The 72,089-nt window shown below is 36.1% G+C and overlaps 2 protein-coding genes and 1 long non-coding RNA gene across 3 annotated transcripts; 1 reads left to right on the top strand and 2 right to left on the bottom strand.

The window, feature by feature from the left end:
- Window positions 1–7,231: 7,231 nt before the first annotated feature.
- Window positions 7,232–8,656, bottom strand: LOC134311890 (putative nuclease HARBI1). The gene is made up of 3 exons (XM_062993538.1): window positions 7,920–8,656; window positions 7,596–7,828; window positions 7,232–7,383 (listed from the first exon to the last, which is right to left on the bottom strand). The coding sequence occupies exons 1-3, from the start codon at window positions 8,654–8,656 to the stop codon at window positions 7,232–7,234; spliced, it is 1,122 nt and encodes a 373-aa protein (XP_062849608.1).
- Window positions 8,657–10,352: 1,696 nt separating this feature from the next.
- LOC134312033 (uncharacterized) lies at window positions 10,353–11,106 on the top strand. The gene is made up of 3 exons (XR_010011489.1): window positions 10,353–10,391; window positions 10,486–10,520; window positions 11,045–11,106. It is a non-coding gene; the product is annotated as an uncharacterized LOC134312033 (long non-coding RNA).
- A 20,096-nt stretch (window positions 11,107–31,202) lies between these two features.
- Window positions 31,203–42,532, bottom strand: LOC134311891 (immunoglobulin superfamily member 3-like). Its single transcript, XM_062993539.1, has 4 exons — window positions 42,513–42,532; window positions 38,758–39,137; window positions 38,293–38,670; window positions 31,203–31,291 (listed from the first exon to the last, which is right to left on the bottom strand). Exons 1-4 carry the CDS (start codon window positions 42,530–42,532, stop codon window positions 31,203–31,205), a joined length of 867 nt encoding a protein of 288 aa, XP_062849609.1.
- Window positions 42,533–72,089: the final 29,557 nt, after the last annotated feature.

A 72,089-nucleotide genomic window follows, 5' to 3' on the forward strand; every position in this document is an offset into this window, starting at 1 on the left:
GTCATCTTTTCCAGGGTCGTCCATGCATTTTTCAACAAGACAATGCAAAACCACATGCTGCACACTACAAATTGTCACAAGCCTACACCCCTAATTTTGATTGGTCCTTGCTAATCCAGCGGGGACTATTTTGACTCTGATTTGGGTTGCTCATGTTTGTCTCTTGTTAGTCTTTGCTTCTTTTAGTCCATGCTTCTTGTTTAAGTCTTGTATAAGTCTAGTTCATGTTTAGCTTTGTTCATGTGTGTTTAGCCGTAGCATAGGGTTTAGGTTTAGCATTTAGCTTAGTTTATGTGCATTTAGCTTAGCGATTAGCATTAGCATTGAGGTTAGCTTTAGCATAGGTCATGTTTTAGTGTCTTGTCTTGTTCAATACTGTTTCATTTCTTGTCTATTGTTTAAAATAAATTACTGATAAACATCTCTGCATGTGTGTCCACTGCCTCATGTCTCACCCTAGCCCAATTCATTACAATAATGGTGTTTAAATGAGAATGAAATGATGGTTTATGGAAACAATGGATACAATGGCATTTAACTCATAAAGTGAAATGTAAAATTACCTCACCCCACTAGAAGGTATTAAAACAAGTGTTTTCTGAGCTGTACTTTGCATTTCTCTAGATTGATGCCCAGGTTGTGTTCATACCTGAAATAAAGTTTGGATAATTTCTCTGTTTTAACTGGATCCAGTCTCTGGAGTTTTTATTTAATAAATCAAGTCATTTTGTTAAGTCTGGTGACTTGCAGTGACTGGTGTCTTGTGGCCCACATTATTGCTGTATTGTCAAGTTGAGCCATTATGTAGTACTGTAATTTGAGAAAACTGGCCCGACTTTTGCACGTCTTTGGAACTATTTGTTAAACAATTTAGGCAGACATTTGAAAGCTCAGTTAGGGGTAGGGAGTCATCTTCCTGACTTCTTCATATTCAGCAGGGCAGACGCTCTGTGTTATCATTAAAACTAAAACATTAGATGGCCAGCAGGGACCTGTTTACGAGCAGGCCATCTCTCCAAACATCATCCTCCAGGAACATCACCATGCCCAAAGGGCTAAGCCTCTTTCTACAGGTTAAAAATATTCCTTAGGATTGCAAGCATTAGCCCTGCCATCACCCTGCTGAGATGGCTGGGAAAGATGCATCTGCAGGAACCTGGTCAACGGCCTGACCAAATTGATGCCCCAGTTAAAAAGCCAATGTTTATCCAGCGATGGACGTAATCCCCCAGACCACAGCAACACAACCCCAGGATTGATTGGTGCCCCAGGTCACTTTCCCTGTGAAGGCCTCTCTGTCAAAGAACATGCCTAAATGGAAATGAAACCCTCTCTGTACCATCCGAGGCACAAACTGTTAATACTTTTACCTCCTGAACAGAAGACGATGGATGAATAAATCCGTCCTAGGGTTTATTTGACCTTTCACCTCACCAGCCGGGACAGGATCTTACGCCCCAGCATAGATTACTGAGGTCTCAACCATATTCCATTTAAAGATTGTTATTCCCTTTCCCTGATCAACACAGCTTTTGAGTCGCTGCAGCAGATGTCAGTATTTAACAAACTGGATTTGTGCAGCACCTATATACTTATATATTACACAATATTACACAATATTATTACAGTTTCGAGAATAATGTTAGATTAGTGTGTAAGTGATGTAAGGTCTAGGAAAATGTCACAAATCCAGCCTATTTGCACTCCTGGAGCCATGTTTACGTGCCACGCCCCTCTCTCCAGAAGCACAAGTTAGAGGTTGTTTGTTTAGGTGGTCAAGTCAACGCCCCTTATCATGATTGGTCCACAGCCAATTATCCATAGCTGCACCTTGTTTTAGGGATAATGCTTATATGATTTAAGGAAGCAGCTGTGGATCAGTCATTGGAGGCTATTTTGACTTTGTCATGTTGGTTTGGTATTCATGCCCATGTTTGTTTGGTGCCAAGCTCATGTTATTTTGGTGGCATTTTTGCTCCTACAAATAAGGCCTACAATAAATATAAAATACATTTCCAATCTAAAAAAGTAATTAAAGGAGTAATCAAATCCGGCCCGCCATGTAATTTTATGTGGCCCGCGAGAGCTTAAAAGACATATGATTGTCTTAAAATACACTGTAAAATTGTACATAAACTGCATCTCCCACAATGCATGCCGATTTTGTAACCTGCAAAGTGACCGCACCCCGCCAGCGGTTTTCCAACAAGTGGTGTTGAGAAATATTTACAGATAATTCAAAAAATGTACAAGAAGAGAAAACTGAAGCAGAAGGAAGGAAATTTTATAAAATATGGAAAAGTGAACACAAGTTTGTGCTTCAAGAAACAAAAACCTTTGTTATTATTAAATCATTGCAAACATCTCTGGGTGTGTGTTCGCCTCCTCTTGTCTCATCTAGCCCAATTCATTACAAAAAAATAACCCTGATCAGTCTAGGTCTGGCTGCCTCAACAGTAGAGAGATTCACTGTAGAGTCTAATGACAGTGGGTAAAAAGACCTCACATGCCGCTCTTTGGCACAGCATAACTGTTTTAGCTGGTTGCTAAACACACTTTTCTGTGTCTTCACTGTAGAGTGAATGGGGGTGTGCGGCACTGTCCAAGATTGTTAAAAGTTTATTAGATGTCCTACATTCCACAACAGTTTCCAAGGAATCCAGTTTATCTCCAATGACAGAGCCAGCCTTCCTGATCTTATGTCTCAAACAAGACAGTGTGCAGAGTTGGGGCAGTCAAGGGGTCTGTATTAGCCCCAATTCCTGTTCAATCTACTACATTTATGACTTCAGGTACAACACTGTGCCATGTCATCTGCAACAATTCTCTGATGACATGACTATTATGGGGTGTATGAGGAATGGACAGGAAGAGGAATACAGGTAGCTGTTGAAGAACATTGTTGAATGGTGTAGGCTAAACCTGATGCAGCTAAACATTAGTAAGACTAAGTAGATGGTGCTGGATTTTAGGAAGTCCAAACCTGCCCTGTAACCACTGATTGAGTAGATGAGGAGGTGGTAGGGATGTTCGAGTACCAGGGAGTGCATTTGGACAACAAACTGGACTGGAACTGCACATACTTCCTGTCTTTTGGCATGAAGCACCTCTGTGGACATTCTACCAGTCTGTTGTAGTGAGACTGGATCAGCCTTTTATACCTTTTTACATTTACATTTTTGGCATTTAGCAGACGCTCTTATCCAGAGCGACTTACAAAAGTGCTTTCATAGTGAACATTACCTTACTCTAGTTTAAGTAAACAACAGTCCAGGAATACAAATCTGCTGAAACCCTGTTAAAACCAAAGTTCTTTTTAAATGCAAGAAATAAATAAGAGCATTAGTAAGTACATGTCAGCTTAAGTGCTTAGTAAAGAGGTTGGTTTTAATCGTCTTTTGAAGACAGTGAGACACTCGGATGTTCGGACAGACAAGGAAGTTCGTTCCACCACTTGGGTGCCAGTACAGAAAAGAGCCTTGATGCTTGTCTTCCTCAAGTCCTGGGTGGAGGATCAAGTCGAGCGAGACTAGTGGTTCAAAGGTTGTGTGGTACAGAGCAGGGTTTTATTAGACCTCGAAGGTAGCTTGGGGCTGGTACATTTTTGCCTTGTAGGTGAGCATCAGTGTTTTAAACTGAATGCGGGCAGCTATAAAAAGCCAGTGAAGAGAACGCAGCAGTGGGGTGATGTGGCAGCGTTTAGGTTGGTTAAAAATGCAGCTGCATTTTGGATGAGTTGTAAGGGTTTAATAGTTTATTAGGAAAGAAGGACTGCTGGTTATCCAGGACGGCACCAAGGTTTCGTACATTATCAGATGGTCTGATCTGGGAGTCATCAAGAGAGATGACTAGGTCCTGGGTTGGAGATTGATCTCCAGGAAAAAGTAACAGCTCTGTCTTGCTGGGATTAAGTTTTAGATGATAAGCTGACGTGCGAGTTGAGACTGGATGGAGCTATGGAGTAAATGTCAGAATGAGCTATCATCTGCATATGAGTGGTAAGAGAAGCCATGGGAGGCTATGACCTTTCCAACCTTTTAAATGTAAATGTAAACAAAATACCTGTTCATGATACTTTCACCCATAACCAATTACCTGCTTATTGTGGAATGTTTTGCATACTAGTGTAGCATACTATATATATTGTATAAACGTTTTTAATATTGGTATTTCCCTGCCCCAAAATATCATCAAGTTGGTCAGCCACTCTTTTCTTTCTACTTTTGTCTCCTAAATAAGGGTTCAAGAGAATTAACAAATCACAGACTTTTGCTTTTGTAGCATTTTACAAAATGTCCCAACTTTTTCTGAAATGGGGTTTGTAGAAGTATGTGTATGTGCACATTATCACTTAAGGTGCTTGGGTGGCATGATGGTCTATTATGCTAGACCCAGGTTTGAATCTAAATGGTGATTTAGTGGTGTTATCGGCTGGTCGGGCATCTACACAGACATGATTGGCTATGTCTGCAAAATAGTGCAATAGATTTGTGCTCTGTGTAGGGTATTTTTGCCTTGCACCCAGTGTATACTGGTGGACCTTAACCTGCCACGACCCTAACCAGAACAGGACCTGTCTAAATATCTGACCACGCACAAGTGATCTTTACGATGAGTGCCATTAGGGCCGTTCAACATGTAACTTTCTAGTTTAATCAGCAAAGCAACTTTCTTACTAATTAACCCAACTTTATACCCAACTTCCTTACATAGGATACTGGGGCATGTTTAGCGATGAGATATACAGCTAAATATAAGATGTAAATGTAGCTCAATTCTGTTTACATACTCATTCATTCATCATCTGTTTTATGCTTTATTCTATTCCACACTTTTATTTGTCGCAGTGGGCCTGATTTCCTGGGTGAAAAAGCAGGAAACTGGACACCAGTCTATCACAGGGCAAACAAACACACACAGCTGGAAGCAGCTCTCAGAACTCAGTTTCCCAGAAGCCCCAGCACTGATTACTGCTAATCACTGCTGATCAGACACACCTGCTGGGCTCTGCATAAAAAGCTCACCCAAACCATGGCTCAGTGCTGCACTTTTGTAGAGGGGCAGACGGTATGGTAACTAGCAAAAAGGTGAAAAGAAGAGAAAAGAAAAAAGAAAAGAAAACTACAACAAACAAGTAACAGAAAAGAGAGAAAGCAATGGAAAGCAGAAACAAACAAAGAGAGAGAAAATAATAATATCAAAGGTTACAAACCTCAGCAGACCGATTAATTGAAGGAAAATTTGGGTGAAAAGTGTAAGCTTAAAGGGCTCTGCTCACTGTCTACGTTTGAGCATGCTATTTTCAATGTCTCCTTTGTTTGCCTTTCCCGCCTTTTTACTGCCATCTTTTGGAGTGCTTTTTCCACCGCTTTTTCCACTCCCCCTGTAGAGCAGTGGTAAAGCACTGCTCCTTGGTTCAGTGGGTTGCCTCTTCGTATCCTCAGGAACTCGCAACTGTAAAAGCACACAAACGTTGTCTGTTCATTTCCACACCTCATACATTGTTTTCTTTGTTATATTAGTTCACTTTCACTGTTTAATCTACAGTAAATAAAGCAGGAGCTACCAGTAAATCCCCCCACCCCCATCTCGTAACATTGACAAGTGAATGTGGAGGAAACTCTATGAACACTATGGGATGAATTGAAACGTTAATTATTGGAGATATCACAAATGCTTTTTTTTGGCTGAATGGGCAGTCATCCTCACTACACTTTGAGAGATTCACCCCTCACCTACTCCCTTTTCCTGTCTCCTACATACCCCTAAATCCTGTCTCCTCACACCTTTTTGTATATTGAAAGGACACTTCCAGTTTGACCCTTTTCTTTTTGTATCCTGTATTATCCGCTATAAAACAAACACCCGTTTATCCCACTTCCCCAATCTTTGTTCTAGTACCCCCCTCTATTCCCATTTCATTTTCCCTTTTATCTCCTCCTCCTTTTTCTTAATACCTCCCCTCATTTCTAGTGTAGATAAAGTGTCCCCAAAAATATGTCTAGTTAGATTCTGTTGGTCTTCCAAGCTGTGCCCATACATCTGTATGTGTTAATAAAGACTCTTTAGATGAAGACCTGGGCCCGTATGTATCAAACTTCTTAAAATTTCTCCTAAGAATGCTGCTAAGAATGGACTTAAGTCTAAAATTATTCTTAGTTAAAAGCTGAGACTAAAAATTATTTAATAAGCCTCTCAGTCTCACTTTAAGCGAAGTGTAGGAGTAATTCTTAAGTGTCAGTCTAAGAGCTAATTTACGACACCTGTCAGTGCCGCAAAGCTGATTCTGGGATGAAGTCATTTCCAAACCCCAGGCAAGAACCAATCACTGCATCGGATTTCAAGTTTAAGATTATTTCCTGAGAAATGTCAAGATCAAAGTTTTAAAAATGTTGAAATACTTTCACATTTAACTTAAGAATGGTGCAATTATTATTTTTGTGAAGAATGTCTGAAATAAAACACTGTATTCACGTTGTTAATAAATAATCCGAATAAAAACAAGTCTTCATGTTGTTGCAATCATTTATTTGTTGGTGACAAATTTAAACAGGTGCTAGGCTGATTAAACAATTTGACATGTGCATTTAAAAGCTTTCATTGATGCTGTGATCACTAAAGCCATGGATTGTAAAAGGAAACCGAACTGGAGAGAGGAGGACACACTTACACTTGTAGAGTTAATAGAAGAACGAAAAAATATTATAAAAGGGAAGTTCAGTCCCACACTAACTAGTGCGGACAAAAAAAATGCTTGGGAGGAAATCTCACGACTTATGACTGCATCTCATGTTGCCTGCATTCGCTCACCATCTGACTGTGAAAAGAAATGGTATAATATTCTGTCAAAAAGCCGCACAGAAATATCCGCCTATAAGTCCTATATGACATGCACTGGTATGTATAATTTTCCATTCTTTCTTTTGTTATTCATATATTTTCTCTGATTTATTTTGGAGACTGTATACATTCTAACTGAATCACATTCAGGCGGTGGACCACCGGGAAAGCCTCTTAGCGCAGTTTGTGAAGTGGTACAGCGTATCCTCGGGGAAGACAGTGCAGTGATTTGTGGTGTGGACGGGGGTCAGGATCCTGCATTATTGAAATTTGAAAACCTATCTCAAAGGCAAGTTTTTTTAGTCATTTATTTACATTTTCACACAAACACTGTGATGCTAATTATCACTTCAAATTTATTGCATCGTCAGTAATGAAGAAGCTGCTCGTGCTATGGACCCTGCTGGCTTGAGCACAGGTTCTCCATCTGCTCCTCCGTTTTTGACCGAGCTTCCAAACACCTCAAGTCATGACTGGCCGGAGGAAGAGTGGGCGTCTGAAGGAGGTCTGGTAGAGGACTCACTCCCGAATGACATACAGGAACTGAAAAGGCAAAAGTTAAAGCTACAAATTAAAGTATTGAAATTGCAGTATGAATATTATAGTCTAGCGCTAAAAAAACGAAAGGAAGAACAATCAAAATGTAAAGCCATGCTTATCTTGATGCCTAATTATTGTGCATATTTATACATAAAATTGAAATCTGTACCTAAAATGAAGGATTGCAAAGTGTTGTCTGTAGCCTGTCGCATCACGTGTGCTGGCAGGGGTGCTCTCATCTCCATCTTCATCACCATCATCACGGTTCTCCAGTGTTGGGGGGGAAGGGATGTTGCGCTTCTTACAAATATTATGCAGAATTTCACATGCCATTATGATTCGGCACACTTTTTCCGGACTGTACCGAATTTCAGAATGTAAAATGTGGAATCTGCGCTTCCACTGGCCAATCCCTCTTTCTACCACACTTCGTGTAGAACGGTGTGCCCTATGAGATGATTTCACGAAAACTAATTAGCTATAGCCTAAATTAGGATTATGCAAAAAGAAAATACATATGGATAACATAGTAGACATACCTATTGTAGTTGATTTGGGCTTCCGTCACTGCTCTGGAAAACGGTGTGAGCAGCCACCTGCGTAAGGGATATCCTTTATCACCTAAAAGAGGACATCCGGGTGGCACAAGTCCTGTTTCAAAGAGTTTGTTCAGGCCGCTTTCAGTGAAAATCCGAGCGTCATGGGTTGACCCAGGCCATTTGGGTACAACATCTAAAATGTTGTATTCTGCATCAAACACAACTTGAGTGTTGATGCTGTGGTACCTCTTTCTGTTCACATAAACATCCTCATTAATGCTGGGAGCAATGATCTTTATGTGAGTGCCATCAATTGCACCTACAACTCCTGGAAATCCAGCTATCTGCATAAACTGGGTTTGCTTCTGTTGGATGACACGGGGTGTTGTTGGAAAGTCAATAAAACGGGTGACAATGTGTCGCGCTGTAAGTGCCATAATTGTTTGCATGACAACTCGGCTAATTGTTGGTTGGGATGGTCCCAAATCATCAGCACTACACTGCTGCATTTTTCCTGTAGCAAGAAAACGAAGCATCAGCACTACTTTTAATTCAGCTGGGATGGCGTTGCTGCGTGTAGTTGATGGTGAGATGACATCTCTCACTAAGTCAGTGACAAATATGATTCCTGCTCTGTCCAGTCTATATCGTTTAATTAACTGAAAGTCATCAAACATTTCAAAGACATTCTTCCGCTCTTGGAAGGTTCGCACGCGTCTCTGTCTTCTCAGTGCCATCTCTGCCCCCCGGTGGCGACTCTTAACAACTTAAGAGACCTCTCGAGCAGTCTTAACTTTTCGGGAGAGTAATTCTTAGACTTCAGAGTTTTGATAACTGGCACTTACACTTAACTCGGTGATTAGGAGCAAATCTAAGAATTTTTCAGCACTTAAGTCCAAAATTCCACGCTAAGAAGTTTGATACATACGGGCCCTGGTCTCCTGACTCCTGTATGCCGAATTTCTAACAACTTAAATCTTGTTTAAATCTACTAAATACATATACAAGGAAAAGGTGTGTGTGTGTGGGTGTCACTGATTACAAAAAAGCTCATATAATCATTTTCTTAACCTGACTAATAAATTAAGTCATAGTCAATAACATGACCACATTACAGAAGTTATAACTAATAGCACAGATATTAGGAAGAGCACATAAACCAAATGGCAAAAAGAATCATGTTGGAAACCATTTATAATAAACTTTTAGGATTAGTACAGTGTAGTTACATAAAAGTTCCGTCCTTAAAAAAGAAAGCCTTGCGTGTCTACTCTAAAAGCCACGCCTCTCGCAAATAAAAGTGAAGTTTAAATGATTGCTGAAGCAGAAGACCACAAACTTCATATTAAAAATGGTTCTCTATTTCTCACCCACACTTGTGCTCAGTGTAATGTGTGAGTATATTTTAATTGTTTTTACTTGTCACACTATGTAGTTTTGAATTAATGTTCAAAATATCATCGTAATGATAAATATATCATCATATATAAGATATATACTATATAAATACAAGGATACAGTAACTAGTGTATGAAGTGCAATGATACTTATGAAGATTTTCAGTTAAATAGTAACTTAATTGTTATTTGTTGAAATTACACAAAAGTTTAAATGACTCTGTCAAAAACGTAACTTTTTTTTTTTTTTACAATCCCTGTCCTTTTTATCAATTTCAGGTTGGATTTTTGTTAAACAAACTCAGAGCATCTTACTGACAGTGAATGCTGGAGAAAGTGTGATGTTTCATTGTCCGAACAAGAAAGCAGACAGTTTTGTAGCCTGGTTTAAACAAGTGAACAACTCTCCACCTATATTTATTGCGATGAGGCTTCATGCTTCTAAGGAAGCTGAAGTTTCTTATTTCAATGGATTTCAAAACAAGGTCAGCATGAACATCACAACTTCAAGTCTGATAATTGTGAAAGTGGATCAAACTGATGCTGCCCTGTATTATTGTGGAGTTGTTGAGTGGAATAACATAAAGTTCCACAATGCAACACGCTTAGCTGTAAAAAGAGGTAAAATAACTTATTTTTAAATTTCTCTGGCTTTATTTTAAGAAGTAACTCAACTTGATTGTCAGTTGAATGTGCAGACATTTGCAAAACCAAATTATTAATGTATGCTGTGTAATAAATTGATGTTATCTGTAGTAATTTAACATCATTTAATGCTGAGTGCTATATTATGCTTTAAAGGAGAAAATTCAACCATGAAAACTGAACATGAAACACAAGAAGGTACAAATAGTTTGTTTTACATGAATTTGTATTAAAATATTTAAATTCAATGCTTCTGATTTATTTATAAAACTCCTAATAGATCATGAAAAAAATCATATAAATACAGAAGACTGCAGTTGTGGCATCTTTGTTATTGTGACACTGGTTTTGGGCAGCATTCTCTTCATTTTTATCATGATTCCAGTGTTGTTCTTCATTAAGCTGAAACAAAAAAGCACACAGAATAGAGGTAAACACAAACTCTCATTGGTTTTACTATTATTTTATTACCATTTCAAGATTTTGAGCAAAGTGGAGCAATAACACATTTCTTTTACTTACAGATGCTAAAACCCAAGTTCATCTTCAACATCAAGGGGTAAGAAATGAGAAATTGACATAGCTGTGAATATTTGCAATCATTTTGTTAGGCTATGTCTATAACATAATTTTGTGTACAACAGTATTAGCATACGTTTCATTTTGTTTTGATATTGATCATTAATATTAATTTAAGTGTTTGAGAGCCCATGATAAACTTGTTCTCTCTCCAGTGTGTATTCCTGTCCTGCGCCTAGTGTTTTCATGTACTGTAGGATCCGCTGTGACCCTGCCAAGAATAAAGTAGTTATTGAAAATAATTAAAAGAGTGAAAGTGTATGTATCGGTAAATAAAAACATATTTTTGCAGGCTCTCCCACGTTTTAGGTTTTATATCCCATTACAAGACTCTAAAATGTCCCTTCTTTAAATGTTAAACCATGTTATCAATCATAACCATGCCACCATGATGCCAGTGCATTTTCGCAACTAATGACATGATAGTGCATTTGCAGGTATGATGAGTTTACCTTTGCAATTTACTTATTTGTGTTTTTTTTATTAAACCTTTTCATGTAGAAGGAAGTTCCAGGAATGGTGAATTTTGCCCCACTCACTTTCTCCGAAAAAGGGAGCACAAAGGATAGAAGACCAGACGTTTATACAAATGTTGTGTATATTGCAACAAGATAATATTATTGCATGATACAGTATTTATACAACATTGTGTTTATAAATGGGCAACCTATGAGAGTATCACATGTAAGTGATAATACTCAATGGAAATCAGAACTTTTTTCCTTCTGCTTACATTGAAGTCATTTTCTGTTGAATAAAATGTAGTTTCTGTGCCAGAAGTTGTTTAAGCATTTATGTTTGTTACTGTGTTTTATTTCGCCTAGTTTATAGTTATTTCATGGATCATTACTAGGATATGTGCTTGTACATAAGGGCTCATGGGAACACCCACTCATACATTTCTAGTTCATATTTTATTCTCTGGTCAGAGACTGTGAGAAGTTTCATTCTGTTCCCTTGTGGGCTTTTTTTTGGTACTCCACGTTTCTACTATTTCCTCAAAATCTTTTTTGTGCAGAATGTGACTGATGTGTAAAGAAAATAAATAACAGACCTAAAAGATAATTCATTATTCTTTTAAAGATAGTTCCTGAATTGTTGTTGCTGCTAATGGAGTCTAACATATCAGTTGTAAGTTACGCTAGCCCACTACCACTGTGATCCACTGTGTGGCCTTCAACAAGCTTCTATGTTGCTGGAATTTTAAACTGATAAATACTGATAAATATTCTATGGGCTTGAGGTCAGAGCTTTGGGATGGTCATTCCATTATCTTCACTTTGTTGTCCTTAAGCCAGTTTGCTACAACTTTGAAAGTATGCTTGAGGTCATTGTCTTTTAGGAAGACTACTGTGCCCTTTAAGCACTTATTCCCTCCACAAGCAAGCCACCCCCACAACTTGATGCTGCCACCCTCATGCATGATGGTTGATGATGTTATTTTGCTTGCAAGCATAATGATGGTCATTATGTCCAGTTAGTTACATATTTTGTTTTATCAGACCAGAGAACATTTCTCCATATGTAGCATTGCAAACTGTAGCCTGGCTTTTTATGGGGGTTTTGGAGCTGTGGTTTCCTCCTTGCTGAGCCTTTGAAGTACAGTAGACCCTTGACTTACAAACCGTTTACCATACAATTTTTTGGGGTTTTTTTGGGTTACGAGTTTTTTTTAACTTAATGTATGAACAAATTTCAGATTACGAACCGAAATTCGCACGTGAATGAAACACGTGACGTCACGAACAAGTTGACTCTGATTGTCTCTCTCCCTGTATATAGTGAACATTTGGACAGCGGACAGTGTTTTTTTCGTTGTTTTCTTTATATTTTGTAAAATTCAATATTAAAATGGCCCAAAATAAGATGCAGAGAAAATGAAACCTAGTGAGCCTGAAGCAGGTCCCAGTGGTTTGCACACTCGGCCACAACGAGAAACAACTCCAGACATGATTCCTGATGTTATTTTGGAAGGGGGCTTCTCTTCCAAACAATAACCCCCTTCTATTCTTCCTACCCCCTTTTCCCTCCCTGCAAGCCAAAGATGCCATCTTAAATGATGAGTACAGTATGAAAGTTATTGTTGTTTCTGGTAGATACATTTTTATAAAAAAAAAAAAAGAAATATTATGGTGTATGGTACAGCACACGTACTGTACTGAAATGTGATGTGTGTTTTTATGTGCTGTACAGTACTACTGTGTATTTTATTTTTACTGTGTTGTTTATTACAGTAATGTTTATTCTATAATTTTAGATTTAAGGGAAAATATACTTGTATTCATAAAAAAAAAAAAAAAACAGTTAAGACCTTTAAGAAAGGTTAGGTAAGGGGATGGTTTGGGAGGTCTGGCACGGATTAATTCTATTTACATGATTTCTTATGGGGAAAAATAGATTTAACTAACGAACATTTTGACTTAAGAACAGCCCTTCGGAACCAATTAAATTCATAAGTCAAGGGTCTACTGTATTGTCAATATAGGACATGTTTTACTATTGATACAGATACTTTTGTACCTGTTTCCTTCAGCATCCACATGTTTGTTTGCTGTTGAAACTTCTAAATTCATACTATATTTGTCTGGAATTTTCCAATCTCTCAAAGACACATTCACCTTGGTGTGTGTAAACGTTTGACCCACTGGAATCTTCATATAGTGAATTATAAGTGAAATTATCTGTATGTTGGAAAAAAATGCCATGTGTCATGTAAAAAGTACTTACTTAAACAACTTAAAGTGCATGTTAACTTAAGACTTAGACTGTATATTAAATAAGAAAACAGAGGTAAGTTTAAATAAACAAGGAGTAAACAAACTGTCTAAAATGTTTATATTTGAGACAGAATATTCATTTAAAATCAGTACTGAATTCATGTCATACCTGTTGTTGTAATCCGTATGTACAAAAAACTTATTTGTTTCTGTTTATTCAATTGCTGAACACATATCAGGTTATTTTTGTCTTTGGTGATAGAAAGTGCAATGTGTGGCTTTGAAGAAATAGCTGATTTGGTCAGCCATGTGGTTGGAAACACTTAAACCATGAAATGCTCTTGTGCACACTTGTAGGCACTGCATGCACACGTCTGATCACCATATAATTTATTTTCTACATGTGTTAAACTACCAGTGATGCAATTTCTACCTTCACCAACCAAATGTATATTAAACCATTCCTTAATTACAAAGCAGTTTACCTTAGATTTGTTTATAGTTATATATAATGTTGATTGGAATAATTCTCATTGATGTATATGATTTATTATGCTGATTTATTGTTAGCAAGACTAAATGTGCACTGAGTTGCTTCTTCCAGTCCTTCACTCAACAAGAAATGATGTACCACCCACTATCTCCTAATCAGCAGCTATGGTTCACGCACACTGTCAATGCTGTCAGTTACACAGGAGTTTGTACCTTCTGGTGGTACAAGGCCTCAGATTAAATGTGACCACCAGAAAGCTGGTACAGTATAAAAAATTCAACACAGTTGCCTTAGGCCATTTAAACCAATGGGCTGAGGCGGCACAACCCACTAGCATGTCAGCTAACATCTCCCTCCGTATACCAAAAATGGTTAAATTGTCACTGACAAGCCTGAATTTGCAATTAATGACACTTGTACACCTTTATACAAATACAAAATCACTGAGAATTTATCTACATTTACGCAGGAACTCATTGCTCTGCATTCGTCCGCCATATTTGTAATTTGTTTTTATTTTGTTTATGAATTTTTTGTCCCCTTTTTATCCCTTTTAGAGCGTCCAGTTGCCCGATTGCGTTATGCTTCATCTCCACCAATGCCAATCCCCGCTCCGATTGAGAAGAATGAAGCTAACCCACGCCCCCTCCGACACGTGGGCAGTTGCCGTATGCATTTTGTAACCTACACTTGACAAGTGCAGTGCAGATCAGCACTGTGTACAGAGAGACACACCCTGACAGCACTCTTTTCCCGTCTCTGTGCAGGTGGTATCAATAAGCCAACAGAGGTAATAACTGCATTGGTTTTGAGAGAGACCCTATCCGGCTTAATACCCCACCCCTATCTGAACAACAGGCCAATCGTTATTCATGTGGCGGCTCAGCCCAGCTGGCAGGCAGAGCTGAGATTCGATACGATGTATTCGAGATCCCAGCTCTGGTTCCAGCGTGTGTTTTTACTGCTGCGCTGCCTGAGCGGCTATATTTGTAATTTTTTGTGAGAAAAGTTGTGCCACACTGAATGCTGGGATTACCTTTAATGCTAAGGAAGCATCGGATGCTCACTTGTTATTCAGTCAGATTATCACTTCAAAATGAGGCATTTTAGTAGGCAGCATTTTAAGGTAGCTAAGAATTCAAACAGCCTTTTCTTCTAGGGCATAGGATAACAAAATGCTGTCTATGTAAAGAGATCACTTGGTTTTCGGACAGACCCAGTGATCATGTGATGCAATGTATTCCTAGTCAACAAATGAGAAAGCAATTAGAACAGCGATAGAGTAGAACTGAGCACTGGCTGTCACAATAAAAGATGTGATGTGATGAAGAGTAAATTACCTGACGCAGATAGTCGGGAACCCTTAGAACCAGCTAATACTGGGAGTGCATGAGTGGCAACCCAACCCCACCAACTGAAGCTGTGCATAACGTAGATTTACAGGCAGGGTCTGCTCTAAAAAAGGACATAATGCCACCTCTGGGGCAATCCACTCTCCTAGGACTGCTGTTTTATGTAAAAAATGCAGCAACACCAGATGAGTTCTCAGAAAGAAACTAGAGAGGTGCATTTCCTAAAGAAAATGCGAGTGTGATTGCAGTGCAACAGGTGAGCGAGGGTGCGTATCCAAAAACTGTATCCATATCGCAGTGTCATCAATGGGCCGGATGATTTAGAGTTGAACCGGTGTTGATATCTCGAAATTAATAAAAGATTTATAAAAGTGAATGGGGCAAAAAAATGGGTATGGCAGGTGGGCGGGTGTGTGTATCAAATGCTGTGTCCAAGTCGGGGTGTCATCAACGGGCTGAACGATTTAGAGTTGGAACAACATTGATATCTCAAACTTTCAAAAAAATTTATTGAAGTTAATGGGGACAAAAAACAGTAGAAAATGGGTGTGGTGGGCGAACGGGCGGGTGGATCCAAAAGCTGTATACAAGCAGTCCATTCCTCAATGGGCTGGATGATTTGGAGTTGGAACAGCGTCGATATCTCGAAAACTGCGGACGAAGAAAGCCGGACAAAAAACAGGTGGAATAATAAAAAAAAAAGAAAAAAAAAAAAGGAGAAGAATATGACTAATGGACAACAGTAGTGTGCTTGCCTACTGCAGTCACACTAAAGTGTGCTGGCATTGCACTCCAGCAGACAATCACACTGGATTGTCATGCTCAATATGAAAGTTTCGGAGAAAAGCAGGTTTGCGGACAAAGAAACTGGCAAGTCTAAGAAAGAAAAACCTTGAGGTATAGAAAAACTCCCACCTGGAGCGAATTAACGCTCATGAGGCACAATAAATTAATTCAAAAAGACAGTGCAGAAATCCATGACTCTACATGGCTCACTGAATTCATTCAGCAGCTGCCATGTTACAAATATATAGATGTTTTAACAACAACCTGCAAACCTGCAAAAGCCAAAATCAAGTCTAATCTTTAACATAAATCAAACCAAAAACATATGGAATGATTCAATATTTTAAGTTCATCCATGGCCATTACTTGTACTAATGTATTCATTTGTATTCATCTGGATACTTCCCCCATATCACTTATTGTATTAATAAGAAATAGGCCGGATGTGTGCAAACAAAAGTGGTTAAATACCTGATTCTTTATTCTTTATTCTTTACTGTATATCACAAAGATGAAAACTGCAGTTCTTAATTTACCATGTGACTCACGTTTGTAAGTACCAAAAAATGGGTATTTTAAAAGTTATTAATGTATAGCTTAGCTCACTTCCTTTTTAGGATTAATACAGCACAGTTACATAAATGGGCTGTAGGTTAAGAAAAGTTTATTTGCATGTCCTCCCTAAAAGCCACGCCTCTGACAAATAAATAAAGAGCAGCTGGATTATTTGCTGATGCGGAGGTCAGCCAACTACATCTCAAAAATGGTTCTCTATTTCTCACTCAAACTTGTGCTTAGTGTATTATGTAAGTATATTTCTTTTGTTTTTCTTTTACTGTAATTTATCTGCTACACTTTAAATTGGAACTGAATGAGAAATTATTACTAGAATTAGAAAAGTATTATGCAAATACAGTAACAACTTTGTAACTACTATAAAACTACACGTTTTAATAGTTATAAAATCATTGTGATATTCAGTGCTTTGGTGAATCTGTGATTTCTGGTTGACCTGACATTTAAAACACAATAAGTAGCACAATGGAGGAGACAATAGATTAGAAGCACTGATCATTACTATTAAAGACTATATACTGTATTCAAATTTTTTTTTAATCTATTTTTACAATTTCTGTTACTAGTGACCTTCTTTTATGAATTTCAGGTTTGTTCTTTGTAAAACAGACTCAGAGCATCTTACTGACAGTGAATGCTGGAGAAAGTGTGATTTTCCATTGTCCGAACAAGAAAGCAGACAGTTTTGTAGCCTGGTTTAAACAAGTGAACAACTCTCCACCTATATTTATTGCGATGAGGCTTCATGCTTCTAAGGAAGCTGAAGTTTCTTATTTCAATGGATTTCAAAACAAGATCATCATGAACATCACAACTTCAAGTCTGATAATTGTGAAAGTGGATCAAACTGATGCTGCCCTGTATTATTGTGGAGTTGTTGAGTGGAATAACATAAAGTTCCACAATGCAACACGGTTAGCTGTAAAAAGAGGTAAAATAACCTTTTTAAAATTTCTTTATTCTTTAACTTTTTTTTACTTTAATTGCTTTATTTTAAGTAGTAATTCTTCTAGCAAAAGCTTATTGTCAGTTGAATGTACATGACCAAATTATTAATATATGCTGTGTAATAAATCGATGTTATCTGTAGTAATTTAACACCATGAAATGCTGAGAGCTATATTATGCTTTAAAGGAGAAAATTCATCCATGAAAACTGCACATGAAACACAAGAAGGTACAAATATTTTAAATTGTACATGAATTTGCATTAAATTATTTGAATTTAATTAATTTGTTTTATTTATAAAACTCTAAATAGATCATGAAAAAAATCCAATAAATACAGAAGACTGCAGTTGTGGCATCTTTGTTATTGTGACACTGGTTTTGGGCGGCATTCTCTTCATTTTCATCATGGTTTCTGTGATGTTCCTTATTAAGCTGAAACAGAAAAGCACACAAAATACAGGTAAACAAAAAAACTCAGATTGGTTTTACTATTATTTTAATAAACATTTAAAGAATTTGAGCAAACAGGAGGAATAACACATTATTTTATTTCCAGATGCAAAGGCCCAAGTTCATCTTCAACATCAAGGGGTAAAAAACATAATTATTTTCTTTGACTGTAATAGTCAACCCCAATTACAAACCCAATAAAAAAACTGGGGCAGTAGGTAAAATGCAAATAGAAACAAGAAGCACTGATTTGGTAATTATTTAACAAGTAAGAAAAGCACAAAGAGAGATATTTAATGTTTTACTTTATTAACTTCACATAAATATGTTTACATTTGATGCAAAAAAAAAAGATTACAATATGCAATATTTACACATATTTCAATATTTCAAATGGGCAAAATAAGACTAAAATCAACTGATCATTCAATCAATCAATATCATTTAAAACAAATAAATTGACATGTAAAACATTTAATATTTGGAAATAAATGAGCATAAACAAATGGTTTGATTTTACAAGCAAAGACCGTTGAGATTTGTCATTTTGCCACAAAAAATGTGTCTGCAAATTGTCCACCAGCTTACACACAACTGCAAGCTGTTTATAGAGATCTATAAATGTATTACAAAGCACAATTTACTACTGAATTGGTGATTGTAGTGTTGTAGTATTAAAAGTACACACGTAAAGCCCTTTTATATGTTTTATGCAGAGAGACATAGTATTATAGTCATAATTATTGTCGGTGATAACTAGGCTGTTCGTGTCTATACTCTACATGCTAAAATGTGGACACCTGACTTTATAAATGTAACTGATTTTATACAACTTTTAGCAATAGCTGTAGCTATAAAAATATAGCCTTATTTGTTCTTTTCAATTTGTGAGATATAAATGTTTCAGATCCTCCAACTAGTTTTAAAATAAGATAAAGAAACACAAAATAAAATAATCCCTCCATTTATTGAAGGTTAAGATTTTGTCAAAGCTATGTCACCCATGTGAAAATCTTCTGCCCCCTAAACCATATAACCAAGTTATGCCAACCTTGTTTGTAACTACTGTAATCAAATGTTTGCAATAACCTGCGATAAGTCTTTTACATCACTGTCAAGGAATTGCTTCATCATCTAAGTGAGATCCAAGTCAGATCAGAACTTTGACTTAAATTTGAAAGGTGGACCTGCTTCTGTGCTTTGGATCATTATCCTGCTGCATAACCAAACTAGGCTTGAGCTAGTTAACCAAACTGGCAATCGGACATTCTCCCCTAGGATTTTCTAATAGACAGCAGAATTTATGGTTTTATCAATTATGAATTAAGTCGACTAGGCCCTGCAGAAGCAAAACAGCCCTAGACCTTTACACTATCGCCATTATGTTTGACTGTTGGTAGGATGTTCTTAAGGTGAAATGTTGTGTAACGGGACCCAAGTTATCCACCTTTGACTTATCAGTTAATTTAATATTATTTTTAAAGTCTTGATATGCTACTCTATGGATGCCATTTTCGCCCAGTGTCATTTATATAGTGGAATCATGTACATTAAACCCAACTGAGGAAAGTAAGACCCAAAGTTCTTGTCTGAGTTCCTTTGTGACCTCCAAGATGAGCCGTTGATGCACATGTCTTGAAGTAATAATGCTTTGGGGGGCTGGTGAAATTAGACCCAATAGTTAACGGAATTTGGTTAACTTTGTTGCATTAGTATCTAAGGGGACAATAACTTTTTCTTCTGAAATCATCATTTTAAAAAGGCATTTTCCATTTATTTGGGTTATCTCTGTCTAATATTAATCATGAAACAATGTTACAAATATGCACTAATAAAAGATTGTGTTTGATATAATGTATGATATGAATGATGTAAAAATTTACATTTTAACTGACTTTTTATGTAGGAGGAAGATCCAGTGATGCTGAACTATTCCACACTCACTTTTTCAAAAAAAAAGAACAGACAAGCAGTGAGACGGGAGGAGGATAATGTTGTGTATGCCACGACAAGATGATGTAACACTGTACTGCACATAGTATGTGTTATAAGGTCAAAACTGTATTATTATCCATCTGATCTTTGTCATTTTACTGTACACTAAAGTTTTGTAAGATATACTGTACAACGTTTTGTAAGATGTTCCCTCTCTTACTGACTAGACTCATATGATGCTTATTGTTGTAGTAACATGTACACTAACTGGCACTCTATACATGCCCATAACTTTTGGATCGGCTTGCTTTTAGTGTGCTTGTAAACAGAGATTTGTATCAGATTGTTGAGTAGACTGTATATGTAAACATCTCAGTCTTTTTCTATAATCGGAACGTATTCATGAACATAGCAAATATAAAACAGCTTCTTAAGTGTAGAAAAGTGTTCCGTATACGCATACTATAATTAAGGCCCTAATGAATTCATGGCCTTTGAAACGAGCCTTTTGAAGAAGAAGATATGAAGAAGATAGACTTTATTTGTCATATATACATATACAGGTGTACAGTACAATGAAATTCTTTCTTCGCATATCGCATCTTGTTCTGGAAGCTGGGGTCAGAGCGCAGGGTCAGCCACCTTATGGCACCCCTGGAGCAGACAGGGTTAAGGGTCTTGCTCAAGGACCCAACAGTGGCTGCATAGCAGAGCCTGGATTTGAACCGCCAATCTTCCGGTTGATAGCCCAAAACTCTACCCACTAGGCTACCACTGTACCACTAGGCTACCATTTTCCCGTGTATTATGCAATTTGCTGTGAAATTCAAAATTTAAGGTTTGTGTTTAGCAATTAAACTTTTTTTTAATTCGTGTAGCATTCAATTGACTGTATTGTGAAAACACAAATGAGAATTTTTGTCTTTGAGACCGTTGCTAAATGTTTTAGGTTTAAATTCAACCATGAAGGTAGGCTGTGCTGTGTATTGTAGCTTCCATTTATTCTATTATTCAATATCTGAGTGTAATTTAATGAGTGCAGTGAAATGTAGCACTTTCTTGTTAAAATCTGTGTAATCAATGATTTTTGAAAAACGAGGTCCGTGAAATTAAGCACATTTTCCCGTGAACTTAGTAGAGCACTAAAACAATATTTATTCTTTTTTTTTCATTTATGGGATTTTGGTCACATTTTGTCTTCAGTGTTATATTATGGGTAGTGACCTACAGACCTACAGCCATAACATTAAAACCACCTCCTTGTTTCTACACTCATTATCCATTTTATCAGCTCCACTTAACATATAGGAGCACTTTGTAGTTCTACAATTACTGACTGTAGTCCATCTGTTTGTCTGCATGCTTTGTTAGCCCCCTTTCATGCTGTTCTTCAATGGTCAGGACTCTCCCAGGACCACTACAGAGCAGGTATTATTTGGGTGGTGGATCATTCTCAGCACTGCAGTGACGCTTACATGGTGGTGGTATGTTAATGTGTGTTGTGCTGGTATGAGTGGATCAGACACAGCAATGCTGATGGAGTTTTTAAACACCTCACTGTCACTGCTGGACTGAGAATCGTCCACCAACCAAAAATATCCAGCCAACAGTGCCCCATGGCCAGCGTCGTTGTGACCACTGATAAAGGTCTAGAAGATGACCAACATAAACAGCAGCAATAGATGAGCGATCGTCTCTGACTTTACATCTACAAGGTGGACCAACTAGGTAGGAGTGTCTAATGGAGTGAACAGTGAGTGGACACGGTGTTTAAAAACTCCAGCAGCGCTTCTGTGTCTGATCCACTCATACCAGCACAACACACACTAACACACCACCACCATGTCAGTGTCACTGCAGTGCTAAGAATCATCCACCACCTAAATAATACCTGTTCTGTGGTGGTCTAGTGGGGGTCCTGGTCATTAAAGAACAGGGTGAAAGCAGGCTAAAAAGGTATGTTAAGAAACTAATGGACTACAGTCAGTAATTGTAGCACTACAAAGTGCTTCTGTATGGTAAGTGAAGCTGATAAAATGGACAGTGAGTGTAGAAACAAGGAGGTGGTTTTAATGTTATGGCTGATCAGTATATGGGTATGTGGAATTTCTATATATATAAACATATTTAAATACATACACATTTAAACATACACATCTAGAATTTGATGTCTGCAACACGTGCAAAAGTAGGACAGAGACATGTTTAGCACCGTGCTCCATCGCCTTTCCTATTAATTCAACTTTTTAATGGTTTGGGAACTGAGGACAGTGCAGCATGGCGAGGCATGGCCCCCTCGCACCACGCCCCCTTTCCCTTGGTGGAACGGCACTCGGTTGCGCATATATTGTGTATGCGCCTTCCGCTGGTGTTACGTGCAGCTGGTTCATAGTAGTATTCTCGTAGTGCCACACTCCCCCAGTCGGCCGCTCACACCGCCCCCCGACAAGTGCTCCCCACAGGCACACCCACAGGTTGAAGGCCCTGTTGCTGATAACAGTCTGGATGATTCTTTTTATTTTTGATATGGAGAACTTGGCATCTGTTCTTTCCAAAAATAAGCTGAAACATGGACTCATCTGACCATAACACACGTTTCTATTGTCTTTCAGTCCATCTTTGATGAGCCTGGGCCTAGAGAACTTGGCTGTGTTTCTGTAAAGAACTGATGTATGTTTTGATGCAGCAGCAGGTTGTGTTGTGACAGTTTTCTGAAGTATTCTAGAGCTCATGTGGCTATATTTATTAGAGTAGCATGATGGTTTCTCATGCAATGCCGTCTGAGGGTTTGAAGGTCACACACATATACAATATGTATGGTGGATGGTAAACGAAATAAAGTACTTGTAATATTGTATTGAGAAATGGTCTTTTTGAACCGATTGACAATTCTCTCATGACGTTAGGTACAGAGTGGTGAGCCACGACCCAGCATTGCTTGCAGAGACCGAACCTTTGGTGGATACTCCTTTTATATCATCGTTTTCTTACCTGTTACAAATTTACCTGCTTATAGTGGAATGTTTATATTGGAACACTAACTTGAACATTTTCTAAAGTTTTAACTCTTATTTTCTTTTTTTTTAAATGTATTGTGGGTATCAAATTCTAAATGTGTTTATATTTACAAAATACAATAAAAAATGATAAGTGGAATCATTGTAAATCGTTTGTGCTATGAATACTCATGTATAAACATCAGGGTAAACAAGACAGGGGATTTTGTGTTATGGTAATGGAAAAGGTAGGGTATGTTGTGTTATTTTGACCCAGCATAAGGTGTAAAAACAGAGCTGAGTTGGTCAGTTATGTGGGTGGAAACAGTCAAACTATGACTTAGGGTACATTCTTGCAAACCTGCAAGTACAACCAGACTTGCACAGCAAGTCACCAAATAAATCTGCTGCACTATTTATGGATTATTTAATTTAAATAAATAAATGAATAAGACCAAGATTTGAATTCAAAATTGCTGTGTGTTTATAAGTGGTTGTAGTTTCCTCAGTAATGTGTATGATTAATTTTGAAGGTGCATGCTGGTCTGCTGAAGTTCATCTTAGCAGGTTTCAATGTGCACTCAGCTGCATCTTCTTGGTTTGTATTTATCATGATGTTTTGTTTTGTATTATGACCACTTTCTACTTTTGATGGCAGCGGCAGCGCTATGGTCTGGAAAAAGTTTTCATGGCATTATCTGGGCTCATGTATCCATGTGGAAGGCACTCTTGCCGATCACAAACACCCATACATGCCGATTGTCTTCCCTGGGGCAGATGGGATCTTCCATCAAGACGATGCGACATGTCACACAACTAGAAATGTCCAACATTGGTTGGGAGAGCATGACCAAGACTTCCAAGTACTACCCTGGCCCCTAATTCCCCAGATTCAAACTCAGTCAAGCATCTGTGGGACCACCTGAATCGTCGTGTTTGCTCTATTGATCCTCCCTCACGCTCCCTCCAGCAGCTGTGGGATGCACTGCAGTCAGCAAGGCTCCAGATACCTGTGACAATCTACCAGGACCTTACTGAGTCACTCCCAGTTCATCTAGTTGCTGTCTGTGCTGCACATGGTGGTTACTCTGAATATTAGCTGGTGGTCATAATAATGTGACTCGACAGTGTATAATGTGTATGTATGTATATGTGTGTGTGTGTGTGTGTGTAGGTATATGTATACACAAAACTTGTGGCTACATCTGTGATTTGTTCATTTACATGAATCTTTTTTACTGACAACTGTACAAAGAAAATATTTCCACTGTCTTCACTAAGCAACTTCATTCAATCATTTATTTATTCATTGTCTGTTTTACCATTGCTTTATCATATCTAGGGTCACGGTGGGTACATTTCACTGGGTGATAAGCAGGAAACAACCTGGACATGTTGCCAGTCCATCACAGGGCAAGCAAATACAAATTAATTTACATTATCAGCATTTAGCAGGGATGAGGGTTAAAGGCCTTGCTCAAGGGCCCAACAGCAGCAACCAGGCAGTAGTGAGGCTTGAACCAGCAACCTTTTGATTACTAGTCCAGTACCCCCCTTACCACTAGGCTACGACTTGCCCTTCACACACACACACACACACACACACACACACACACACACACACACACACACACACACACACACACACACACACACACACACACACACACACACACACACACACACACACACACACACACACACACACACACTCTCACTCTCACTCTCACTCTCACTCTCACTCTCACACTCACTCACTCACTCACTCACTCACTCACTCTCTTTCTCATACCTAGGGGGACTTTTAAGTATCTCCAGTTAACCTGACTGCATGTCTTTGGACTGTGGGAGGAAAACGAAGCTCCCAGAGGAAACACACATAGGAGAACATGAAAACTCCACACAGAAAAGACCAAGGTTTCTCCACCTGGAAATCAAAGCCAGGACCTTGTTGCTGTGAGGTGCCAGTGCTACCCACCGAGCAACTGTGCAGCCCTGGAAACTACTTGTATTTTTTAAATCTAAAAAAAAAGTATTAGTTAGATCTGGTCTACAGGCTGCATAAATGACCAAACTATCCTAAACTACAACCCCAAATCAGAAAAAGTTGGGACAGCATGGAAAATGCAAATAATAAAAAAGTTTCTTACATTTACTTATATTTAATTTTTTGTCTGGTCAACTTTATTTAATAATAAACATTCATTCCTGCATTTCAGGCCTGCAACACTTTCCAACAAAAGTTGGGATAGTAAAGCATTTACCTCTTTGTAATGGTTCCATTCCTTTTCACCACACTTAAAAGACGTTTTGGCCCTGAGGAGACCAAGTGATTTAGTCTTTCAGGTTTTATTTTGTCCCATTCTTCCTGCAAACATGTCTTAAGATGTGCAACAGTACGGGGTCATCACCAGAAAACTTTTAATAACTGATAAATGTTTTACATTGCTGTGGAGGAGCTTTGGTCCACCCTTTCCAAATTTGCTTATACTGTATACAGCCTCATTTAAAAGCTTTCAAATGTGAACTGTATATTTAAAGTCCCATTGCAGCATATTAGTATGGTTAGGTAAGGACTAGTCCAATCCAAAACCTTAATTGTTGGGCTTGATTTTGTGCTATAGATCTTTTTTTATTGCATAGCCAGTCAGGCTTTAGCTTTAGACCACAGACCAATGATCACAGTCATTAATGTGGTCTTTAAAAATGGCAAATGAGCCTTTCTCTTGGTTAGCAGTGGTTTTCACCTTTCAACTTTCCCACAGATATTGTTTTGCAATATTTGATGTGAATATGTTCAACTAGAAATGTTCTTGGCTCTATTGAAAGAATTGTATTGGCTTGCCAACTACTCTTTACTACATAGTCTAAAAATAGTGTATATTTCCCTTACCAATGTCACGGTTATGCATAATTTCCATAAAAGGTTAATATAGTACAGTTGTGTGAATAGGTTGTTTGTAAAGAAATGTCAACTCCAAAAGCCACGCCTCTTACAAATAAGTAAAAGAGCAGTTTGATTACATGCTGATGCACAAGACTATCAACTCTAACTTAAAATGGTTCTCTATTTCTTACCCACACTTGTGCTCAGTATAATATGTGAGTATATATTTATTGTTTTTTACTATAACATATGCAGTTTCATTTAAAACAACAACAAAATACAAAACAAAGTAGGTTTTTTTTAATAACTAGTATATAACTATTATAAATTTGTACTTCTGGTAGCATTTGACATTACAGGTCAGTAATACATGGGTAATAATATGGTAATATTAGGTAACAAAACATTTTTATCCATACATTTTATAATAATAGTTCAGTAATAGTAGCTATTACAAGTCTATAATAACATGTTAAAATGATAAAACAATAGTTACAAGTTGTATTTACATAAAAATCACTTGCACATTTTCAGGTTCTTAATAAATAATAACTTAATAATTGTAGTGGTAACTAGTTTTAATAAAAAATGACAAATAATGGAAACAAACTTTTAAAACTTTGGGAGTAAATGACTGGTATTAATCAATCAGACGTTTTAGCTTTTTTGTGTTTTTATTACATTTATAGGAATACAACCCTAACCCTATGTGTCCAGCTCCTACAGCATTGTAGCTATAATATTATAGGATTTTAGAATATTAGGGTTATTACAACAATTAAGTAGTTCTGCTGAAATGATGTGGTATTAGCTCTCTAGAATACACTGTAAAATCATCTTTTTCTATTTTTTTATATTCTGTTAAGTATTTAAATAGCCAATAAATAATGACAGTAAAATTATTTTAGAGCTGTAAAATGCAAACTTACTTAATTTGTTTCTCACTTATTACATTTCACATTGGGTAATAATATCTCATGTTTGTTCTATTACTTAACATGTAGACCTGTTAACATGTAAATATACTGAGATTACACAGAAAATGCAACATCACATGTTCCTTCTGTGTTATTTGCTAACAAAATACTGTTGCTCTATCATAAAGCACAGATCTAACAAAAGGCTCAGAAATACATTTAGGAATAAGTGAGGGAAAAACTCACAACCACACCCCATATATCTTTATTTAACCTGTTTATAATTTTTTAAGCATTTCAATTATATAACATGACTAAACTTTAATAACATGAACTAAACAGACTGCTAATAAGTTCCAGTTTTTCATTACAGATTGGTAATAATGACATGGTAGATAATGATATGGTAATATTGGGTAACATCTTATTTATCCATAAGTTTAATGCCAATTTCCTATTTGTTACTTAATAATTTCCTTTGGGATAGATAAAGTGTCTATCTATCTATCTATCTATCTATTAATTCAGTTATTGTAGCTGTTACAAGTTGATTATAAAATAAAATAATAATACAGTAGTTGCAAGTTGTATTAATCTTCATGATCAACACCTGGTGAGGCACCTTAAATTTTTTTAATCACCAGAATTATGATCACCTCAGCCCCGCATATATACATATCTTCTTATTAAAATAAATAATTAAATAATTAAATAAAATTTAAATTTAAATATACAAAATTGACGACTAATTGATTAGTATTGCTCAGTTACTTACTTTAATTTTTTTTTGAAGTTAGTTCCCATTATTTGTTCATTTGTATTACAACTAGTTACCACTACAATTACTAACTTATTATTTATTAATAACTAGAAATATGGCATCAATTTTATGTATGTGCTTCTTGTTATCATTATTTTTGGCAATTACTGAATTATGAACACATAACAACTAGAAAATGGACATTTAATGTATGGATTAATATGACTTGTTACCCCAATATTACCGTATACAGTACTTACCCACTTATTACTGATCTGTAATGTAAAGTGCTGCTGTACCTATTTTAACAATAAAGATTACTGTTTAGTGGATTTTAAGTGGTTTGCCCTAACTTTGTGGTTATTGGTTAAACTAGGTAGCACATTTAAATATACTATACAACAGACAAATAAAGCAATAATACAAAAAAATAACATTGTACTTTATTATTTCTATTACCTGTGTCCATTTTTTAACATTCCAGGTTGTATGCTTGTTAAATGGACCCAGAGCCACTTCCTGGCAGTGAGTGCTGGAGAAAATGTAACCTTTTATTGCCCAAACAAGAAGACAGACAATTTCATATCCTGGTTTAAACAAATTAATCACTCTTTACCGATATGTATTGCAACAAGCTTTCATAGTACTAACCAAGTTGACGTTCTATATTGTAATGGATTTCAAAATGGAAACAAGATCATCATGAACGGCACAACTTCAACTCTTAACATTATGACAGTGGATGAGGCCGATACTGCCCTTTATTACTGTGGATTTTTTCGTAGAACTCAATTCATCTTCCAAAATGCAACACATTTAGCTATACAAAGAGGTAAAATCATGTATAATTTACTATTAATACTACTGTACAAATAGTATAATACAAATAACTATTATTAACTAATTATTATTTAATTTAATAAATAACTGATAAATGTAGTGTTTTATGTTGTTTTATTTCCCATAGTTGAATTATATCATTATTTTCTGTATGTTTTTAGGAGAAATTGCAGGTAATGTTTTCTACACAACACAGTTAAGGTAAAAAAAAAATCTTATACACTAAATAGTAAAAAACTATTTTACATACAACCCCAATTCAGATTGGGACAGCAAAAAAAATGCTAATAAAATGTTTGTTTCCTACTTTGACTTTGATTTTATTGCAAACAGTATGAAGCCAAGATATTTCATGTTTTATCTGGTCAATTTTATTTCATTTGTTAACAGACATTTATTTCTGCATTTCAGGCCAGCAACACATTCCAAAAAAGTTGGGATGGTAAAGCATTTACTAATTTATTGATGAATTATTTTTGATGAAGTCCCGTCTGAAGGTTTGGAGTTCACAGGTATGCAGTTTAGAGACACTGTTTTTAAACATTTGTAATTTTTTTTTATAATAATTCTTACACATTTATTGACAAACTGAAGAGCCTCTGATGTTGTTTCCTCCGCAAAGACTCTTTTGTGGATACTACTAATATCAATCACTTGTTTGAAATCACATAATTAATTATTTTTTATGATATATTTATTTGTATCTGTTTAATCAAATTACTAGCACTAAATTGCCCCAGTCTCAACTTTTTTTGGAATGTGTTGCCGGCTAAAATGCATAAATGGATGTATATTAAAAAATGAAATGAGGTTTTAAACTTAAAAGTTCAAGTTAATGTAAGACATTTGCATTTTCACACTGTCCTAACTTTTTTTAAATTTGGGATTGTATGTTATGGATCAGGATTTAATGTCCTTGTCTTAAATATATAATTCCTAGCAGATCGTGATCATGAAGAAAAACCCATACCTCCAAGAGACTGCAATGACAACATCTTTTTTAAACTGACACTGGTTTTGGGTAGCATTGTCTGTACTGCTGTCATGATCCCACTGATACTATTTTTAATCAGGATTAAACAGAAACGTTCAGAGAAACAAGGTAAACACAACATCATTTGTTTTACCATATTTCACTTAAAATAACAATATCTGGAGCTAACAGGGAGGTTACAGATTTTATTTCTTCGTGTGTAATACAGACGCTGATGACCCAGCTAATGTTCGACATGAAGAGGTAAAAACATACACAATATAAAAATGTAAAAACAAACTATGTCCAGAAAAAGGGCTTTAAAAAAAGTTACATTGTTTTGAAACATTTGCACAAATTGGTCAAAGGTTTAGATTAAAATGCATTGTGGCTCACCACGTGTCAAACTTCATGAAATAATTGTCAGTCAATCGAAAAAGAGCATTTTATTTCACAAGATTACAAATTTTTTCTATCTGGACAACAAATATGAAATGATATGCAAGTTGAATTATCCATACAAATTTCATGGTTTGAATGAACTGTTCCCATGTAGGATGAAGATCCAGGTATGCTGACCTACTCTACTATCAAATTTTACACACACAAAAAAAAAAAACGAGCAGTAAAACAAGAGGAGGATATTGTGTATGCAACAACAAGATAATATCAATGATTACATGGTATAACATATAAATGGTAAATCTCATTTTTGGGAATACATAACTGATATTACACCTACATGTTTATGATTGTATACTGTCTACTTTTTGGTGACTGTTAAAAGTGTATTTTTTAATAAATAAAAACATTACAATCACTTTTTTAGGGACAATGACATAAATAATGTTTTTATACAGACAGTTTGGAGATTTTGGACACTCCTTGTGTTTATTGAATTACAGACAAAACTTTTATAAGTAATAAAATTTTAATACCATTGTGTTAAGTATGTATATATATTTACATTCCCCATGTATAGAAAAGTTGAGACATTTTGAAAAACGCAATATAATGAAGAATTTGTAATGTCAATTTAATCTTTTTACTGATCAACTTCATTGTATTTTGTAAATATAAACATATTTGGAATTTGATGACTCCAGACTTGGGAAAGAGGCATGGTTAGCGCTGTGTTTCATCAACTTTCCTATTAAAAAAAAAAAAAAGAAAGTTTTTAATGCTTTGGAAATTTAGCACTTTAACTGTAGAGGAATTTTTGCCCATTCTTGTTTGATACAAGACTTACGCTGCTTAACAATTGATAGCAGATCTGCTATAGTACATATAGTACATATAGTACAGACACACCTCATTCTATTTAATGAGATGTTGATTAGGTGATCACCTGAACCAAATCCTATCCTAACAAGCAATAGTATAAAAACCACTGCTGCTGTCATCACTATTCTCTTGTTATAGAACAAAATGGATGGCAAAAGCAGTGCTAGTATTACCCAAAAATTAAGTGTAGTCAAAATACAACTACAGACCATTCCAAAAGAGTTGAAAAAAAGTTCTTAGAGAGGAAAAAAAGGGTTCAGTTCTAGCTTTACTGGCAGAAGGATACAGTGAGTGTCAGGTTGCTTCCATCCTGACAATTTCATTTTATAAGAACAAAGTCAAGCAGCAAATACATGGGACAACAAAGCTACAGACTGGCAAAGGGCGAAAACGACTCTCTACTGACCGTGATGACCGCCACCTCATTTAAATGTCACTTAACAACCATAAGATGACATCAAGTGACCTACAAAAAGAATGGCAAGCGGCAGCTGGGGTGAAATGCACAGCGAGGACAGTTCGAAACAGGCTTCTGGAGGCAGGGCTGAAGTCATGCAAAGCTAAAAAAAAGCCCTTCATCAATGAGAAGCAAAGAAGAGCCAGGCTGAAGTTTGCAAAAGATCATAAGGATTGGGGCATAAGGATCTGTCAAGGACTGGACTAAGATCATCTTCTCTAATAAGTGCAATTTTCAGATTTGTCCAATACCAGGTCGTGTAATGGTTAGACGGAGACCTGGAGAGGCCTACAAGCCAGAGTGTCTCGCACCCACTGTGAAATTTGGTGCAGGGTCGGTGATGATCTTGGGATGTTTCAGCAATGCAGGAATCTTATCTTTGTGAAGGACACATGAATCAAGCCACATACAAAACTATGCTGGAAGAAAACTTGCTTCCTTCTGCTCTGCCAATGTTCCTCAAATCTGATGATTGTTTTTTTCAGCAGGACAATGCTTCATGTCGCACAGCCAGGTCAATCAAGGTGTGGATGAGGGACCACCAGATCCAGACCCTATAATGGCCAGCCCAATCTCCAGACATGATCACATTTCAGAGGTTTTCAATGGGGTTCAAGAGTAAAATGGACGGTCACAAGCCATCAAACAAAGCAGAGCTGCTGGAATTTCTGCACCAGAAGTGGCGTTAAGTTACCCAACAGCAAAAATGTAAAAGACTGGTGGAAAGCATGCCAAGACGTGTAAAAGCTGTGATTAAAAATCAGGGTTATTCCACAAAATATTGATTTATGGACTCTTCCCAAGTTGAAATATTAGTACTGTGTTGTTTAAAAATGAATATGAGCTTGTTTTCTGTGCATTGTTTGTGGTCTGAAATTTCTGTAACTGTCTTGTTATTTTGACCATTAGTCATTTTCTATATAAAAAGATGCTCTAAAATACAATATTTTTATCTGGAATTTGGGAGAAATGTTTCCAGTAGTTTATAGAATAAAACAACACTGCTCATTTTGATCAAACACATACCCATAAATTGTAAAACTAGAGAAACTGATCATTTTGAAGCAGTCTCTCATTTTTTTCCAGAGCTGTATATACAGTGTATCACAAAAGTGAGTACACCCCTCACATTTCTGCAGATATTTAAGTATATCTTTTCATGGGACAACACTGACAAAATAACACTTTGACACAATGAAAAGTAGTCTGTGTGCAGCTTATATAACAGTGTAAATTTATTCTTCCCTCAAAATAACTCAATATACAGCCATTAATGTCTAAACCACCGGCAACAAAAGTGAGTACACCCCTTAGAGACTACACCCCTAAATGTCCAAATTGAGCACTGCTTTTCATTTTCCCTCCAAAATGTCATGCGACTTGTTAGTGTTACTAGGTCTCAGGTGTGCATATGGAGCAGGTGTGTTCAATTTAGTAGTACAGCTCTCACACTCTCTCATACTGGTCACTGAAAGTTCCAACATGGCACCTCATGGCAAAGAACTCTCTGAGGATCTTAAAAGACGAATTGCTGCGCTACATGAAGATGGCCAAGGCTACAAGAAGATTGCCAACAGCCTGAAACTGAGCTGCAGCACAGTGGCCAAGATCATCCAGCGTTTTAAAAGAGCAGGGTCCACTCAGAAGAGTTGGTCGTCCAAAGAAGCTGAGTGCACGTGCTCAGCGTCACATCCAACTGCTGTCTTTGAAAGATAGGCGCAGGAGTGCTGTCAGCATTGCTGCAGAGATTGAAAAGGTGGGGGGTCAGCCTGTCAGTGCTCAGACCATACGCCGCACACTACATCAAATTGGTCTGCATGGCTGTCACCCCAGAAGGAAGCCTCTTCTGAAGTCTCTAAACAAGAAAGCCCGCAAACAGTTTGCTGAAGACATGTCAACAAAGGACATGGATTACTGGAACCATGTCCTATGGTCTGATGAGACCAAGATTAATTTGTTTGGTTCAGATGGTCTTAAGCATGTGTGGCGGCAATCAGGTGAGGATTACAAAGATAAGTGTGTCATGCCTACAGTCAAGCATGGTGGTGGGAATGCCATGGTCTGGGGCTGCATAAGTGCAGCAGGTGTTGGGAGTTACATTTCATTGAGGGACACATGAACTCCAATGTGTACTGTGAAATACGGAAGCAGAGCATGATCCCCTCCCTCCGGAAACTGGGTCGCAGGGCAGTGTTCCAGCATAATAATGACCCCAAACACACCTCTAAGACGACCACTGCTTTATTGAAGAGGCTGAGGGTAAAGGTGATGGACTGGCCAAGCATGTCTCCAGACCTAAACCCAATAGAACATCTTTGGGGCATCCTCAAGCGGAAGGTGGAGGAGTGCAAAGTCTCGAATATCCGCCAGCTCCGTGATGTCATCATGGAGGAGTGGAAAAGCATTCCAGTGGCAACCTGTGAAGCTCTGGTAAACTCCATGCCCAGGAGAGTTAAGGCAGTTCTGGGAAATAATGGTGGCCACACAAAATATTGACACTTCAGGAACTTTCACTAAGGGGTGTACTCACTTTTGTTGCCGGTGGTTTAGACATTAATGGCTGTATATTGAGTTATTTTGAGGGAAGAATGAATTTACACTGTTATATAAGCTGCACACAGACTACTTTTCATTGTGTCAAAGTGTCATTTTGTCAGTGTTGTCCCATGAAAAGATATACTTAAATATCTGCAGAAATGTGAGGGGTGTACTCACTTTTGTGATACACTGTATGTAGTCCATCTGTTTCTCTACATACTTCTTAACCTTCTTTCACCCTGTTCTTCAATGGTCACTACAGACCACTACAAAGCAGGTACTATTTAGGTGGTGGATCATTCTCGGCACTGCAGTGACAATGACATATGGTGGTGGTGTGTTAGTGTGTGTTGTGCTGGTATGAGTGAATCAGACACAGCAGCGCTGCTGGAGTTTTTAAAAAACTGTGTCCACTTACTGTCCACTCTATTAGACACTCCTACCTAGTTGGTCCACCTTGTAGATGTAAAGTCAGAGACGATTGCTCATCTATTGCTGCTGTTTGAGTTGGTCATGTAAACCAATGCATTCTGTCCGCCTGTGGTGACCAGTGGGTGCAATTTTCCCAGAGGACAGCACTCCCTAGCCAAAACAGGTGGAGGGAAATGATAAATAATTATATGCAAAAATTATCTCAATTTGTGAGACAGAGAGAAATCGATTAATGTATGTTAAATGCTGGTTTACATGCTTTTGTGTAACTACTATTTTTGGGTGGTGGCACGGTGGCTCAGTGGGTAGCACTGTCACCTCACAGCAAGAAGGTTCTGGGTTCGATCCCCAGGTGTGGCGGTTCGGGTCCTTTCTGTGTGAAGTTTGCATGTTCTTCCCGTGTCTGTGTGGGTTTCCTGCGGGTGCTCTGATTTCCTCCCACAGTCCAAAGACATGCAAGTAAGATGAATTGGAGATACTAAATTGTCCAAGACTGTGTTTGATATAACCTTGTGAACTGATGAATCTTGTGTATTGCCGTTCCTGTCATTAATGTAAATGTTAAAATCCTAATAAACAAACAAAAACAAACCATTTTTGCCAGCGTCGTACCAACTTTTTTATGTCATCGGCAAAAAATGATTTAGGTTGAGTGCACAGCCACTGATGCACCGCTGCTTTTACATCATCACATGAAAATCTTCTTTCCCTTAAAGTTTCTGTGAGCGATCACTTACCCAGTGCAACAGTGCAATAAATGCTCAGATAAGATAAAACTCTAACATTGCACTAAATACGGCAGTGTCAGTCTGTTTACTATATTTTATATTCAGATAAGTGTGCAAATTTACACAGATGATATGCAAGGGATGAAGAGATGGGGTACTGGGGTTCTTTTTTGCACAGTAAAGTTTTAAGTGCCATTTGTGCATGTACCTCTGTATTGTAGTGCTTGACAAAGGTTTGCCAAAGTAATCCCTCACCCATGTGGTTATATCAGCTATTGTTGAGTGGCAGTTCTTGATGCAGTGCCGTCTGAGGGATGGAAGTTCACGGGCGTTCAGATTAACCTTCTCCCTTGGCCTTTACGCACTAAAATTCCTCCTGATTCCTTGAATGGTTTAATGATATTATGCACTGTAGAGGGAGAAATATGCAAATCCCTTCCAATCTTTTTTTAAACATTTCAATCATTTTCTTACACATTTGTTGACAAACTGGAGATCCTCTGATCATCTTTGCTCATCAAAGACTCAGCCTTTTTCTGGATGCTGCTTTTGTACCAAACCATGATTACAATCACATGCTGACATCACCCTTTTGGAATCACATCATAATTTTGTTTTTTCACCTCATTACTAGCCCTAAATTGCCCCGTCCCAACTTTTTTTGGAATGTGTTGCAGGCCTAAAATGCAGGAATGGAGGTATATTAATAAATTAAATGAAGTTGAGCAGATAAAACATGAAATATCTCAGGTTCATCCTGTCTGCAATCAAATAAAAGTCAAAGTAAAAGTAAGAAACTCTGTGTTTTTATTTTATTTGCATTTTCCATGTTGTCCCAACTTTTTCCGATTTAGGGTTGTACAATGCTCAAACACACATAAACAAAAAGTGACCATTCTGCCTAGTTTCAGTAAATATATCAATAAATGTAATATCATGATGAGCCTCTAACAGAGGTGTATATGACAGTTTGGTGTGAGTCTCTTTGTGTCTCTCGTCTCTTGGATTTCTTTGCAGGGAATTTAAGTGCAGCATAGCTCAGGTCCTCTCTCTCCACACTCTGAAAACAAAATGATTTTGCATTAAAACAAGCTTCTATTTTTGTTATTAAGTCAAAGTAATGAAATAGAATATTCTGAATGTTAGAAAAGCATGTGTTGTCATGTTACAAAGTCAACATATGAAATGCAAAGGTCAAAAGTTGTGTCAGGCACAAGATTTTTAATGTTTTCACAGCATACTTTGTGAATATGTATGCTGCCATTAAGGGGACGTCTTTTCCTGGGAAGGTCATAATTATTTCAGCAATGCCAGAAAATGCCAAAATTCTGACTTTGCCTTACACTGACTGAGACTTTCCAGTGTCCCCGATTTTGTTTTTATTTGTATTCTTGCATTGAGAAGTTGCCATGACTCATCATTGCTGATCCTTTGGTGGATCCTCCTTTTATATCCAATCATTCCCTCACCTGTTACCAATTCACCTGCTTATTGTGGAATCCTGTAAATTGAATATTCCATAAAATTGTTCACTCTTATTTTTCTTGATCCCACCTTTTTTTGAAGCATTTTGCAGTCATCATAATATAAAGTGTTTCTATTTATCAAATACAATAAAGCTGATTAGTAAAAACATGGGAAATGTTTTCTTTCTACTTTTGTCAATTAAATAAAGATTCAAGGGAATGAACAAATCACAGATTTTTTTTGTATCGCATTTTACAAAACTTGTTCGGAAATGGGGTTTGTATTTAGAACACAACAGCTCCCCTCTTTTCTGTGTGCAGTCAGACTTGACTTTTTAGTACAGTTTACACAGTATAAAAAGGGTTAATTTAGAAACTTTTGCAAGCCTAATTTAAGTCTTATTTAGCTATTAACAATCTAAATATGTGCTTTAGATATTGCCTTTTTGCATTCCACTCAATGCATATGTAGAATTAAGATCTGTACCGTATCAGCGCAGGAAGAAGATGCATGTGGTGCTTCAGGTTTAAATGAAGAAATAGTCACTGTTTTTTCTGTGATGAATGGTATATAACACAAACGCACATGTACACACACACACACACACACACACACAGGATTAAGCTATTTTAATTTAGTTCATGATACATCTTCAAAAAGACAGTATGCAGAATTTAGTTATTCATAGTTCACATACATATGAGATCACTTACAAATCACTATTTTTCCTTGCTTTTAGATATATTATGTTATGACACAAGATTGCTTGTAAATCTCTGACCAATTTCACTCAGGTAAATGCTGACATTTCAAAATGCATTCTAAATGTTTCAGTGTTTCAGTTTGTATATAATGTGCTAAAGTTTATATTTCCTTTAGGCAGAAAACAAGAGTACATTCATTTTAGACCAACTAAGTAGTATAAGTTTGTTATATAGGGTGTTATATTTTATTAGTGTGTTTTGTTTCATTAGTACAAGTAACAAAATTGTAGTTTATGTTAATATTAATTAATAGTAATAAATAATAAACGTTAAATGAATAAATCTTTCTTTCCAGATGATATACTGAAGATATTTTAATAACCTGAATGTTACTCTTTGCCTTTTCCTTAATTACCTTGCATTTTTTCTTTACTTTTGTCTTTTTATTATCTTTTAACTAAATACATTGCCGCAAGAAAGTATTTACACACTCCTGATTTTTTAATTACTCCTGCACATTTGTCATAGATAATTGTTTCATATCTGCAAACTTAATTAGCATTTAATTATTAATTTATTTATTTAAAAAAAGGTTATGATAGAAACACCAACTGGCCTCGTTTGAAAAAGTAAGTTGCCTTCAAACTAAAGTCATTGTTTTACCTTAAGCAGCAACAAGTGCTTAATAAATTCTTTGGTTGACTGGTGGTCAGTCTTTAATTTATCAATTTAATTTAGGCTGCACTGAAAGGCTTTTAAGTGTGAACTGCCCTTTAAAGGACTTGCTAAAGCATGCCAATAGGAATTTATGTCAGGACTTCAACTAGGCTACTTTATTTTAATTTAAGCTGTTTATAGAAATATATTTAAAATATAAAAAAGGTGGACTTGATACTGTGCTTAAAATTATGCACCTAATTTCAGATGACAGGACAGGTTAAATATTTGTAATTGACTTTTTATATATTTAACTTTCATTTCATTTTTATCAGCCGCTTTATCCTGGTCAGGGTCAGGGCAGGTTCACTTCCACTAAGAAAATTAGGCACAAGGCAGGAACACCCCAAACAGCCTGTCTATCTATCACAGGGCTTCGGCCACCACCCTCAGACATAGCCAATCATGTCTGTGTAGATGTTTAGCCGACATTTACAGTAAGACAGTAATTTTTTTTATCACAATATACATTGTTCCTGCCCATGTTGAAGCAGAGACACATTGATCTATCTTTTAGTATTTAGTAATATTGCAAATCAAAAAAGACAAACTTACCAGATGTGTTTATGTTCCTTTTCTTTGCCAATGCACACAATAGGACAGCAATGAGAACAAAACACATGGCATTTAATACTGCCAATCCAATGATGCTCCACTGCATTTTAGTATGGTTACTTTTTTTTCCTAAAATTCAAATTTAGCTTCTTTTTAACAATATGCATCAAGAACATTATGTGCATTTTATGCATCTGGTCGATACTGAAGCTAATGCCCATTCATGCTTTTGCTTACCTGTAAATTCAAGTGTACTGCCGTTACCAAACAGAATTTTTCCACAAGTAGCTACAGCACAGTAGTAAGTTCCAGCATCAGCGGTGCCGAGGTTCCTCTTGGGGAGACTGTAGATACAGCTCTGTGTAGAAGATCTAGCATTAGATCTGTTCTTACACTGATCACTGCTGTCTCCATCAGTGTAAATGATTCCTGGATGAGATTCTCCTGAACCCTGTCTGATCCAGAACACACTGTGTTGTCCTGCACAGCTCTCAGCAACTACTGTACACTGCAGAGTCACATTGTCTCCTGGATGAAGAAGCTCTTTCCATTTCAGATTGTTCTGTGTCTGGTCCTGAGATACAACTTCTTTAATGTAATGCTGATGCTTTAAATCTGGTCGAAGGAGTACAGATCAGATATTGTTAAAAAAACACATGTTAAAAACAGAATTACAAATATTACTATCAGACTTTGACTAACCTTCATAAGTGAGAAATACTCCATTTCCAAAAACAATGCCATCATAATCTCGATTAGCACAGTAATACATGCCAGTGTCATTTGACATTGTGTTGTAAATTGTTAAAGTAAATAGACCATTCTTTTCAGTTTTAAATCTTTTATCAATTTTAAAATGCCCATAAAATTCAGACTGAGAGCCAGCAAAATGATTAACAATGCAAGTTGGTCCTTCTCCAAGAGACTGTTTGAACCAGTAGAAGTGATTTCCAATAAATTCAGAAATGTTGCAAGATAAAGTAACTGTCTGACCTGGTACAAACGTCTGCAGCTTTTTAGATTGAATCACAGAGACACTAGTAACAAAACCTAAAAAAAAAAACAATGTATGTGAGAGTAATGTATTTTAAATACATTTCAGATTTATTTTAATTATCATTAAAATCACTTACCCGTTCCTAGAAAAAGAATGCATGTAAGAATTAGTTTAATCATGTCTCAAGATTCTTTTCTTATTATTATTACCACCTTATACTCTGCCTGTAGGAAAGGTAAGAGTGAAACTTCAGAGTTTGGAGTGTACTCTTAAGGGTGGCTTGTCGGCTGCACCTCATTGGCTGCTTTGATTTTAAACACAGGCTATGAGAGAGATGTCTTCTGTGATGTTTTGATGCTTCTTTTTAGCACAGTTATAGTTTTTATTGTGAGATAGTGGAAGATTGCAATGATTTAAACATGCATTTAATTTGTGTTTAGTGACAAACAGTACAAAAGCAATATAACTGATGTTTTACTTTCCGAAAAAAGTGAGAAAAATTTGTAAAATAATAAAATTTACACTAAAAATAAGAATCCATGATGTGTTAATTCTCTTGAACCTTTAATTAACTGATAAAATAATAATAATAATAAAAAAAATCCAATATAAACACATTTAGAATGGCTGCAACACACTTTTATCATCTTTCCTATTAATGAAACTTTTTAATGGTTTTAATGTTAAACATTATTTACCACTTTCATTTTTTTACATGTTGAGCATGCATGCACTACCATGTCAGCCACTGACCTGTTGGAGACAACTTGCGCCAAAATTTTTTTCCCTCAATGCAGGGCTGGCGCTAGGGTGGGGCTGGGGGGAGCATTGCCCCCCCCAGATTTTCTCAATGACCCCCCGACAAACCCCCCCCCCCAGTATTTTTAAGTATCTCTGAACCTGTACAATGTGTTTAATACACCGCTGTTTGAGTAGTGCAGTGGGCAGGTTCGAATCTGGCTTAGGGCGAAACTAAAGTAAAACATGCAGGGCCGGTGCTATGGGGGCACTGGGGTGAACATCACCCCCCATCTAATGCACATAATATGGGAAAATGATTGAGGGAATCAAGAGAAATCTCAGTCCATGTTGGACAAGGCTGGAATCCACTGCTGAAAGTCCTAAGACGACATCGCATGAGAAACTGTCATGCTACTGTAATGGACATAGTCACACAAGCTCTGAACTACTTCAGAAAACTGTTGTCACGTAACACTGTCCACTGCTCTGTTGGAGAAAAGATGTTAGGAATGAATGAATGAATTAAATAATTAATAGCTAATAATCAATTACGAGGCACCACCCACTGGCAATTTTGAGGAGAATGATCTGTTATGAAATTGGTTTTCCTAGTAAGTCACTTTCTGTTGGATTAAAGTTCATTAGGTTGATTATTTCTCTCACCCAGGGAATCAAACTCACAGCGCTAAATTCTCACTCAATCACACACTCACTTTCTTAACCTCTTATCCAATTAGGTCGCAGGAGGGTGCTGGAGCCTATCCCAGCAAGGCACACAGTAACACCCTTGACGGGGTGCCAGTCCATAATAGGGCAGACACACATATACACACCTATTCACCTATAGGGCAATAGAAAGGACCCGGACCGCCCCATCTGGGGATCGAACCCAGGACCTTCTTGCTGTGAGGTGACAGTGCTACCCACCAAGCCCATGCCACCCGTGCTAAATTCTGAATCGTTATAATGCTTATTGAACTCTAAAATATAACACATACAATAGCAATTGATAAGTAAATGGCATAACCAAGTGGTAATGATAAAAGTATAAATCTGTAGGTGAAACTATTACTGGGAAATAATCAGGGGCGAATCATTCCTTAGGCCAGTCAGGCGATGCACCACCAACAGGAAGATTTGTTTTGCCTCTGAATATCATAGTCCAATCATCATCAGGTTGTGTCCTGAGATTTCAGTCTGATTGCCCAAAAACTGCCCAGACTGCTCTCATAGACTCTCATGTTAGGGCTTTTTTCCCAACTGTAGTCACTGCAATGCAATCAAAGGTCTAGCACTTACATGCTTGCGTCATACTTAACCTGGTTCAGGGATAATAGGGGCAGCTAGCAAGCTGGTAAACATGACTACAAACTGGTAAACATGGCTATGTCAACTTCCATCCATCCATCCATCCATCCATCCATCCATCCAACCCACCCACCCACCCACTCATCCACCCATCAATAGTTGTAAATCTATTATTCTCTGCACATCAGCCCCAGAGCTGTGCAATCTCTTTAACTCTTCTAAATGATTTGCATTCTGCATCCGCTGTGGGTAGACCAAACTCTGGAGAAAAAAATTCCAAAACCATACTGCCTTTTTTTTTTTTATAACTCACTTAGAAAAGTGTGGTGTGCAGTGGATGTAGCCAACAGGAGATAAACTTTCCATAAAATCTAAAAATTGTTTTTACCCACCATGTAAGTGAACTACTTGTGGTCAATAGGTGATGCTAAAAGCTTTGTTTTGACAAAGACATTTAAGTTGACTCACAAACGATCGTCAAAAATGCTAACATAATAAAAGAACAAAATCTAAGTTCCAATATATAGATTAAACAGGTCTAATAAACAGAAATCGTTACACCAATGATTTAAGCATGCAGTACAAATGCTCTTTAGCCTTGTTTACATGATATTGTTATAACATAATTCTTAACACAATATTTTGAGTCAAAGAAAGTAAGTAAAATTGAAAGGATACATAAAAGATATAATTATATGGACAGTATGTATGAGGATATTATTCACAGACATTACAACAATTGTTGGAGTGTCTTTGGTAGAAGAAGTTTTGCAAAAGCCACAGTTAAGAAAAGCATTAGTGGGCGGCACAGTGGCTAAGTGGGTAGCACTGTCACCTCACAGAAAAAAGGTCCTGGGTTCGATCCCCAGGTGGGGCAGTCCAGGTCCTTTCTTTGTGGAGTTTGCATGTTCTCCCCGTGTCCATGTGGGTTTCCACATGGTGCTCGGTTTTCTCCCACAGTCCAAAGACATGCAAGTGAGGTGAATTGGAGATACAAAATTGTCCATGACTGTGTTCGATATAACCTTGTGAACTGATGAATCTTGTGTAACGAGTAACTACCGTTCCTGTCATAATTATAACCAAAGTGTAAAACATGACATTAAGAAATCAGACAACTACGACCACGGTCTGTTGAACAATCCGCAACCAAAGATGTTGTGCTGGAAAGTGCAGTGGATGGTGGTGCAGAAAGAATGGTCATTAGGCACGAGAGTGCCGGGCTACACAGCCAGCGAGAAACGACAGCAGGGCTGATCAGTGAGGGCAGACTGGACCCCTGCCATGAAGGCCCTCATCACCAAGTACACTGTAGGGTGACTAGGCTAGCAGAAGGGTCTGTGGTTGATCTGTAAAACTGACAATGAATGAATAAATGAACATAAATAATGTATTTCTTTTAATTGCAAACACAATGGAATAGTATCGCATCGTCTGGGTGTCTTTACAGACATCCTGAGCCAATTATGATTCAGTTTTATTTATTATTTATTTATTATGATGTTTTACACTTTAGTTATGACAGGACAGGTAGTTACACATGATTTATCAATTCAAGTTCAATGTCAAACACCATCACAGTCAATTTTGTATTTCCAATTCATCTAACTTACATGTCTTTGGACTGGTAGGAAAGCCACGCAGATATGTGTAGAACATGCAAACTCCAAACAGAAAGGACCCGGACCTTCTAGCTGTAAAACAACAGCGCTACTTACTGATCCATACATAAAAGGTGAAAAAAAAAAAATTCAAATGTCCTAACTAAACAACTCTAATAATCACTCTGGTTGTTCTTTAATATAAATTAATTTATTACCCATACACTATTCACTTCCCATTTAAAGTTAATATAGTACATTTGTGTAAATAGGCTGTTTGTAAAAACAAACAACAGAAAAGTCTATTTGCATGTCTACTACTCTAAAAGCCACGCCTCTTACAAATAAATAATGAAGCAGTTTGATTATGCTCTCATGCAGAAGACCTCCAACTACATCTCAGATATGATGCTCTATTTCTCACCCACACTTGTGCTCAATATATTATGTAAGTATATTTGTTTTGTTTCCACTATGATAAATTGGAACTAAAACAGCTATGTTAGTACATAACTATTTAAAAACATGTATAATAAACATTATGGTGCATTAATATTTAGAGCTGTAAATTGCACATTACATAAATTACACAAAATAGAGCATTACTAAAAAACATTAAATATTAGTAAAAAGCTAAATGCACATTTTTAATTTCTTCTACAACTAGTTTTTTGATGAATTTCAGGTTTAGGTTCTGCCCAGTGGACACAGAGCCACAAACTGACAGTCAGTGCTGGAGAAAGTGCAGTTTTTCACTGTTCAAACATCTCAAAAACAGACACAATTATTTCCTGGTTTAAACAACTTTACAACTCATCACCAGTTTGTATTGCAACAAGCCTTTATGCTTCTGGCCGAATTATTTATTTTAATACATTTCAGGAAAAATATTTTAATATCACCAGGAGTGAAACAACTTCTACTCTGAAAATTGTGAAAGTGGCTAAAACTGATGCTGCCCTTTATCATTGTGGAATTTTACATTGGAATCACATAATCTTTAACAATTCAACAAGGTTAGACGTTAAAGGTAACAATCTTTCATTTTTTTTTTTTTTTTACATACAGTAATTCCATTTACATATATATTTGTTAATAAAATTGATCATTTTTTAAATATAATTGATTTTATTGATCTGGCTTAAAGTAAAATACTGTATCAAGCACATATTTTTTTTATTCTGTACCTAAATAATGAACATGCTGCATGACATACAAAACAGTTCCCCCTCATTTTATGTAAAACATTCAGAAATTACTTTTTCATTCTTTTGCTGAAATGTTGGCGAATGTATTTCTGTATTGTAAGAGTTTCTGCTTCTTTTTCCATCGCAAGTATTGTATGTCTGTATTCACTGTAACAGCATTTCTGCTTTTAGTGTAGGAATTAAAGCAGTGAATGGACACGTGCAGGTTCAATTTGCATAAATTCACTAAAGCAAACTTCTTATAGGGACTTCTTCATGTTTGCAAAGTAACAATTTATTTTAATGCTTTTTAACATTTTAGTATGTTAATATTCAATGATGAGAGCCTTGATATTTTGCCTTAAAGGAAAAAACTCATCCATGAAAAACAGTGAACATGGAACACAACAAGAAACAAAAACAGGTACAAACTAAAGTTAAATGTTTATTGTTAACATGGAATTAACATCAGGGTTTTACATTTTATTCATAATCTAACTTTAAATAGATCATGAAAAAAATCTGACATCCCGAGACTGCGATGGTGGAATCTTTTTTATATTGACACTGGTTTTGGGTAGCATCCTGTCTATTATTGTCCTGATTTCAGTGATATTGTTCTCAATTACGCTGAAAAAAAAAGCACCCAGAAAAGAGGTAAACACAAAGCTCATGCATTGTACAATTTTACCAATAACAATTACAATAGTTGAAGCAATGCAACAGATTTGTTTTGCTGTTGTCTTACAGATGCTGATGCCCAAGCTAATCATCATCACGAAGAGGTAAAATTAATTATCATTTCAATATTATTAGCAACATTATTAAGTTTGTAAGTTTGTGTCCACAGTACTTTTCGAAATTTAAATTTGAGTTTTTGTGAGTTTACAATGAGCTTACGTTGGTATATATTTATAAAGAAATAAATCTTTTTATATCTATATCTCTGATACCAAATGAGAAGTATTATACAGAAGTGGACAGACTATATTGTATGCAGTTGCCATACAATTTACATCAACCCATCCTGCACACAACACCAATCATGTCCGAATGCAGATGTGGTAGTACCATTGTAAATCAACATGAATCAAGGAACATGACATGAAGTAGCGATTACAAAACATTAAAAGTAAAAAAAGCAGATAACATTTTTACCCTTTTTGGTAAAACAACTATATAATGTTAATAAAATGAGCTTGTACAGAGAGCGAACAAGCAAACACTTTGTCGCACAATTATGACCTTTAATTGGTGGAGTATTTGTCTTGCATCTAATCTTTGAAATCAATGTTTGGTTTCATTCAGAGAAATACATTTGATCTTTTAATAGAATAGATATTTGAATAGAATTTCTCTGAAGATAAAAGTGTAAATGTGAGGCACCACTATAGTAGTTAGTTACTAAGCTGTTAGAATAGTTATATATTTTTATATTACAGATATACTATGCATGTTGTAATATTAATTAACATTTCAGTATTTTAACTGACTGTTATAGGAGGACAATCCAGGGATGGTGAACTATTCTACAGTTACTTTCTTCAAAAGGAAGAACAAACAAGCAGAGAAAGAAGTGGTGTATGCAAGTGTAACATACGCTGCAGTAAAATAAACAATGATCACACTGTTTTGCATGAAATAAATTCAGAATGTCATGCATACTGTATATTAATCTAATATTTCAGTCATTTAACTGTTTATGTTATAATGTTGTGAAGGTTTATTTGAAATACACTATTTGGTATATAAAAGTATGTTGGCACTAATCCGAATTAATAGTTACTAACAGGTGAATAAAAGCAATAATACAAATGACAATACAATTTGTATCAACAGTTTCAGGGAAGGCCATTAATGTTACATTATGACTGTGTTACTGTGCACAAAGGTTCATAGAGAGATACAACCCCAAATGAGAGGGTTGATGCTGTATGGAAGGTGTTTATTTTCACTTTAATATCATTGCGACAGTATGAACCCCATATATTTTATATTTTGTCAGGTCAACTTTATATATCTATTCCCTTCTTTTCAGGCCTGCCACACAGTCCAAAAAATGTTGGGACAGACTTTGTAATGTTGCCGTTCATTCTCACAACACTTAAAAGATGTTTTGAGAATACTAAGTGATGAGATGTTTCAGGTGTTATTCTGTCCCATTTTTCTTACAAACATGTCTTAAGGTGTGCCACAGTGCAGGGTTGTTGTCACATTTTTCATTTTGAAAATTCTCTTCATATTATCAATTGGGGACAGGACAGGAATGCAGACAGGAATGCAGACAGGCCAGTACCCGTACCCTCTTTTTCTGCAGCCATGCATTTGTAATGTGTGCAGCATGTGGTTTTGCATTGTCTTAATGAAAAATGCATGGCCGTCCCTGAAAAAGATGTCTTCTTACAAGCAGCATATGCTGCTCTATAATGTTAATGTACTTTTCACCATTAATGCTGTCACAACACTGGAATGCTGATTCGTCTAACCACAATACATGAGTTAACTGTGTATTGATCCATCCCAGATGCCTTTGGGCCCAAAAAACCGCATCTGGACATGGATAACATAAGACACAGTAAAGTGTAACACAGGCACAGTAAAGTTTTAAGTGAAATTTGTGAATGTAATTGTAGTGCTTGTCAAAGGTTTGCCAAAATGATTCCTTGCAGATGTGGTTATATCAGTTATTGATGAAAGCCGATTCACAAATGTTTATTTAAGGCTTGCGCACTTGCCCTTTACACACTTTAATTCCTCCTGATTCCTTCTTTCTTTAACGAACATTGTTTTTAAACCTTTTTAATAATTTTAATAATTTTTAATAATTTGTTGACAAACTGGAGATCCTACGATCCTCTGATCATCCTTGCTCATCAAAGACTCAGCCTTTCATGGATGCTGCTTTTGTACAAAATCATGATTACCATCACCTTTTACATCACCTGTTTGAAATCTGTTTTTACCCCTTTACTAGTTCTAAATTCCACCCATGGCAAACTTTTGTGGAATCTTTTTTTTATCTATTTTATTTAGCCTACCTGTATGTGAACTTGTACTATGTGTTTGAAAGCTGTTTAAACACTGTAATATCCTAATACCATCCTTGTGAACACAATTAATTTTATTTTAATCTGTGTTGTGCAAACCTTTTTTTACTGTGTTGTATTGTCAGATCACATGCATCTATCCACCTTTTATTTTTTCATTACAATTATGGTAAAAAATCTTACAATAAATACATGTGTTATTTTACAACACTGCAAAAGCTACCCATCCGACTCACATTTAAAAAAGACATCCCATTTGATGGGCACATGCTATTTTAAAGCTTTGCTAGTTTCATACTCCATTTCACCAACAGCCAGTGGAGAAGATCTTAGTAGGTAGCAATAAATCAACCAAGAAAGTTTTGCTTGTCACTTTGTAACATGGAAGCAGCCATCCAAGAGTCACTTCACATTTAGATTCATGTCCTAGCAGCTGGGGACACAGTGACATAGCCATCAATTGACAATCACCTGTGTCTTGTATCTTGTTCCATGGTGCCTTGTAATAAAAGAAAATAAAGAAAATATTTCCAATATGAACGCATTTAGAATGGCCGCAACGCACTCCAAAAAAGTTTTGACAGGTGTGTTTTTCTATTAATCCTATTAATTCATATTAATGAGACTTTTCAATGTTTTAAGGGTAAGTGTTTTTATTTTTTTCATGTTGAGCATATAATAATGCATAGAATATCATGTCAGCCACTGACCTGTTTGGGCCCCATTACTGAAAAAGTTGGGATGTTTTGTAAAATGCAGTAAAGAATCTGTGATGTGTTAATTCTCTTGAACCCTTATTTAACTAACAAAGGTAGTAACAAAGTTTTCACTGACCAAAAAGGATCCACTAAATGCTCAGTCGGTACAAGAAATTATGGGTTGTGGCTCACCAACTTGTGCCAAACTTTACAATATAATTGTCAATCAGTTCAAAAATGAAAATGTTTAATGCATGCTTCTCAGTCCATGTTGGGCTGAAATCCACTGCTGAAAGTCCTCAGATGGGATTGCATGAGAAACGTGAGAAAAAATCAATTACAGGGCACCACTGGCAATTTTAAGGGGAATTACCAGGAAAACCAATTTCATAACAGATCAGTCACTTTCTGTTGGAGTAAAGTTAGTTAGGTCGATTATTTCTCTCACCCAGGATATCAAACTCACAGCACTAAATTCTGAATCCTTACAATGTTTATTGAACTCTATCTATCTATCTATCCTATCTATCTATCTATCTATCTATCTATCTATCTATCTATCTATCTATCTATCTATCTATCTATCTATCTATCTATCTATCTATCTATCTATCTATCTATCTATCTATCTATCTGCCTGCCTGCCTGCCTGCCTGCCTGCCTGCCTGCCTGCCTGCCTGCCTGCCGCCTGCCTGCCTGCCTGCCTGCCTGCCTGCCTGCCTGCCTGCCTGCCTGTCTGTCTGTCTGTCTATCTATCTACCTACAGTGGTGCTCAAAAAAATAGCAGTCCAACACCATTAACCTGATAAATCACTGTTTTTAGTAGAAGTGATATTTCTACATAGCAAAAAATTTACTTGAAAGTGTAGTAGAGTAATGACAACAAAACAAACCCAACAATTAGGACATGCATGCTGCTCATTCTGAATAATTAAAGCATTGATTGAAAGGGGCTTGTTCAAAATAATAGCAGTGAGGAGTTCAGTTGGTGAAGTCATTCATTCTGCAGAAGAATGGGTGTCAATTTTGGTCCTTATTTAAGGTAGGAGGGGGGCAAATGTTGCACAGGTTGGTCATAGCATATTTCCTTTTGAAATACTGGGTAGAATGGGTTGTTCCAGACATTGTTCTGATGAACAGCGTACTTTGATTAAAAAGTTGATTGTAGAGGGAAAAACATACAGAGAAGTGCAGCAAATTATAGGCTGCTTAGCTAAAATGATCTCAAATGCCTTGAAGTGACATCCAAAACCTGAAAGATGCAGAAGGAAGCGTGGAACTACTGTTCAATAGGATCGAAGAATAGCCAAAATGGCAAAGGTTCAGCCAATGATCACCTCCAGAAAGATCAAGGAACATCTAAAGTTACCAGTGAGTACAGAAGATGATTAAGTGAAGCCAATTTACCAGCAAGAACTCCTTGCAAAGTCCTGTTGTTAAGAAACAGACATGTCCTGAATGGGTTCAAATTTCCCAATGAACACATTGACTGGTCCAAAGAGAAATGGCTCAACATTTTGTGGACTGGTGAAAGCAAACTTGTTCCTTTTGGGTCTAGTGGTCGTAGACAGTATGTCAGACAACCCCTGAGCACTGAATTAAAGCCAGAGTGCACTGTGAAGACAGTAAAGCATGGTGGTACAAAATAATGATATGGGGATGTTTTTCATACCATGGTGTTACACCTATTTATCACATACGAGGGATCATGGATCAGTTTAAATATATCAGAATACTTGAGGAGATCATGTTGCCCTATGTTGAAGAAGAAATGTGCTTAAAATGGGTGTTTCAACATAACAATGACCCAAAACATCTTGGTTACAGACCAACATGATTGAGGTAATAGAGTGGCCAGCCCAATCCCCTGACCTCAATCCCAGAGAGAACTTGAAATGCGTTCTTTTGAGGCAAAACCCAAAAATGCAGAAGAACTGTGGAATGTAGTCTAATCATCCTGGACTGGAATACCTGTTTAGAGGTGCCAGAAGTTGGTCGACTCCATGCAACACAGATCTCGGAAACAATTGTTATGCCACTAAATATTAGTTCAGTAATTTAAACTAAAGTGAAACCTCAAACATTTTTTTTCAGTTTATAGAAAGTTTTTTTGAGTTTTTAAAGAAAAATGCTGGCACTGCTATTTTTTTGAACAGCCTAATATTCATTTTTCTTAACTTTCTGTAAAGGATTAACACAAACTGGCTAAATTTTCTTAATGTTTTGATTTAGAATTGAAAGTGTAGTATTTTCAGTGCATTTGCATTTATGGAAATAAAAGTTATTATAATGATTTTGTGCTTTATTCACTTTTTTTAAATCACTGCTATTTTTTTGAACACCACTGTATCTGTCTGTCTGTCTGTCTGTCTGTCTGTCTGTCTATCTATCTATCTATCTATCTATCTATCTATCTATCTATCTATCTATCTATCTATCTATCTATCTATCTATCTATCTATCTACCCTAACTAGCTAATTAATTTGCACAATGCAGATTGAAGATTGTCTAGTTAGCTAGCTGTTAATCTACCCATTGAACAGGTCACAAATCAAGAATCCTTCACTTTGTGATCCCAAATCTGGTCACCAGGTCAGTCCAGATTTGGGATCACAAAGTGAAGGATTCTTGATTTACATGCCCAAGGGAGGAAGTAGATTGGATGTCTATTCTTCTGGTACCAGTCAAATAAAAAGCTGTGCGTCAATTCAATGCAGAAACATCTCAAAGTTCTCTGAGTTCTTATCAGATGGACCACAAGATGCTGTGGTCAGATGAGACCTTGTTTTAGCGTGTTGTCAGATAAAAAAAAAAAACACGTCAAGTTTGCCATGCCAAAAGCCACAGTTTAGAAGTGCATTAGTGCCCACGCAATGAGTGACTTGCATGTTTCTGGTCTTTTTCTGGGAAATCTATTATTTCAGCCACACAATGCCAGGCCTCATTCTGCATGCGCAGAAAAGTGGGGTCTTATAGACACAGAGAACATGTGCTTGACTGGCCTGCCTGCAGTCCAGATCTGTCTCCTACTTAAAATGATTGGTGCAGCATAAAGAAAGAATGGTCATTAGGCACAAGAGTGTCAGGCCACATGGCCAGCAGGAAACGACAGCAGGGCTGATCAATGAGGGCAGACTGGACCCCTGCCATAAAGACCCTTTTCACCCATACACTGTAGGGTGACTAGGCTGGCAGAAGGGTCTGTGGTTGATCTGTGTGGTCTAGAACAGACAGCTAAAGGTCTTGGTGAAGACAAGCCTGAAAGAATCACTGGTTGGTGGCTCGAGATGCCATGAAATTATGTTACTCTTAATTAAATTATGTTACACTCTGTCCGGGGGCGGCGTGGCACTACGAGATTACTATTATGAACCGGTGGCACACGAGACCGGCGGAGGATGCAGCAGGCATCCGTTATTGAGCCGTGGTCCACTAAGGGGAGGGGCACTTGGCGAAAGCCGTGCTTGGAATCCGTGATCGAGCCGTGTCTTATCCAGGGGAGGGGGGCGTGGCGGAAGCAGCGCTCGGCACACGTGACCGAGTGCTGTTCCACCAAGTGGAGGGGGGCGTGGTTTGAGGGGGGGCGCAAGTCGTGCTCGGCACACAAAGGGGGGCGCATGCCTAAGAATGTTGAAAACCCCTGGTTTGGAGAGTTGGTTGGTCAAAAAATCTATCTGAGCTTAGAACACCAAACTGTAGTATTTGTAATCTAATAATTAAAAAATAGCTGCCACGCTAGTGTTTTAATTATAGTCTACATAGTTATAATAGTTACTTTTAGTTTTGATTGAAACAACCTAGTGTATTAATGACTTGTGATGGAAAAAGAAGCAGATTGCATTGTGTGGTTTTGAGGCAGCATAGCCTGGTTGGTCATGTGGGTACAAACAGTCACAACCTGACGTTCAAGGACTCATGTAAAGAAACGGAAGGAACTGTCATTTAAGTTTTCAGCCCTGCTAGTCCGTCCAACTTCAACAAGCATCAGATATTTAAATCTGATCATGATCCTGCTTAATGCTACTTGGTTTTAGAACCAAATATTTCCATGACCACCTGCTTTATCCTTGGTTCCAGTTACTCTTTGTTTTAGAGGAGTTAAAGGTATTGTTATGAGTTAAAGATACATTATGTCTTCTGTTTGGGTCTTCAGGCTTTTTATTGGCTCATTTACTATTCCACTACCTGTATCCATCCATCTTGTTGCTGGCTATTCTCTTCTAAGCATAACTGTCTTTTCCAAAGTAGCGGTTCATCATCTAATGTGTCAAAAAGAGCTTCAGTTTCATGAAATGGGCTTTATTTAAGAGGTTAGGTTTGACTTGGTATGGGATCGACTTTTTTCTGGCAATCTGTCCAGGGTGTTTTCTGCCTTTTGCCCCGTAAATCTGACTCACCGTGACCCTAAATGGGATAAAGCCGTGGTAAAACAGACAATAAATTAATAAATGGACATAAATTATGTATTTCTTTTAATTGCAAACACACAATGGAATGGTGCTGAATTGTCTGGATGTCCTTACAGACAGCCTTAAATTGCATGTTTTTTTTCTGCATCTTGAGCCAATTATGATTCAGATTTATTTATTATTCATTTATTATGATTTTTTTATCATGTTTTACACTTTGGTTACATTCATGATAGGACAGGTAGTTACACATGATTTATCAGTTTAAGTTTAATTTCAAACACCATCACAGTCAATTTTGTGTCTCCAATTCACTGTGCTAATCCATTGTGCCACCCTTATGATTCAAATAACTTCATACATAAGCCAGTTAGCATTGTGGAAAAGAATTAAAACAGTCAAACTTACAAGTCTACTGAAGTCTAGCTGCAGGCTTACATAAAAGATAAAAACAATGCAAATCTGGTTGTTCTTTAATATAAATGAATGTACATTATTCACTTCCCATTTAAAGTTAATATAGTACATTTGTGTAAATAGGCTGTTTGTAAAAACAAACAACAAAAAAGTCTGTTTGCATGTCTACTACTCTAAAAGCCACGCCTCTTACAAATGAATAATGAAGCAGTTTGATTATGCTCTCATGCAGAAGACTTCCAACTACATCTCAGATATGATGCTCTATTTCTCACCCACACTTGTGCTCAGTATATTATGTAAGTATATTTGTTTTGTTTCCACTGTGATGAATTAGAACTGAAACAGCTATGTTAGTTACATAACTATATATTCATAACTATTTAGAAACATGTATAATAAATATTATGGTGCATTAATATTTAGAGCTGTAAATTACACATTGGAGTATACTATACAACAAAAATAGAGCTTTACTAATAAACAATAAATATTAGTAAAAAGCTAAATGCACCTACCACTTGTTTTTTAATGAATTTCAGGTTTAGGTTCTGCCCAGTGGACACAGAGCCACGAACTGACAGTCAGTGCTGGAGAAAGTGCAGTTTTTCACTGTTCAAATATCTCGAAACAAGAAAGCATTATTTCCTGGTTTAAACAACTTCACAACTCATCACCAGTTTGTATTGCAACAAGCCTTTATGCTTCTGGCCAAATTATTTATTTTAATACATTTCAAGAAAAAGATTTTAATATCACCAGGAGTGAAACAACTTCAACCCTGAAAATTGTGAAAGTGGCTAAAACTGATGCCGCCCTTTATTATTGTGGAATTTTACATTGGAATCTTATAATCTTTAACAATGCAACAAGATTAGACGTTAAAGGTAACAGTGTTTAATTATTTACATTTTTTACATACAGTAATTCTATTTACATATATATTTGTTAATAAAATTGATCATTTTTTGAATATAATAGATTGTTATTGATCTGTCTTAAGGTAAAATGCTTTAAAAGTATTGAGGACGTGTTTTTTTTATTCTGTGCCTGAATGATGTTTCCTCTCATTTTATGTAAAACATTCAGAAATTTATTTTTCATTGTTTTGCTGAAATGTTGGCAAATGTATTTCTGTTTTGTAAGAGTTTCTGGTTCCTTTTCCATCACAAGTATTGTATCTCTGTATTCACTGTAAGAGCATTTCTGCTTTTAGTGTAGAACATAGTGCAGTGAATGGACACATGTGCATGTTCAATTTGCATAAATTCACTAATGCAAATTTCTTATATGGACTTCTTCATGTTTGCAAAGTAACAATTTATTTTAATGCTTCTTAATATTTTAGTATGTTAATATTCAATGATGAGAGCCTTGATATTTTAACTTTAAGGAAAAAACTCATCCATGAAAATTACGGAACATGGAACACAACAAGAAACAAAAAGAGGTACAAATTATATTTATATGTTTATTGTTAACATGGAATTAACATCAGGGTTTAACATTTTATTTATAATCTAACTTTGAATAGATGATGAAGAAAATCTGACACCCCGAGACTGCGATGGTGGAATCTTTTTTATATTGACACTGGTTTTGGGTGGCATCCTGTCTATTATTGTCCTGATTTCAGTGCTATTGTTCTCAATTACGCTGAAACAAAAAAGCACCCAGAAAAGAGGTAAACACAAAGCTCATGGATTTTACAATTTTACCAATAACAATTACAATAGTTGGAGCAATGCAACAGATTTGTTTTACTGTTGTCTTACAGATGGTGATGCCCAAGCTAATGTTCAACATGAAGAGGTAAATTTAATTATAATTTAAATATTATTAGCAACATTATTAAGTTTGTAAGTTTGTGTCCACAGTACTTTTCAAAATTTAAATTTGAGTTTTTGTGAGCTTACATTGAGCTTACGTTGGTATATATTTATAAAGAAATAAATCTTTTTATATCTATATCTCTGATACCAAATGAGGAGTATTGTACAGAAGTTGACAGTCTATATTGTATGTAGTTGCCATACAATTTAAATCAACCCATCCTGCACACAACACCAATGATGTCTGTATGCAGATGTGGTAGTACCATTGTGACTCAACATGAATCAAAGAACATGACATGAAGTAGTGATTATAAAACATTAAAAGTAAAAAAAAAAAGCAGATCAAATATAACATTTTTACCCTTTTTGGTAAAACACCTATATAATGTTAATAAAATATAATAATAAAAAAAAAACTTTTAATAGAATATATATTTTAATAGAATTTCTCTGAAGATAAAAGTGTAAATGTGAAGCACCACTATAGTAATTAGTTACTAAGCCGTTAGATTAGTTAAAAATTTTATATTACGGATATAATATGCATGTTGTAATTTTAATTAACATTTCAGTATTTTACCTGACTGTCATAGGAGGACAATCCAGGGATGGTGAACTATTCTACAGTTACTTTCTTCAAAAGGTAGAACAAACAAGCAGAGAAAGAAGTGAAGTATGCAAGTGTAACATACGCTGCAATAAAATAAACACTGATTTCCATGTTTTCCATGTAATAAATTCAGAAATGTCGTGCATACTGTATATTAATCTAATATTTAAGTCATTTAACTGTTCATGTTATAATGTTGTGAAAGTTTATTTGAAATACACTATTTTGTATATAAAAGTATGTTGGCACTAATCCGAATTAATAGTTACTAACAGGTGAATAAAAGTAATTATATAAAAGACAATACAATTTGTGTCAACAGTTTCAGGGAAGGCCATTAATGTTACATTATGACTGTGTTACTGTGCACAAAGGTTCATAGAGAGATACAACCCCCAAATGAGAAAAGGTTGATACTGTATGGAAGGTGTTTATTTTGACTTATAAAACGGATAGTTCCAGTCCTAAAATCTGATTGGCTGAGCCGCATTCGAAGCCGTTGTAAAATCCCCAATAAACGCACACCTATGACCACCTCACATCATTCCATATTAATATGCCACTGAAAAGAAAAAGTGAATGTTATGTTCGCCCTCATGTTGCCTGGCAATACTGTTAACGAACTACCTGGGGTTGCGGAAGAATGCTTTTTGTATGTGTTTTTGTAAATAAAAACATTTATAAATTGAACATTGTTGTATTTTATTATATTTTATGTTGACCACCGTTTTATAAAAGCAATAAGCCACTCGAGACCGTGCGTTACTGCTATGTTTTATCACGGGGAAGGATGTTTTAGAAAACAAGCATTTTTACAAGCAGCATATGCTGCTCTATAATGTTAATGTACTTTTCACCATTTATGCTGTCACAACACTGGAATGCTGATTCGTCTGACCACAATACATGATTCAACTGTGTACTGGTCCATCCCAGATGCCTTTGGGCCCAGAGAACTCAGTGCCGCATCTGGACATGGATAACATAAGACACAGCAAAGTCTAACACAATCACAGTAAAGTTTTAAGTGGAATTTGTGAATGTAATTGTAGTGCTTGTCAAAGGTTTGCCAAAATGATTCCTTGCAGATTTGGTTATATCAGTTATTGATGAATGGTGATTCTTGATGAAGTGCAAGAGGGTATAGATATCACAAATGTTTAGTTAAGGCGTGCGCACTTGCTCTTTACACACTTTAATTCCTCCCGATTCCTTCTTTCTTTGAGGTACATTGTTTTTAAACCTTTTTAATAATTTTCTCACACATTTGTTGGCAATATGGAGATCCTCTGATCATATTTGCTCATCAAAAACCTAGTCTTTCATGGAAGCTGCTTCTGTACAAAATCCTGATTACAATAATCTGTTTACATTACCTGTTTGAAATCACATCATAATAAAGTTCTTTTTACCCCTTTACTAGCCCTAAATTCCACCTATGACAACTTCTGTGGAATCTTTTTTTATCTATTTTATTTAGCCTTTAAAAAAGCTGCTTAAACACTGTAATTTACCTTTGGTGATTAATAAAGTGTTATCAGCTTTTTTAAATCTTATTTTTAGAGATCCAACTTTTACCTTAATACCATCCGTGTGAACACGATTTATTTTATTTTAACTTGTTTTGTGCAAACTTTTTTTACTGTGTTGTATGTCAAATCACATGCATCTATCCACCTTTTATTTTTTCATTATTATTATGGTAAAATAATTTACAATAAATACATTTGTTATTCTACATAACTGCAAAACCTACCCATACAACTCACATTTAAAAAAGACATCCCATTTGATGGGCAGATGCTATTTTTAAAGCTTTGCTAGTTTCATACTCCATTTCACAAACAGCCAGTGGAGAAGATCCTAGTAGGTAGGTAGGTAAATCAACCAAGAAAGTTTTGCTTGTCACTTTGTAACATGGAAGCAGCCATCCAAGAGTCACTTCACATGTCCATCTGCACATTTTAGTTGCGTCTTGTATCTTGTTCCATGTTGCCTTGTGATAAAAGTAAAAAAGAAAATATTTCCAATATGAACACATTTAGAATGGCCGCAACAAACAAAAAAAGTTTTGACAGGTGTGTTTTCCTATTAATTCAATTAATTCATATTAATGAGACTTTTTAATGATTTAAGAGTAAGTGTTTTTATTTTTTACATGTTGAGCATATAATAATGCATAAAATATCATGTCAGCCACTGACCTGTTTGGGCCCCATTACTGAAAAAGTTTAGATGTTTTGTAAAATGCAATAAAGAATCTGTGATATGTTAATTCTCTTGAACCTTTATTTAACTAAAAAAGGTAGTAACAAAGTTTTCACTAACCAAAAAGGATCCACTAAATGCTCAGTCAGTACAAGAAATTATGTCAATATATAATTGTCAATCAGTTAAAAAATAAAAAAAATTAATGTATGCTTCTCAGTCCATGTTAAGCTGAAATCCATTGCTGAAAGTCCTCAGATTGCAAAAAAATCAATTACAGGGCACCACTGGCAATTTGAAGGGGAATTACCAGAAAAACCAATTTCATAACAGATCAGTCACTTTCTGTTGGAGTAAAGTTCGTTAGGTCGATTATTTCTCTCACCCAGGATATCAAACTCACAGCACTAAATTCTGAATTGTTATAATGTTTATTTAACTCTAAAACATTACACATACAATAGCAATTAATAAGTTATTGCCGCACAGCTTTTTATTTGACTGGTACCAGAAGAATAGACATCCAATCTACTTCCTTACTTGGGCATGTAAAACAAGAATCCTTCACTTTGTGATCCCAAATCTGGTCACCAGGTCAGTCCAGATTTGGGATCACAAAGTGAAGGATTCTTGATTTACATGCCCAAGGGAGGAAGTAGACTGGATGTCTATTCTTCTGGTACCAGTCAAATAAAAAGCTGTGCATCAATTTAATGCAGAAACGTCTCAAAGTTCTCTGAGTTCTTATCAGATGGACCAAAAGATGCTGTGGTCAGATGAGACCTTGTTTTCGCGTGTTCTCAAAAAAACAAACACAAAAAAACATGTCAAGTTTGCCATGCCAGAGATAAAAAAGGATCATCAAGACTTTTATCAGTGAAAGTTGCAAAAGCCACAGTTTAGAAGTGCATTAGTGCCCACGGAATGGGTGACTTGCATGTTTCTGAACACGTGAGATTCTAGAGCGTATATTTGGATGTTAGAGAGACACATAGAGTCATCAAAACAACATCTTTTCCTGGGAAGTCTATTATTTCAGCAACATAATGCCAGGCCTTATTCTACATGCGCATAGAAGTGGGTTCTTATAGACACAGAGAACATGTGCTTGGCTGGCCTGCCTGCAGTCCAGATCTGTCTCCTGCTTAAAATGTATGGTGCAGAAACAAATCAGACAACTGGGACCACAGTCTGTTGAGCAATCCACAACCAAAGATGGTGTGCTGGTGGTGCAGAAAGAATGGTCATTAGGCATAAGAGTGCCAGGCCACAAAGCCAGTGGGAAATGACAGCAGGGCTGATCAGAGAGGGCAGACTGGACCCCTGCCATGAAGGCCCTCATCACCAAGTACACTGTACGGTAACTAGGCTTGCAGAAGGGTCTGTGGTTGATCTGTGTGGTCTAGACCAGACAGCTAAAGGCGTTAGTGGACACAAGCTCAACAGTATCACTGCTAGGTGGCTGGAGATGCCATGAAATTATGTTATTCTTATCAGACTCCTGCAACATGTAGTCTTTAGTGGTTTTCACTGAATCATATAAGTTATTTTAAAGAGTTGGTAGTATTTTTAGTATTTTTAATCTAATAATTAAAAAATAGCTGCCACACTAGTGTTGCATTTAATTATTGTCTACATGGTTATAATAGTTACTGTTAGTTTAGATTGAAACAACCTAGTGCATTAATGACTTAGTGATGGAAAAAGAAGCATATTGCGTTGTGTGGTTTTGAGGCAGCAAAGAGTACATGTATACAAGTACTTGTGTAAAGAAACGGAAGGAACTGTCATTTAAGTTTTAAGCCTAGCTAGTCTGTCCAACTTCACCAAGCATCAGATATTTAAATCTGATCATGATCCTGCTTGGATTTAGTACCAAATAGTTCAATGACCACCTGCTTTATCCTTGGTTCCAGTTACTCTTTGTTTTAAAGGAGTTAAAGGTATGGGTATGAGCTAAAGGTACATTATTTTTTCTGTTTGGGTCTTCAGGCTTCTTAATGGCTAATTTACTATTCCACTAACTGTATCCATCCATCTTGTTGCTGGCTATTCTCTTCTAAGCATAATTGTATTTTCCAGAAAAGCGGTTCATCATATAATGTGTCAAAAAAGAGCTTCAGTTTCATTACATGGGCTTTGATTAAAAGGTTAGGTTTGACTTGATATGGGATCTACTTTTTTCTGGCAACCTGTCCAGGGTTTGTCTGCCTTTTGCCCAGGAAATCTGACCCACCACAACCCTGAATGGGATAAAGCCATGGTACAACTGACAATGAATGAATAAATAAACATAAATGATGTATTTTTTTTTACTGCAAACACAATGGAATAGTGCCGCATCATCTGGGTGTCTTTACAGACATCCTGAGCCAATTTTGATTTATTTATTATTTATTTATTATGATGTTTTACACTTGGACACACAATGTGACTTTGGTTACATTCATGACTTACATGTCTTTACATGTCTTTGGACTGGTAGGAAAGCCACACAGATATGTGAAGTACATGCAAACTCCAAACAAAAAGAACCCAGACCTTCTAGCTGTAAAACGACAGTGCTACTTACCGATCCATACATAAAAGGTGGAAAGAAAAGAAATTCAAATGTCCTAACTTTGTATATATACTGTATATATATATATATCTATAATATATATATATATATATATATTTAACTCCATTACATACATTTTATTTTATTTTAATAAACAACTCTAACAGTCACTCTGGTTGTTCTTTAATATAAATTAATTTATAACCCATACATTATTCACTTCTTATTTAAAGTAATTAATATAGTACATTTGTGTTAATGGGCTGTTTGTAAAAACAAACAACAAAAAAAGTCTATTTGCATGTCTAGTACTCTAAAAGCCACGCCTCTTACAAATAAATAATGAAGCAGTTTGATAATGCTCTCATGCAGAAGACCGCCAACTACATCTCAGATATGAAGCTCTATTTCTCACCCACACTTGTGCTCAGTATAGTATGTAAGTATATTTGTTTTGTTTCCACTGTGATAAATTAGAACTGAAACAGCTATGTTACTACATAACTATTTAGGAACATGTATAATAAACATTATGGTGCTTTAATATTTAGAGCTGTAAATTACATATTGGAGTATACTATACAACTAAACATAGAGCTTTAGTAATAAACAATAGACATTAGTAAAAAGCTAAATGCACATTTTAAATTTCTTCTACAACTTGTTTTTTGATGAATTTCAGGTTTAGGTTCTGCCCAGTGGACACAGAGTCACAAACTGACAGTCAATGCTGGAGACAGTGCAGTTTTTCACTGTTCAAACTTCTCGAAAAAAGACACAATTCTTTCCTGGTTTAAACAACTTTACAACTCATCACCAGTTTGTATTGGAACAAGCCTTTATGCTTCTGGCCAAATTATTTATTTTAATACATTTCAAGAAAAAGATTTTAAAATCACCAGGAGTGAAACAACTTCAACCCTGAAAATTGTGAAAGTGGCTAAAACTGATGCCGCCCTTTATCATTGTGGAGTTATACGCTGGAATCACATAATCTTTAACAATTCAACGAGGTTAGACGTTAAAGGTAACAATCTTTAATTTTTTTAATTTTTACATACAGTAATTCTATTTACATATACAGTATATTTGTTAATAAAATTGATACTTTTTTTTTAAATATCATAGATTTTTATTGATCTGGCTTAAGGTAAAATACTTTATGTGTATTGAGGACGTGTTCATTTTATTCTGTGCCTGAATGATTTCCCATCATTTTATGTAAAACATTAAGAAATTTCTTTTTCATTCTTTTGCTGAAATGTTGGCAAATGTATTTCTGTATTGTAAGAGTATTTGCTTTTTTCCATCACAAGTATTGTATCTCTGTATTCATTGTAACAGCATTTCTGTGCTGTTCTTTTTTAGTGTAGGAATTGGAACAGTAAATGGACACATTTGCAAGTTCAATTTACATAAATTCACTAAAGCAAATTTCTTATATGGACTTCTTCATGTTTGCAAAGTAATAATTTAGTTTAATGCTTGTTAATATTTTAGTATGTTAATATGCAATGATGAGAGCCTTGATATTTTGCCTTAAAGGTAAAAACACTGAACATGGAACACAACAAGAAACAAAAACAGGTACAAATTGTATTTATATGTTTATTGTTAACATGGAATTAACATCAGGGTTTAACATTTCATTTACAATCTCTTACAAAACTTTGAATAGATGATGAAGAAAATCTGACATCCCGAGACTGCGATGGTGGCGTCTTTTTTATATTGACACTGGTTTTGGGTAGCATTCTGTCTATTATTGTCCTAATTCCAGTGATATTGTTCTCAATTAAGCTGAAACAAAGAGGTAAACACAAAGTTAATGGACTTTACAATTTTACTAATAACAATTGCAATAGCTGAAACAATGCAAAATATTTGTTTTGCTATTTTTTTACAGATGCTGATGCCCAAGCTAATCTTCAACATGAAGAGGTAAAATCAATTATTATTTTAATATTAGCAACATTATTAAGTTTGTAAGTTTGTGTCCACAGTACTTTTCAAAATTTAAATTTGAGTTTTTGTGAGCCTACATTGAGCTTAAGTTGGTAGATATTTATAAAGAAATACATCTTTTTATATCTATATCTCTGATACCAAATGAGGAGTATTGTACAGAAGTTGACAGTCTATATTGTATGTAGTTGCCATACAATTTAAATCAACCCATCCTGCACACAAAGTCCATCATGTCTGTATGCAGACGTGGTACCATTGTGCCACCGGGGTTCCTTCATATTGAACCATGAAACATGAATCAAGGAACATGACCTAAGTAGTGATTACTAAACATTAAAAGTAAAAAAAAAACAGCAGATCAAATATAACATTTTGACCCTGTTTACCATTTTGGGTAAAACACCCTAATTCTCCATATATAATGTTAATAAAATTAGCTCGTACAGAAAACAAACAAGCAAACACTTTGTCGCAAATACTTTTGACCTTTTAATAGAATAGATATTTTAATAGAATTTTCTCTGAAGATAAAAGTATAAATGTGAAGCACCACTATAGTGATTAGTTACTAAGCTGTTAGTATTTATATATTTTTATATTACAGATGTACTATGCATGTTGAAATATTTATTTACATTTCAGTATTTTAACTGACTGTTACAGGAGGACAATCAAGGGATGGTGAACTATTCTACAGTTACTTTCTCCAAAAGGAAGAACAAACAAGCAGAGAAAGAAGTGGTGTATGCAAGTGTTAAGTGTGCTGCAAATTAAACTGATCACACTGTTTTCCATGTAATAAATTCAGAATGTCGTGCGTACTGTATATTAATCTAATATTTAAGTAAGTTAACTGCATGTTGAAATTTTATGAAGGTTTATTTGAAATACACTATTAGGTATATAAAAGTATGTAATCTAAATTAATAGTTACTAACAGGTGAATAAAAGCAATTATATAAAAGACAATACAATTTGTATCAACAATTCCAGGGAAGGCCATTAATGTTACATTATGACTGTGCCACTGTGTACAAAGGTTCATAGAGAGATACAACTCCAAATGAGAAAAGGTTGATACTGTATGGAAGGTGTTTATTTTCACTTTAATATCATTGCAACAGTATGAACCCAATATATTTTATATTTTGTCTGGTCGACGTTATTTGTTATTATATCTATTCCTTCATTTCAGGCCTGCAATAAATGTTGGGACAGACTTTGTAATGTTGCCATTTTTTCTCACAACACTTAAAAGATGTTTTGGCACCGAGAATACTAAGTGATGAGATGTTTCAGGTGTTATTCTCTCCCATTTTTCTTACAAACATGTCTTAAGGTGTGCAACAGTGCAGGGTTGTTGTCACATTTTTCATTAAAAAAATTCTCTTCATATTATCAATTGGGGACAGGACAGGAATGCAGACAGGCCAGTACCTGTACCCTCTTTTTCTGCAGCCATGCATTTGTAATGTGTGCAGCATGTGGTTTTGCATTGTCTTAAAAAATGCATGAACGTCCCTGGAAAAAATTTCTTCTTACAAGCAACATATGCTGCTCTATAATGTTAATGTACTTTTCACCATTAATGCTGTCACAACACTGGATTGCTGATTCGTCTAACCCCAATACATGATTCAACTGTGTATTGGTCCATCCCAGATGCCTTTGGGCCCAGAGAACTCAGTGCCGCATCTGGACGTGGTTAACATAAGACACAGTAAAGTGTAACACAGTCACAGTAAAGTTTTAAGTGGAATTTGTGAATGTAATTGTAGTGCTTGTCAAAGGTTTGCCAAAATGATTCCTTGCAGATTTGGTTATATCAGTTATTGATGAATGGTGATTCTGGATGAAGTGCAAGAGGGTATAGATATCACAAATGTTTATTTAAGGCTTGCGCACTTGCTCTTTACACACTTTAATTCCTCCCGATTCCTTCTTTCTTTGAGGTACATTGTTTTTAAACCTTTTTAATAGTTTTCTCACGCATTTGTTGACAAACTGGAGATCCTCTGATCATCTTTGCTCATCAAAGACTCAGCCTTTCTTGGATGCTGCTTTTGTAAGAAATCATGATTACAATCATCTGTTTACATTACCTGTTTGAAATCACATCATAATAAAGTTCTTTTTACCCCTTTACTAGCCCTAAATTCCACCTATGACAAACTTTTGTGGAGTTTTTTTAATCTATTTTATTTAGCCTACCTGTATGTGAACTTGTATTATGTGTATGAAAGCTGCTAAAACACCTTAATATCATCCTTGTGAACACGATTTATTTTATTTTAACCTGTTTTATTTTAACTTTTTTTACTGTTTTGTATTTCAGATCACATTCATCTATCCACCTTTTATTTTTTCATTACAATTATAGTAAAATAATTTACAATAAATAAATTTGTTATTTTACATGACTGCCCTTCCAACTCACTTTTTACATGACTACCCTTCCAACTCACTTTTAAATAAGACATCCCGTTTGTTTAAGGGCAGATGCTATTTTTAAAGCTTTGCTAGTTTCATACTCTATTTCACCAACAGCTGCAAGATCCTAGTAGGTAGCAATAAATGAATTAAAAAAGTTTTGACAGGTGTGTTTTATCAATTTTCCTATTAATGAGACTTTTCAATGTTTTAAGGGTAAGTGTTTTTATTTTTTACATGTTGAGCATATAATAATGCATAGAATATCATGTCAGCCACTGACCTGTTTGGGCCCCATTACTGAAAAAGTTGGGATGTTTTGTAAAATGCAATAAAGAATCTGTGATGTGTTAATTCTCTTGAACCTTTATTTAACTAACAAAGGTAGTAACAAAGTTTTCACTGACCAAAAAGGATCCACTAAATGCTCAGTCAGTACAAGAAATTATGTCAATATATAATTGTCAATCAGTTCAAAAATAAACATTTTTAATGCATGCTTCTCAGTCTATGTTGGGCTGAAATCCACTGCTGAAAGTCCTCAGATGGCATTGCATGAGAAACATGAGAAAAAATCAATTACGAGGCAATTTTAAGGGGAATTACCAGGAAAACCAATTTCATAACAGATCAGTCACTTTCTGTTGAAGTAAAGTTCGTTAAGTCGATTATTTCTCTCACCCAGGGAATCATACTCACAGCACTAAATTCTGAATCGTTATAATGTTTATTGAACTCTAAAACATTACACATACAATGGCAATTAATAAGTAAATGGCATGTGGTAATGATAAAAGTATAAATCTGTAGGTAAAACGATTACTGGGAAATAATCAGGGGCGGCTTGTCCTTTAGGGAAGTCTGTCTATCTATCTATCTATCTATCTATCTATCTATCTATCTATCTATCTATCTATCTATCTATCTATCTATCTATCTATCTATCTACCTACCTACCTACCTACCTACCTACCTACCTACCTACCTACCTATCCATCCATCCATCCATCCATCCATCCATCCATCCATCCATCCATCCATCCATCCATCCATCCATCCATCCATCCATCCATCCATCCATCCATCCATCCATCCATCCATCCATCTATCTATCTATCTATCTATCTATCTATCTATCTATCTATCTATTGTTGTGGAAATTCAAAATAACCCTTAAAGATTGACACAGACAACCGGGATAATCATAAAAGCAAATAATCAATTTATTACTCAGCTGAGGGCCAATCTCAATGCAAACACACACACGCCTTTACAGGAGAGAAAGGGCGACTCCGTCTGCAACTATCACAGTATTTATACCTCGCTTACTGCCCCTTCAGACTAACTCTGCTCAACAACCCAGCTCAAGGTCAACTTCCCAAACCAAACTTGTTTATCATCCCACAAGAATAGTCAGTTTGTTAGAAACATGGCGTACTTCCACAAGAATGCACCACTATCAAAACCCCGCGTGCACCCCCGCACACACAATCCTGACACCCATGCATTCCCACGGAAGCAAGAAGCCCATGCCAAGGTCAACATATCTCTGGACCTAAGAAACCTTCCAAAAGTTTCTTCTACCTCTGCTAATTGAACTAAGAAAGCAGAAACTTATGAGTTTACTGCAAATAACTAACAAAATATTAAATTTCCATTCACAATCCCTCCTCTTGTCCCTCCTGGACAACACTAACAAAATTTTATATACTAAACAAACTTTTCATTTACAATTAACATCAAGCACATACCCTTCCCTTGTCAGAGTTTTAAGGTATTGTTATCATACAGTAAACACACCTAAAAAAAAATTTATAAAATGAATATACTGTTTTTTGCTAGGAATATTTCTGAGAATATTGCTAAAAATAGAGTCCCCTCTTTTTGTGACTTTATGTCACAAACTCATAAGTGATTAATAAAGTATTAATGTAAGAATGATTAATATAATCGCTTAATATAAATTTTACACACTATCTGCTTGTTCATCCTGTCATCCCCCAGGGGTGGGCAAAAACCCCTCAGGCTCATTAGAGAATCCTCACAAGCTAATTATCAACCAATTTCTAATTTAGGGAAAATTCCACACCCTACCCATCTTACCAACCAACCTACCTGATGCGATAGAGTACTCAACACCACAGGTTCAGCACAGGATGACTTACATAATAAATGATTACATATAAAATGAATTATATGATTAAGCCTATCAGACAACCATTCTACCTTGATTAAATGGATTAAATTAAAATTTTTCATAAAGGAAAGAAAAATACACATTTGAAAATCACCAGTAAATATCAGTATACGAGTAAGATAAATGTGAGTAAATATTTGTGTAAATGATTATCAATTACTTCAGTAAATATAAAAAACAACTATTCAAAATACATTAAATCATCAAAAACTTATATCAACTTGAGTGATAAGATGATTAAAACAAAAACTCTGAGTCAAAAGAAACTCAATATGTAAATAAAAACTATTTACATCAACACTTACATCAACACTTTAGTTCTTTTCATAAACAGTAATACTGATACCTAATTCTCAAACACCTGTTTAAATTTTCCCCAATGCAATTTATCTAAGCCACATCCAATCTTAGTCATACTAACATGCAATACACCATTTGTCAAACATTGGGCTTTCATTTCTATCAGACTTTGAAATTTCTAGGTTAGGTGAGACTTTGCCATTTTTGACGTATGTTGGTGCTCGGAGTGCGGGCACGCCCAATCAGCACTTGTCCCACCTCACCGAGGCTTAGAAACACCCTTCCTCTATAGATTATCTAATCTACAACAATTTTCTGCAACACAGGTGTTATCCCCAGGTTTCACTCTCAGTCTCTGGATCTCCCACAGGTTCCAAATGTCACTTCGGTGATCTTGTTTAATCAAATAAAAATCACACACAAGCTTTCACTAGTTGACTCTTTCACTAGTTACTGAGGTGAAAGTCTGTTTCATTAAATGTTCTGGATTTTGATTCAAGATGTACTCCATTACACAGTGTTCAAAGGTTTTTCAGTTCGACCAATCAACTATTTCACACGCTGCAATGTCAGTTGGCTCGATGACGTCCTCTTCTTTTATCAGGTACCCCCCCAAAATTGGCTCAACACGTTTAGGTGACATTTGTGCAAAAACTCTCTTGTTTTTGTGTAATTATCAGCAAAAGGTCAAGCTCACATTGCCTCTTTAATCTTGCTCTGTGTGTGTGTCAGGGCTGGTTTCAGTTGGTTCTGGCACTCTTCTGCCATGGCTAGCGTGGATCCACGTGGCTCTTTCAGCAACCTTGATGACGGTGTGTGTCGTTAGGAGCACTTGGAACGGATCTAGCCACCTCTTGGCTTTCCACCTTTTTCTCCTGAAGTCTTTCACCATCACTCAGTAACCTGGATTTCAGATCATGTAGATAGGTACTCGTTGGTCCTGGAAGGAAGTCTTTCACCTGCCTGTGAACTTCACACAACACAGAGGACAGGTTTCGCAATAACCTAACATTTCACTCACACTCATCCGTGAATGGTCTTGGAGTTTCTCTAGACCCGATTCCTGTATTTGGAGGCCTGCAAAATAGGATCTCAAAAATGCTTAAGTTTGTTTTTCCCTTATTCTGGTTCACATATTCATTATTATCACTGGCTGGGCCTTAACTCATGTCAGACCAGTATCTGAACAACATTTTGTCAATTTGTGTGTGCCATTTTCTTGCTCCACGGCCCCACAGGCTGGGTGATGGGCACACTGTTGTTTTAAATCAATAAATCACATACTCACGACCTGCTGTAATGCTTTGTTGACAAATGGAGTACCATTGTCATTGCCAATTCTTTCACGGATCCCCCACTTTTGGATTATGTCAGTGCTTTTGCTACCGCACTTGCATGCTGTTTTTAATGTCCCAACCTTAGTTGGGAATGCTTCAATCCATTTGGAGAACATATCTATGAAATCAATCTGAAGATGCTGAAAAGGTCAATCAGCCGGTGGTTGGGCACTTTAAGGAGTTTTAATACCCTTACTAATCATATTTATTTTGCAAATCATGCAGCGTTCACAAAATTTTTTGGGAGTAATTAGTTAAGCTAGTTAAGCCCTTAGTGTACCAATGTCTTGAGATACTACCTGCATCCCTCCTTTTTGGCACATGGTCTCGACCATGTGTCAAATTTTCATAATCTACAAACAATTTTTTGGGAAGACATGGCTTACCAGTTGGACCATACCAAACCTCGTCCTTTTTGTTACACCCAGCTCGTTTCCACTCGGCCTTTTCTTCTGCCTTGGCGAAGTACTGGATGGCTGTCAGGTCAGCTGAAACAAAAATCATTTTTTGCACAACACAAAATATTTATCTACTGTACATTTCACTGCTGCATTTTCTCAGCCATGTCTGCTCTGTTGTTGCCCTGTGAAATGGGATCAGAACGTGAGGTGTGAACTTCACATTTACATACATCAATAGCTTTTGGAAATAGGATTCCATCCAGAAGTGCAGAAATCAGGTTGTGATCTGTGATAGGTTTACCTAAATAGGTCAAAAGGCCTTATTTACTACTTCAGATTCATATCTATAGTCAGTGAAAATGCTAATAGTTTTTCCCTTTAGCCAATTTACAATGCTACTAATTCATCAGCTTGAGTTGATAGATGAGATGTTAGTGATTTTGCTTCAATGGTTTCATTTTTTATCATACCCCACACAGCTTCTTCCTGTTTCTGTGCTTCTGTATGAAGATTCATCAACAAACAGCTCCATATCTGGATTTTGTAGTTTTGTAGTTTCCTGTAAATCTGGTCTAGGAAAGCAAACTTCATTAACAACATTAATACAATCATTTGGTTCACCTTCATTTTCTGTAGGAAGAAAAGTATCAGGATTAAATACATTATATATTTCAGTGTGATGTTAGTCATTTCAGGTAATACATTGTTATACCTCAGCCATCTGGCTGCCGTCATGTTATCAGTTGTTTGTTTCTTTGTTCAGCAATTGAGAAACATAGTTTGGTACCAACAAGGTCAAATTTCAGTAACTTACATAAGTCTATGAATCATTGAATCATTTACCACTTTTTTTATTCAGCTGGCACAGCTCTCAAACACATTGGAGACCTGCTACTATAAGGTCTAATTTAGCTTTAAAAAAATTATTTATTGGTCTTAGTTTACCTCCATGACCCTGGAGTAATACTGACGTCATACACCCTCCTTTTTCATTCACTGTCTGAGTGAATGGTCTGTTTGGATCCGGGATTCGCAGTGTTGGTGTTATCTGCAGAGCTCTTTTTGATGTTTCAAAGGCCTTGTCTGCTTCGATGTTCCAACTAAGTGCACTGTGGGCCTGTAGGCCCTTTCCATCAGCAATTTCGCTTAAGGGAGCCTCGAAGGCCTTCATACTTAGAGATGATAGTTCTGCAATAAAATCACATACCTAAGAAAAACATTAGTTGCTTTTTTGTGATTGGCATGGGTATTTTTCCGAATGGCTTCTATTCTGCCATTTTCTAAACTTTTACCTTCGACAGAGATCAGTTAACCTAGGAATTTAACTTCATGTTTTACTAATTGTAATTTTAAAAGGCTGTCTTTATCTTTGCTAGGTGACATAATAGTTTCACTGTGTCATTTTTACATTGCTTCTTCGTTGGAGCTGCCAACAAACAATCATTCACTGTTGACCTTTTGGACACAACCAACCATGTCCTTTGTACACATTTGTACACAACTCACTGTCCTCTCCTCATTAGAGACATAGATCAACTTAATACAGAAATCAGACATTTCGCCTATTCTCCATCACCAAAATATCCACAATGTCTGTTCAACCATCATATGACAACAGTTCCAACCCTCAAGGACCCAAATCACTGCAGTGATCATTACAACTTTTATACAGTGACACGTTTTGGACACAGCCTTTTATGTCAATCAGGTGTGGTTAGCCTTCCCTTTCATCAATTCTAAACAAGTTAACTTCAACTTCGCTCCTACTTCTACTCCAAAACAACCTCAGTCTTATCTAAGTTTCTAAAACACTCCTTTTCATTCCTTTGTAAATGACTCCATTACATGAATTTTATTTTATTTTAATAAACAACTCTAATAATCACTCTGGTTGTTCTTTAATGTAAATTAATTTATAGCCCATACATTATTCACTTCCCATTTAAAGTTAATATAGTACAATTGTGTTAATAGGCTGTTTGTAAAAACAAACAACAAAAAAGTCTATTTGCCTAGTATGTCTAGTGTATGTACTAGTTATGTCTAGTACTCTAAAAGCCACACCTCTTACAAGTAAATAATGAAGCAGTTTGATTATTCCCTTATGCAGAAGACCGCCAACTACATCTCAGAAATGATGCTCTACTTCTCACCCACACTTGTGCTCAGTATATTATGTAAGTATATTTGTTTTGTTTCCACTGTGATAAATTACAACAGGAACAGCTATGTTAGTACATAACTATTTAAAAACATGTATAATAAACATTATGGTGCTTTAATATTTAGAGCTATAAATTACACATTTGAGTATACTATACAACTAAACATAGAGCTTTACTAATAAACATTAAATATTAGTAAAAAGCAAATTTTTAATTTCTTCTACCACTTGTTTTTTTTTAATGAATTTCAGGTTTAGGTTCTGCCCAGTGGACACAGAGCCACGAACTGACAGTCAGTGCTGGAGAAAGTGCAGTTTTTCACTGTTCAAACTTTTCAAAAAAAGACAAATTTCTTTCCTGGTTTAAACAACTTCACAACTCATCACCAGTTTGTATTGCAACAAGCCTTTATGGTACTGGCCGAATAATTTATTTTAATACATTTCAAGAAAAAGATTTTAATATCACCAGGAGTGAAACAACTTCAACCCTGAAAATTGTGAAAGTGGCTAAAACTGATGCAGCCCTTTATCATTGTGGAGTTATACGCTGGAATCGCATGATCTTTTACAATTCAACAAGGTTAGACATTAAAGGTAACAGTGTTTAATTATTTACTTTTAATTTTATTCTTATGTATTGTTGTTGATATAATTGATCATTTTATTAATATGATGGGTTAAAGTAAAATACTTTGTTTATTGAGGACATGTGATTTTTTATTCTGTGCCCCAATGATGAACATACTTACATTTTCAAGTAATCTAAAGAGCAAATAAATTTTCACACATGACTAGTTGTGTTTTTCATATAAAATGTGTGATGTGAAAAAAATCATGAAGGTAAAAATTTCATTTGTGCCACCTGAACATCGTTTTTAAAATTTATCTTTAATTCTCTTGTTTTAAGTCAGTAGGTTTATTACAATGATGCTGCATGACGTACAAAACAGTTTCCTCTCATTTTATATAAAATATTCAGAAATTACTTTTCTATTCTTTTGCTGAAATGTTGGCTAATGTATTTCAGTATTGTAAGAGTATCTGCTTCTTTTTCCATCAAGTTTTGTATATCTGTCATCATTGTAACAGATTTTCTGCTTTTTAGTGTAAGAGTTAGTGCAGGTTCAATTTGCATAAATTCTCAAAAGCGAATTTTTTATAAGGACTTCTTCATGTTTGCAAAGTATTAGTATGTTCATTTTCAATGATGAGAGCCTTGATATTTTGCCTTGAAGGAAAAAAAATCATTCATGAAAAACACTGAACATGGAACACACACAATTGTATTTAGATGTTTATTGTTGACATGGAATTAACATCAGGGTTTAACATTTTATTCATAATCTAACTTTGAATAGATGATGAAGAAAATCTGACATCCCGAGACTGTGATGGTGGCGTCTTTTTTATATTGACACTGGTTTTGGGTAGCATCCTGTGTATTATTGTCCTGATTCCAGTGATATTGTTCTCAATTAAGCTGAAACAAAAAAGCACCCAGAAAAGAGGTAAACACAAAGCTCATGGGTTTTACAATTTTACTAATAACAATTACAATAGTTGGAGCAATACAACATATTTGTTTCACTGTTGTCTTACAGATGCTGATGCCCAA

Source organism: Trichomycterus rosablanca, chromosome 4 (assembly GCF_030014385.1).
Source record: "Trichomycterus rosablanca isolate fTriRos1 chromosome 4, fTriRos1.hap1, whole genome shotgun sequence".
NCBI lineage: Eukaryota > Metazoa > Chordata > Actinopteri > Siluriformes > Trichomycteridae > Trichomycterus > Trichomycterus rosablanca.

What these genes read in the sequence shown, in the direction of transcription:
- LOC134311890 (XM_062993538.1), bottom strand. Translation starts at nt 8,656, where the DNA reads ATGGCACTGAGAAGACAGAGACGCGTGCGAACCTTCCAAGAGCGGAAG. An exon ending in GCCCAAATCAACTACAATAG is followed by an intron (nt 7,829 to 7,919) that starts GTATGTCTACTA and finishes ATCATCTCATAG; the next exon opens with GGCACACCGTTCTACACGAA. An exon ending in GAGCACCCCTGCCAGCACAC is followed by an intron (nt 7,384 to 7,595) that starts GTGATGCGACAG and finishes TTGCCTTTTCAG; the next exon opens with TTCCTGTATGTCATTCGGGA.
- LOC134311891 (XM_062993539.1), bottom strand. Translation starts at nt 42,532, where the DNA reads ATGCGATACTATTCCATTGT. An exon ending in ATGCGATACTATTCCATTGT is followed by an intron (nt 39,138 to 42,512) that starts GTTTGCAATTAA and finishes TATTTAAAATAC; the next exon opens with ATTACTCTCACATACATTGT. An exon ending in CAGTACACTTGAATTTACAG is followed by an intron (nt 31,292 to 38,292) that starts GTAAGCAAAAGC and finishes TCCTTCACAAAG; the next exon opens with ATAAGATTCCTGCATTGCTG.